Below are 71,920 nucleotides of genomic sequence, written 5' to 3'. Positions count from 1 at the left end.
CATCGAACTGTATAGCTGTACACGTAAATGAAAACGCACTCCCCCCCCCAACCCACTTCTAACTTTCATTTATTTTTTTCACTTGCGCCCTATACTGTTCACCTATTAGCACCCTTAAAGATATTTTTGTCCATAACTCGCTCCCTTGCGGGTGTAAGGGTATGAGTTACAGACAGATTTGCACCCTTAAGAACCATAAAGGGAGTAAATCAGTTTACAGTGTAGAGCGACGCACAGGACCTAGCGGCGCCATTACAACGTCCTGAATGCGAGTAGTTGCTGCTCGATATAGTTCGGGTCAGCACACGACCAGGGCGCTACACAAGGGCCTCCTTCCGCCCTGTCTACTATTGTTATGTTGAAAAAAGGATATATTACGTTTGCGGAAAAATTACGACGCGTACAAAAGTGCAAATAACAGAGCCCTCTTTAAGCGAACGTTGCATGTAGATTCGCCCCGTTACCGTAAGAGTATCACAGGTCTTCTTAATTTTGCAATTTGGTTATTGGAGCGTTACACGTTATTGCTCGTTCGCCACCTTCCCGACAATGCCGGCCCAATGATGGAAACCTAGAGTATGTTAAACCACACGAGCACTGACTTCTGCGCAGAATTTTTATCACGCATTTGGTATTGCGCCATTAGAGATGTATTTATTTTGCAACGTCCTGACTGATTTCTTATGAGACCTATAGTAAATTATATTAGGTTTTGTCATGCCGAACTGCGCGTGGTTTGAGACGCTTTTGAACCGCGTTGTGAAAAAACGGCACGATTGCGCGTTAGCGCGAAAGCATCTGCATCCAGGAAGCACAGTTTTGCTGCGAAAGCGTCAAATGGCTCATAGAGTGAGAAATTCGACGTCTGTCATCCGGACAAGCGGAATACGGCACCGAATTCCCATTGGCTGCGACGCAACGTGACGAGCGTGCCTCGACGGAGCAGAGCGGGCGAAACGGGGCACCTGCTGCTGCATCAGCGCGCCAGGTGTTGCGTGAGGGGAGAGGACTTCGCCGTGACGACACGTCGTTCTCGCTCTCGGAAGCGTGCGTTATCCGCGCGTTCCTTGCCCGCGCAAGCTCTCGCCTGCGCTTTAACGGCGCCTCGGCAAGGCAAAATCAAACCGCGCCAAGCCTACGCTTTCTAGATGACAGGCCTGTGCACCCTGCTTTATGATGTCTTGCAACTTGGAGCGAAACTTCCATCGCCAAGCCCGGCGTAAAGAAAGCGGTGACGTCAAAATCACGGCGACTTACTCGGGAGCGTGCCCATCAGATTCTATGGCAGTCGGGCAAAGTAGCCCGATGTCACGGATCGAAGTGCATCGGCCTTGTGCTGTCTATCAAAGCGACTCGACGCGCTCGCTTGCCCGCGAGGAGTTCATAACTCGATGTACCGCTCAGTGGCGTTCAATTGGACATTAATGCTTTCGCATTCACAACTCATAAGAAGGGATATAGGTGTACTCGGCTTTCTTTTTAGACTGGCACGACGCGAGAAGTGTTATCAGCTGCGAGGCCTGCAGGAAATTAGGTTTCAGTGCAGGGAAGCACCAGCTGCGTGACTCACCTTTCGTTTGAATTGGTCAGGCGCCACACGGACGGTATACGCCGGAATGAAAGCAGCCCAAGGCGATACGAAAACCAGCTCGCCTTTACCGTAGCTACGAGACCTGAGGTTTCGTAATGTCGACCCACCGTTCACGTGCCTTTACTCACCCTTAGTCGGCTTCGTAGGCGGGCACGGCCCATAACTGGTACGCTGTCCCGAAAGAGGCCGCGGAAACGAACAACTCTCACCAGCGCAGCAAACCTGCGCAATGTCAGAACTATCACTTATTTACTAGACCTACCAGTTAACAACCGAGTTGTATTGCCTCTGCGCGATTTTATTCACCTTTAATCGCTGTAGCACAGCATGCATGCCTTCCAGCCGTCGTGGTGGCGTTGTGGCTTTGCATGGCGCTTCGCTGCTAAGTCCGAGGACGCGGGACCGAAACACGGTCGTGGCGGCGGCATTCCGATAGGGGCGAAATGCAAAAACGCCCATGGGGGGGTACCGCGTACATTGAATGCATGTTAAAGAACCACAGGAGGCCAAAATGAACCCCGAGTACCTCCCTAAGGCGCGTCTCATAATCACATCGTGATTTTTGGCACGTAAGACCCCAGAATTTTCTTTTCTTTGGGAGCAGCACGCCTGGCGGAATCCAAAAAGGAGCCCAGGCGAAATGCACTCCGAGACGACGAAAGAATTAAGGCTTTGCAAGTGCCGCCAATAACGGCAGACTACGCGGACGTTTTATTGGCGCGATGCGCGCCGGAACACAGCTGTGTGTACTTACGTCACCCCGAAGATCAGACTATATATGCCCCAGGGAAAGCTGCTGATTATCAATTGAAGTCAACGAGACTGTGCGTGGCGCAACTCTAGATTGACTGAAACGATATACAATGCGAACTTGGCCAATTGTGAAAGCGGAGGTTGAATGAGCCAATAGGATCACTGTGGTGAGCCATTTCACCGTTTCCGAGGCAGCTCTCTGCGCGCTGCGCTGAACTGGCGCAAGAATCATCGTTTGCTCTCGCCAGTACGGCAACGTGCACGGTAGTAGAATACCCGCAAGGAGTATACATATACCCTAGGCTGAACCAGTGGTGGATGGAACCGGTCCGGAACGGCTCCTTCATTTCTGCTTGGGCTCGGTTTCAAGGTGACCGAAGAAGTATCGGTTTGAATCAGTTCCGGTTGGGATGGAAATAACGGTTCAGCTACGGTTTTCGGATCAGTTCCGGTTCAATGCGACGCCCTGCATAGCAGAGTTCCACAAGATTTCTTGCTTTCGGAAGGCCAACTTCGCAGCTGCACCGCGATTGTTGGAAACAAAACTCGGAATTGCTACATTCTGCCATATGGCACATTGACAATGGGACCAGTGCTGCGAATAATTTTCATTTGTATTTATGACACATAAGCATTGTTCCTTTCCTTCTTTCGTTCTTTCTTTCTTTTCTCTCAGAAACTTCGCTAATCATACTCGCTGGCGGTCTATGTGCATTCTCTTCCACTGCACTTGCACTTTTGAAACGCGAGCGCCGCTCAACAAATATAGCAGTTGTTAGCTTGCGCCCCATGTCGTGTGTTTGTGCATTTCTTTTGCGTGTAAAGCACTTATAACACAAGCCTAGCTGTTAGTTTGCCGTGTGACTCGCCTTTACGTTGAAATGGTCAGGCACGACACGAACGATGCGCTGAACTAAATTTAGTCGGCAAGCTAAAATCAGCAAATGCCGGTTCCTCATAGGCTTTCTGAATGGTTCGAATGAAGTTACTACTGATTTGGCACTTTGGCACATAATTTAATGTTATATTCTTTCTGTAGCTGCAGTCCATGCAATAGACGCAAAGATGCGCACGTACGCTGTCACTTGTGCAATACAACGCAACATTCGAACGTTGCGTTCGTGAACATCGAACGATGCAATGCAACGTTCGATGTTCACAACACGATGCATTTTGGCGCAATGACTGATGAAGGCCGTTTGTGCTGCCGGTTCTCCACTTAAAGGAACGCTGCCTCCAGCTGTCGCGCAAAGCAATCGCACCCGCAACTTTTTCATAGCGCATCATATTGGTAAAACCGACGACGATAAAACTTTTTCACCTTGAACACGAGGGTCGTTGCATAATGTCCACAAACCACTTCAAGTTCAAGGGATATTCGTGAGAGAGGAAAAATCGTCACACACCAGTCAACATGACGAAGCTATACAAAGGAAGCCAATGCCGGTTTCTCAGAAAGTGTCGCAGTGGAAGGGAAATCCTTCCTGGTCCCAGGATAGAACACGGAATCGATGCATTTTTGGGATGGACGCTTTACCCTCTCGCCCGAGCAGGACCATTTTTTCTTCGTGAAAGGGGGAAAAATGGTCAATCACTCGAAAGTACAGCGCACGTTTCTCCGAAAGAATTTCCGCGGAACTTATTTGCTTTAGTCAGCGGCTCTGTATGGTCACGGTTGTTCGATCAGCGTTGCACAGGTGTGTGTGTTTTTGCTCGAGCGACTGTGGTATAGTTCATGCATTGTTCTCTCCCCTTCTGCTGGCATTTTGTTAAATATTGTCAAGGGCGGCAATGCTGTGTTCAGTACTTGTACGATGACGAAGACGACGGTGGAGCTATCTGGTGTGCGCGCTATATACTAGCCCTACCATTGCGACAGCGTTGTGCGTCTTGCCTTGTAAATATGTCCTCTGTATTGCAACGGCGCCCGATACCGACTTGAACACTATACCTTTTAATAGCATTCACTATATTAGTCGCCATCTTTCAGCTTCTGATTCCTCGTATTCCTCGTTCTCTCCCTGCACCCACAGCTTAACTTACAGCGGAGTTTACTAATGATGACGATGGATGTGTGTTGGTGTTCTGACCATCGCCCGTAACAGCATGTAGCTTCTACCCGTAAAAATTTTATCAATTAGCAAAGTCGCAACGTCCTCTTGGGCAAGAAAGACGAAGTTTAGGCAAATCCACGTACTGTACCATTCATTCCTACGCTGTCTTAACCACCATGCCTACAGCTGCCGTAGACACTAGCGCCAGAATTTCCTCAAGTAATTTTGTTAGGAAACTGAACGGCTTTCAGCCAAGTACTGACATATTGTCATAGCGCCGTAACCTGAAAATGCCGCGCTTGTCAATGTTTGTCGCTGTCGGCGCGTTAACATATTTGGTTTGTGAATCAGTGGTCATGCATTGCTGAGACGCCTGCTCTCGTCAGAATCATCGAAGCTAAGCAGCAGCAAGTCCTTCGGAAGAAAATTATGGGGAGGTGCTGATAGCTCCACCTTTCAGCCTTCTGCCGACAAATTGTTCGAGTCCGCCGCGATAGCGAGACACTTGCGGTTCCGAGCGAACATCGCGAAAAATAAACTCAACTTACAGCCAGACGAAGACTGTGTCTGCTTTTGAACTGTGCATCGCGAACCAGCTCAGTCAGCCACTATATGAAAGTTGTCGTGTCTGCACCAAGTAATACCCGCTCCCCAAACTCTGAAACCCACCTTAGCTAGCGATATTTTTTGCCGTCGACAGCTCGATGAGTTCCATTTTCGCGCGTTGCCGGAGGTCCGCATCACACTCTGGGCACGAGACAATGCAGTACGAGTCCTTTGTAGTGGTGCTTTTTTTTTTAGCAGTTCTGTATACGTGATTCACGTGTCGCTCTCTTCTCCTCGAACAGCATCCGTTCGTGGCTCGAGCAGTTGCGCACGCACGCGTACTGCGAGAACCCGGATGTGGTGCTCTGCGGCAACAAGGCGGACCTGGAGGAAGGACGCGCAGTGACCGAGGAGCGGGCGAGGGCCGAGGCCGCCAAGCATGGCTTCCCTTACTTCGAGACGAGCGCCGCCACGGGCCACAACGTGGGACGCGCCGTGGACGCGCTGCTCGAGCTGGTCATGCGCCGCATCCAACAGACCGTGGACCGCGGCGGCGGGGGCCAGGCGCTGCCGCACCATGCGGGCCCAAGGTCTCCGCTCACTGACGGAGACCCGCTGCGAAGGGCCCCCGGCGAGGACCCGCTGCCGCCCACCCACAATGGCTGCACCTGCTAGTGTTAGGCTGCACGGTGAGCCCCATGTGAAGTGCAGCCGCCGCAGGCGCTGTTTCGCGCTGAGTCGTCTTTGAGTCGCTGAGTCTTTGTCAAAATATTCGAAGCCACTCTGCGAGCGACCGGATTTGTTGCCAGGCGCCGTTGCAGCACTACGTTAGCACACAGCGCTCCGAAAATCTAGGCCCATATTCGCAGAACTTCTCTTGTGTAAGTGGTCATCCACGATTGGCCATGGTCTCGTTCTCACGCCGATCGCTATCATTAGTGACCTATTAGTGACCTATTACTGCATCTATCTATCTATCTATCTATCTATCTATCTATCTATCTATCTATCTATCTATCTATCTATCTATCTATCTATCTATCTATCTATCTATCTATCTATCTATCTATCTAATCTATCTATCTATCTATCTATCTATCTATCTATCTATCTATCTATCTATCTATCTATCTATCTATCTATCTATCTATCTATCTATCTATCTATCTATCCATCCATCCATCCATCCATCCGTCCTCTTACGCCCACCCAGTGGGCCAAGTTGCCTACCAGCTTGGGCCATTAGGTATGTGCTCGTGGTCTTGATGCCGTCGTGATTTAACCATCGTCGTCATTCCAGCTTTCCAGCTTAGTGATCTGACTCTGGCAGAACTGGCGGAACTTTCGAAGTTAATCAACAAGCGTAAGACAGCTGACATAAGGAAGTATAATATGGATAGAATTGAACAGGCTCTAAGGTACGGAGGAAGCCTAAAAGCAGTGAAGAAGAAACTAGGAACTGGGAAGAATCAGACGTATGCGTTAAGAGACAAACCCGGCAATATCATTACTAATATGGCTTAGATAGCTCAAGTGGCTGAGGAGTTCTACAGAGATTTATACAGCACCAGTGGCACACACGAAGATAATGGAAGAAAGAATAATCTAGAGGAATTCGAAATACCACAGGTAACGCCGGAAGAAGTAAAGAAAGCCTTGGCAACTATGCAAAGGGGGAAAGCAGCTGGGAAGGATCAGGTAACAGCAGATTTGTTGAAGGAACGCCGGAAGAAGTAAAGAAGGCCTTGGGAGCTATGCAAAGGGGGAAAGCAGCTCGGGAGGATCAGGTAACAGCAGATTTGTTGAAGGATAGTGGGCAGATTGTTCTAGAGAAACTGGCCACCCTGTATACGCAATGCCTGATGACTTCGAGCGTACCGGAATCTTGGAAAAACGCTAACATAATCCTAATCCATAAGAAAGGGGACACCAAAGACTTGAAAAATTATAGACCGATAAGCTTACTGTCCGTTGCCTACAAAGTATTTACTAAGGTAATTGCAAATAGAATCAGGAACACCTTAGACTTCCGTCAACCAAAGGACCAGGCAGGATTCCGTAAAGGCTACTCAACAATAGACCATATTCACACTATCAATCAGGTGATAGAAAAATGTGCGGAATATAATCAACCTCTATATATATCTTTCATTGATTACGAAAAAGCATTTGATTCAGTCGAAACCTCAGCAGTCATGGAGGCATTGCGGAATCAGGGTGTAGACGAGCCGTATTTAAATATACTGAAAGATATCTATAGCGGCTCCACAGTCACCGTAGTCCTCCATAAAGAAAGCAACAAAATCCCAATAAAGAAAGGCGTCAGGCAGGGAGATACGATATCTCCAATGCTATTCACAGCGTGTTTACAGGAGGTATTCAGAGACCTGGATTGGGAAGAATTGGGGATAAAAGTTAATGGAGAATACCTTAGTAATTTGCGATTCGCTGATGATATTGCCTTGCTTAGTAACTCAGGGGACCAACTGCAATGCATGCTCACTGACCTGGGGAGGCAAAGCCGAAGGGTGGGTCTAAAAATTAATCTGCAGAAAACTAAAGTAATGTTTAACAGTCTCGGAAGAGAACAGCAGTTTACGATAGGTAGTGAGGCACTGGAAGTGGTAAGGGGATACATCTACTTAGGACAGGTAGTGGCTGCGGATCCGGATCATGAGACAGAAATAATCAGAAGAATTAGAATGGGCTGGGGTGCGTTTGGCAAGCATTCTCAGATCATGAACAGCAGGTTGCCATTATCTCTCAAGAGAAAAGTTTATAACAGATGTGTCTTACCAGTACTCACGTACGAGGCAGAAACCTGGAGGCTTACGAAAAGGGTTCTACTTAAACTGAGGACGACGCAACGAGCTATGGAAAGAAGAAGGATAGGTGTAACGTTAAGGGATAAGAGCAGATTGGGTGAGGTAACAAACGCGAGTTAATGATATCTTAGTTGAAATCAAGAAAAAGAAAGGGGGGGGGGCATGGGCAGGACACGTAATGAGGAGGCAAGATAACCGATGGTCATTAAGAGTTACGGAATGGATTCCAAGGGAAGGGAAGCGTAGCAGAGGGTGGCAGAAGGTTAGGTGGGCGGATGAGATTAAGAAGTTTGCGGGGATAACATGGCCACAATTAGTACATGACCGGGGTAGTTGGAGAAGTATGGGAGAGGCCTTTGCCCTGCAGTGGGCGTAACCAGGCTGCTGCATGCTGCTGCTGCTGCTGCTGCTGCTGATTATTATTATTATTATTATTATTATTATTATTATTATTATTATTATTATTATTATTATTATTATTATTATGATCTGACTCTCGTCATGCCATCGTCGTCATGCCTTCTACGCCTCCAATGATCCTAGTTGTCTAATAGCTTGGACCACTAGGTATGTGCTCATAATTGTGGTGCCGTCGGAGTCGTTGAGTCTTTTTCATTCCACCTTTATCATTCGCATTTCGTCAAGCCGTCGTCATTATTGTGTTGCCGCTATACAGTCGTCATCATGCATTCGTTGTGCTATCGGCCTCGTGATGCCGTCGTGATCGTTTCATCGTCGTCATTCTAACTTCGTCATCTGACTCTCGTCATGCCGCCGTCATCACGCCATTGTCGTCATACAGTCGTCGTCATACCATTTTCGTCATGCCGTCGTCGCCACGTTGCCATTTGGTCATTGCTATTACCTCAAAAGGTCGTCCCATTGTCGTCATGCCGTCTTCGTGATACCACCTTCGTCGTTCCATAGACGTTATTTCTTCGTCATTGCAACGTAATTGTGCTGACAACTGCGGCATCGTGATTATGCCGCAGTTGTCATGGCTAGAACTGCCGGTCCCGATGTGGGACTAGCCAGATGCGCGACGAGTTCGCGTCCTCGCCGGACCTCCAATAAAGTTTTTTCACTCACTGTCACGGCATCGTTGTTAATTGATTCGTCGTCAGGCAGTCGCTCTCATGCATCCGTTGTCATGCCGTCGTCGTTAAGCCGTCATGGTCATTTTATTATACTCACTACAGCCTCGTCATCGACTCCCATCATGCCGTCGTCGTCACGCCATCGTCGTCATGCAGACTTCGTGATACAGTTGCCATCATGTCACTGTCGCCATACACTCGTCGTCATCCCATTGAACTCGTACCATTGTCTTACCACCGTCGTCATTGCATCGTCGTCATGCATTCATTGTCATACCGTCCTCGTGATGCTGTCGCCGTCGTTTCGTCGTCGTCATTCTAGCTTTGACATTCGACTCTCATCATAACATCGTCGTCACGCTGTCGTCGTCACACAGTCGTCGTCATACCACTGTCGCCATGCTGTCGAAGTCATGAAGTCGTTTTACCATCATCATCACTTCAGTAACGTCATCCCATTGTCGTCAAGCCATCGTCGTCGTACCGCTTTCGTCAATCCATCTGTGTCATTCCTTCTTCGTCATTCTGTCGTCATTCAATTGAGATTATGTCATTGTTGTTATGCCGTCGTCATCACTGCGTCGTCGTCAGACAGCCGTTGTCATGCATTCGTTGTCATACCGTCGCAGTCATGGCCATCGTGGTCGCGACATCATTCTAGTTTAGTCATCCGTTTATCGTCATATTATCGTCACACTATCGTCGTCACGCCATCGTCGTTATACAATCTTAATCATCAGGTTGTCTTCATGTGGCTATTCTCACGCTTTCCGTTGTCATACCATCGTCATCATTTAAGAATCATCTCATTGCCGTCATGCCGTCATCGTCATTCCATCGATATCATTCCTTCTTCGTGATTACATCGTCGTCTATGCGTTGGCGTCATGCAGTAGCCGTCATGCCTCCAAGCTCATGGGCGACCTTGGCAATCTGGCGCCATAGCAAAGGGGGACGATGTCACATATAGTCGCATATATGTCGCATATAGCTGAAAGAACGGAACTCTCAGAATGATCACTACTCATGTTAATAAACATGACTTCAGAAACACGCTGTACCACTACATTGCTGGGAGAGCTTAAATCAGAAGCTAAGAATTTGGGAAATATGGGCACTCCACAAGGGGCTCTCACTCATGCTATTCAATTTAGCAATGTCCAAGATAGCAAAAAATTTTGAGAAAATTGAGGGTATACATTATGTGGTATATGCCGGTGACATAACCATATGGAGTACCAAGGGTAATGTAGAACAGACAGAGACCAGATTACAGGAAATTTTATATGTTGTAGAGAACACACTGAAAGACATGGGGTTGAAATGCTCGGCAGCCAAATCAGAACTATTGGTCATTTAACACCGCAGAAAACGTCGTAAACCAAGAGCTTACATTCCGGAAGCTTAGCCAAGAGTGTGCTTATACACTCATGAAGGATCCGCAATCATGCGGACTAGTTGAAAAAAATCAAGGTTCTTAGGTATCACATAGAAGGAAACAATGCTAACTGTAAAACAATACAACATATCTCGAATAAAACAGTTGAAGTCGTTAGGTTACTAAGGAGAATTACCAATAGACACAGAGGCTTAGGGGAAGACAGCGCTTTGAGGCCTTTGCACGCCTTTGCTCTCTGTCACTTCACTTATATGGCTGGATTATTCAAATGGAAGCAGGCAAAACTTAACAAACTTCGTGTGACGCTCAGGAAGCTCGTTAACGTAGCCCTTGGGATACCCAGTAACGCTGCAACCGACAAACTCATGAGCCTAGGGGTGAACGACACAACGGAAAAAATCGTGGAGGCCCAACAGCTAGCGCAACACGAAAGATTGACAAAAACACGAGCTGGTAGGAACATATTACACACAATAGGGTTAGAACTGAATATATCAAGAATACCAATAAAGGCTGAGGTAAAATTAAGGACTGAAGTTAGGAATAAGATCAGAAGCAACCCTCTCCCCAGAAACATACATCCAGAATATAATGTCGAAAGGAGAAAGGCAAGAGCTAAAGCACTCTTGCAGGAAGTAGAGCAGCCGAACCAACTGGCAGATATAGTTGATGCTGCCTGCGTGAAATGTAAAGAAGCATATACGGCCATTGTATCAAATCCTCAAGGGAAGGTACAAAACGCTATCACTATTTTTACCGAGGACCCCATGGTGGCGAAACAAGCGGCAAGCTCTAGCCACCAGGAGTAATAAGTGGGTCTGCTTTAACAGTGATTCAAAAGCCGCTATAAAGGGTTTTGATAAAGGCTACATAGCTGGAGTTGCAGCTAAACTTTTTGAAACATCGGGATTATGAGAACTGAAATCCGATGGTTTCCTGCGCATATGGGGAAAATGAACGAGACTCGGGTAAGCCTCAATGAGGTTGCTCATGACTTGGCACGAGGACTTGCTAACCATAATGGTCACAACCGAGCCGTTCAACATCAAGCCAGGAAACAAGGAGATCGTTTAATAACTTACAATGACATTACCAAACATTACTATCTGGGACGCAGGTAATTCCCACTGCCACATTCCAAACTGAACAGGGCTGCAGGCAGACTCACTGCGCTTATTGAAAACAGGTAGTACATATCCCACGCCGTACCACATTAATAAAATATATCCAGAGAGTGAGATTAAGATGCACTGCAACGATTGCAATTTCTCAAAAAGGCACCGGACTCGCGGTATAGACATAAAACAGGCTGATGATGTTCGCGATGTCCTCTCCTCTCCTTCTCTCACATCAACCTGCCCCAACTTGCTCTTCGCACATCACATCATGTCACTCTTTCACTCGCAGGGACGATGCCCAGAGTCAAGAGGCGATCTCCTCCTCCTGCTGCCAAGCCCCAAAACCCTTCTGGTGTCCGGCAGCGCCGAGATCACCCGAACCCCACCCGGAGGAGCCGCCTTCCCCCTCCCTGCAGCGCATCTCTCTCCAGCTCGTGCATTTTGTGTCCGGAGAAATCCCGAGAGACTCTGAGAGCGCCCGTCTGGTTGGCTGTGCGCCGCGCAACGTTATGGTTTATGCTGGCCACTTGCAGGGGGTCGGGCTTTCTGGACCAAGCTTTACCAGTGTTATTATTGGCTACGAGAAAGAGGCCGTGGTCTTCTAGTCCTCCCCTCTTCCCCCCCCCCCTTTTTTTTTGTTCGTGTCGCATTTTCTTTTCAGTTGTTTAGCCTGCTCTGTGATTATATATTTTTTTTCTTTAAGGCGGTCAGGATAGCTATACCAGATGTGTCTGATATTAGCACCGGCATCCCCTCCGACTCGCTGCAAAGGATCTAAACATTCCCGTGCATTCACGATGGCAAGACAGGAAGCTGTGTGCTTTTTTTTTTCTTTTCTTTCCAACCCGTGAAATTATGGCGCGAGGTACAAAGATAGGATCACGTGGTGTTGTTTTAACTTTCTAAACTAACTTTTCGACAATATTCTAACCTCTGTGACGTTTCTGCCACTGATAACCTGTAAAATAAGGTGCACCGCATCGTGCAACAGGAGTTATCGTTATCGTTTGCGCCGACTGTTGGATCAAGCACGTGTTCGTATGTATACTATTTGTTGGTCAGCACAATGCCTGGGTATGTTTCTGCAGTTCTCCGTTAAGCCAGCGTGCGGGAGGCGACGCAGGTGTTGCGTGTTGCGGCTTTGTAGCGGATGCCGAGGCGTATTCTTTCTTCTTTATTTTTTTTTTAATTTCCTGAGCGTGCCCATATACAGGCGCAAGGATACGTAAGGGTAAAAGCGCAAGGAAGTCAACCGCACTGCGAGACAGATGGTCTGACATCAAGCTTTTGGCTCTGGAACGGATTTGTCAATTATATGGAACCTTCTAAGCTGTCTAAGCTAATGACTGCAACGATATACCGCAGCAGTGTCTCAGAAGCCAATTCGACTGAGTATACCCATCTGCCACCCGTCTTGAATTTTATGTACACTCCCTTCTTAAACAGCCATAGCTGTGCTGTCAAGTGATCTTCATTCACTAACTGCGACGTCTCCCATAGCCTAGGGTGACATTTGCTTGGAGAGACCAGACACTCTATCCTTCATAACGCTGGTATGGTTGCATTGCTATTTTGTTCTATACGTGAAATACGTGGAAGAAAATTGGATACAGGATTTTGTCGTTTGCCAAGGGTACAGCAGTCATGGAGGAAGGAAATAATAGGAGGGAGCATAACGCAACGAGACTGAAGCCAAACCTGTTGGCCGAACACGTGATCACTCGTCAAAGTGGGCGGTTGGTTTCGGTGTTCCCGCTCTGTAGGCAAAGTCGCGGCAGGGCAGCTGAACAAGCATTACCATCATCATCATCATCATCATCACCGAATAAAAACTACTGGCATAGCTACAGGGAACCAAACTTCTCAGCAAATCTGCATTCTTGCTCCGTGATCTCGACGCAAGCGGTCACGTATTGGGCCACCACTGAGCAACTGTATGGGCTTCACGGAGCGTTCGCTTGCCAAGGCTGGCTGCATGACGTAATGCTCTCTGCTATCCTTTTCCCTCCTCCATGTACACAGCAACGGCACTACTATAGTCTGAGAGCCTATTGTTTCAAAAACGTTGGTTTCCCGTGTGTGGTATCGCTATGGTGTGTCACCCTGCACACGTTGTTATTGCACTTCAGTTTATTTTCTTTTTTGTATTTCCTTCCGTGTCGTGTTGCCGCCAACAGGGTTCAAACGAGGCACTGGTCCGCTGCACGATCTTTCAAAGCCACATCTTGGGCTCTCTGTGCCGGATTCGGTTTTCACGCAGATCCGCCACAGTTTTCGCAGCGCTAACGTCGGCGCCACGAAAACACATTCCACGAAATCGCTGTTCAGCGCATCGCCGGTGTCCACTCAAAAAGACGCCTCACAGAGCATCGCATATGACCGCGTGCCGGATAGTTTATATCGTTGACACGGTTAGCCCGCACAAATGCTGACAATCCACCACACTAAGCAGAATAAAGCAAATCAAGTGCTAGTCACCTATGCCGACTGTTAAGATATTTTGTAATTACCTCAGCCTAGAAGAGTGGCAAGTTTTATAAATGAATTTATGATAGTGTTACTGCTGCGATCGTTGCATGCAGTTTTGCGAGACCAAATTCAAATGAGTTCGCAGCTGTCACAGCGGGTAAGACGCTTCTGATAAATATTGACGCCGTATATTGAGCCATTGGCAGTTTCGGATGAGTTTAGACGTTGTTCTACAGAAGATTCTGGTAACAGATAAACTATTGGACAGCCCATCGCCTTGAGCTATCGCGAGCAAATGAAGAGGAATTTCCTTGCCAAAGAACACTATTCTCAATCATTTTACCAAGACGCTTCATGTAGTTGTGAATCACCTCGTCCTGCGTTTCACGCCTCGCACTTGTGTGCCTGCTCACCCATCTCGATATATCTTTTTCCAAATTCCTGTTTGCTGCACTCGCCTTGCAAAACCTTGCCTTGCAACACCTTGCCTTGCAAAACTCGAATCCACTTCTCGGCAGGGCGTGTTGCTGTTTACGTGAGCATGCCAACGAAATTTTCGAACAACACAGGAGTGTGTCTTTCCACGTACACGCTATTTTTCTTATACGAAAATCTACACGATACAAGAAACACGTAACAGAACTCATACTGGAACTCATGACAGCGCCGTCGTCTAGAAGATATTCCATCTACAAGATGAGAAACGCTTGCGCTTTGCTTCCGTATTCCGTGCTCGTCATTAAATTAATGAACTTAAGTTACTGGAAAGCACGCTGGCGACTATTAGGCACGTGAAATTGCGCATCGCAAATCAGACGACCTTCGCGCCTGGCTCTACGAGCTTCGTGGCGTTTAGATTCGCCCGCTGCGCTGTCACCGCCAATGCACAATTATTATGTTGAGATTTCAGCGAATCGCAACACGCGCCCGCAACACGCTCGCACGGCAACTTGACGGTCTGCGTGACCAACTTCGGGGCGTAGCAGTCCCTACACTATGGTCACCGCGAGCGACGGAGGCTTGAGACAGGACGAGCTTCGCGCACGTGACAGCAACGTGCCCCGCCGTGCGGCACGCGAATCCCATTCCACCGCGTTTCTGCAGTCACTCTCTGCAATCCTCACAGCGCGCGTGCATCCAGAGCGCTTTCTTCCCGGTGTCAGAAAAACCCTGCGTGCCTCAAGTCGTTCCGACAGTATGACGCCTGTAAGTGCAGCCAGTGGTGTGACGCCGTGCGTACGCGGTCCCTTATGTATGACCGCGTAATGAAGAAGAAAAAAGAAAAGAAAGGCGCACTGCGCAGATCGTCGTCATCGTTGGTGTGTTTGTGTGTGTGCATGCCGAAGTGCGCGGAAAGTCACGTGACGGGAGCGGCGCTAGCTGTCGCGGACCCGATCACAGCTTTCATGGCGTTGCAGACACAAGCGACTCGCAGCGTTCGCTTTGAAGTTACGAGTAAATCTTCTGCCCGAAGAGGCTGTAAGCGGCACGTCGAGAAGACTTTCTGTTATACTTGTTGAGTGTGAATAAAAATGAATTGCAAAAGAAGAACCATTGCAGCTGTGTGAAGCACTGGCATAGGCCACATATCTTTCTTACTTGTAAAGATTAGCGTGTTCGCTACACTAAGCAATGTGTGGGGGTGGTATTGTAAGCTCGCATTTTAAAGGTAACCGACGCTATTTACCGTACAATGGCAACAGGCACGCAGGCTCGGCTGTCTTTGTCATCTTTCATTGGGCATCGAGGTAACATCAACTTTATTAAAGCTCACAGCGGTAATATGCGTTGCTCTTCAACGTCAGACGCAATGTTACATACATGGCGTAACGAGACACCCGGTGACACTGTTCTGTATAATTTGCTCCTTCAGGTTCTACGGTGGTTGGCTTCAATTTTAGGCCTGACGAAAGTATTCAGAACATCTAAAATCAAAAGAAAGTTATCATTATTTAAAGCAAAGAGCGCTGTTTACATTTAACATGTGAAAATCTTAACTTTCATGAAAGTGAACATAAAAGTCCTCTCCATTTCCGGTGGGACGAAGCTGGAATGCACGAGGCACATGGCGTTTCGTGGTCACGTGCGCGCATAACTACACCGTTAGATCGCTGACGTCAGACCGATATTATGAGCAGCACTTCAACTGTCTACATTGCTGGCCGGATGCTCCTTTGCCTTTTACTGGACAGACACGTTCAATGATGCATACAACTAGCAGACGAAAAAGAAAGCTAGGAAGTTGCATTTTTATAACGAGGCGCCATGGTGCTTGTTCGCGACTCCGATGTTTGCGCATATATTTAAGATCTCAATCCATCAACCAATCAATCAGTCAATAACTCAATAACTAATTAAATTGAACTTTTATTTCTCCTTGAGAAATATGGACGTAATAGAGAACGGCTGATAACTGCAGCTTGACGAAGCTATGGCCGTTTGCGGAATTCGACAGTAAGTGAGTTGAGGTACATTTGCAAGCATCACAAGCACAGGATCGAAGCAAAATATGCTAGATAATGCATGTACTAAGAATAGCAATTTCACAAAAAAATCATACACTTGTCAAGCAAAAATCATCTATCTGAAATGCATCACAGCAAAAGAAATTCTTTTTTTTTAATTTAGAATAGTATTTAGCAAAGATAAAGCAAAATTAAGAGCGCAAAAAAAAAAAGGGTCACGGACAAGACTGAACACCACAATCAAGCGCTCAGTCATGTCCGTGTCCTTTCTTGAGCTCTTTTAATTTCACTTTGTACCATGAACCAACTAGCCCAGCAACAAGTCTTATTAACACGGATAAAGCAAAGAAACCAAAGCATGTCTCAGAAAATAACAACTGCCTACGGAAGTGACGTCGTTCGAGGGCTGTGTCCGGTCACGGGCTAACACGCTTAACTCACTGTGGAGCTTCGCGTGCGAAAGTTCCATTGTGAGCCACATTTTATCTTTATTTCCCTTACATAGACCCCGAAATAGGCCTCGGGCCGTCATCACTGAAGTATATATACATCTCTCTCTCTCTCTCTCTCTCTCTCTCTCTATATATATATATATATATATATATATATATATATATATACGGAGGCGGTCCGTTCCACTGAGCCGCACACGATTGGTCAATTTGAGCCGTGACGAACGCCATGACGTCAATAGTGACGTGTTATCTGCTGTCAATCATTCCGTGTCGTCTGCTATCGGACGAACGCATCGGAACGGACCGCCTATTTCGTGACGTAAAGAACGGACCGCCTCCGTTCGATTTTGGAACGCGTACAAGATCGCACCCCAGTTGACCGCCCAGAGAATAAGACAGGACACATGTATTGACAAAACTAGGAACACAAATACAAAGTGCTGCTATCAGTTTGTGAGCATATGCAGTGGTTGTAAGACGTACATGGATCGAAAGCAAGGCCTTAAAACACTCAATGACAACAAATACTCCACCAAACTGATCTCAATTAGCACTCAACACTTTTGTGCACTTAACTCGCTCAATTTTAATCAACACACTAAATAACTTTCAACACGACATATAAAGCTAAGACACTCGACTGCACCGTTATTCCTTCCCCGTTCTTACCTCGGGGCCATCGAAGCTAAGCAGCATTGGGTGGGGTAATTCCTTCGGAGGGAGATTACCTGTGCGCGCTAGCGTGCCTTAGAATCGTTAAGGTGTACGGCAGAGGGTTCCACGAGAAGAGCACAAAAAATGAACGCAGATTACAACCAGACGCCGTTCGTGTCTGTTTCCGAACTGCGTATCACCAGCTAGTTCAATCAACCACTATGAAATTTATGGTGTCTGCACCAAACGATATCCCTCCCCTGCCCTCGAGCACTATTTGTTTGCATTTGTTAGCGCGAAGAGTTCCTATTTAAGCGCGAAAGTGAACCTCGGCATCACACTCTGGGGCGGCGTGAGGCAGTTCAACATGATTCTTTTGTGCTGTTTTTCATCAGCATGCATTTTCAACTGCATGCGAAGTAACCGTACAACCCCCTAGCTTGCTTCTTAGCTTGGCCAGTGAACAGTTCTATACTCCGATCTTGTTCGTCCGGGACTTGAGAAGGCAGAATGAGGAGGAGAGTATTTCTAGTTGCTGGCGGACCTGGTCTCACATATACTGCGAAAAAGCGCCAAAGGCACGTCATACCTTCTTTCTTGCGTCTCTGCAATGTAACAGCGCTTAAGAATACCGCGGCATCATCCAATGGCAAGCTGCGTAGAATATGTGACGTGTGCTGTAGGCAAAAGTTAGAAGAACGCGCTCCGAGAAGTTGAAGTTTTATGGGGAAAAAAAGAGCATTTTCTCTTAGCTTTTCAGGCGCGAGAAGCTGTCGAAGGTGTTTCTGCTCCGAAACTGTATAGTCCGTATAGCCAGCGATTTCTAAAGGACCGGTATAAGGAGCCTCAGATATACTAGAGTGATAATAAGTTCGCGAACTTGACTGATGGCTTCGGTAGCCGAATTGGACCTGACGTGGAAGTTTAACGTGTCAGTTCAGGGGTGTTGCACAGCAAAACATGCTTCGACCTAGAATAAGATCGAGACCAGAGTCGGTTGGCCAGAAAGGTCGAAATTTGGCTCAACGTGTCGACAGCACAGTGACAACACCTGTGAAATCCGTATGACTGGCAGAGTGGATGTCGTTGTTCATCGTTCCTGGCTAATGTCGTCGTATCGGACAGGGTCACCCCTATAGCAATAATGGTGGTCTTTTTTTTTTAAGTTTTATGTGTCATTTTACCCCACTTAACGAGTGCAGTGACGACGGGGTGAGGCGGAGGCCATGAACCGGGTTGAGTGTTTTACTGGAACACCTGTCCCATTGCGCATTTTATTTCGTCTCCCTTCATATTTTTCTGTCACAGTTCCAGCCACCTTAGCCTAGCGGTGGCCGCTATATTTATATCTGAGCTTCGCGACCTCAAGAAACTGCTGCTCTAAGTGGCGGGTGAATGATTCTAATCAGAACAGCTAAAATGCTTTTGTTGTTGTTGGTGGTGGTGGTGGTAGTGAGACCCTCTTTCGATTTGGATTCTCACATTTACAAGGCGTCTTGTTAATAGTATCGCCTGTAAAATGTAAATTCGAAAATTCTATTGCCCCTTTCTAATTTCGTGCTCCGGGCACCTTCGATAAGCGTGTTTCTCATTCAGGAATTTCTAGATTTTAATTATTTATGTTCATTTTTTTCTCTTAGTATGTTGCTTGATATACTGCCAAATACGAGTAATCGTCGCGCCCCGATCACCAATAATGTAGAAACATGATGGCAAGAATTAGGCACGTTTTTGTTTGTGATAAGGCCTTACTTGTTGTTGGTTTTCAGCGAGAACGTGCGCCAATTGCAAGGAAGTTACACGTGCAGCGGTTGAAGTGGGCGAAAGAATGTCACACCGCAGCTGCTGGCGTGCACTTTCTGGCGAAAGGAAACATAAGCACGTCGGGCGGCCGTCAGTCACATGACTCGCGGAATGGAGCAACGGACGCCAAATTGACTTTCACAGCGTAGACCTTGCTGAAGAAGAGTGGGAAAACTTCGTGAGTCGGTCTGCTTTCACTCGCAGTGAGACCTCTGACATTTCTGCTGGTCGCATTCCCCGCACGACACGTCTGTAACTGCGGCGCTGCAGCTCGTGCTTTTCGGAAGCAGGCTGGCATTGCGCGCACGTCTGGCGTGACTGAGCAGTTGCGGCGAGGCCTTCGGGAGCAACCGAGATAAGTATAGGCGCCGACATTCGTATAGCCATCGAGCATCAATAACTATTTTTCAGACCACGGTGGATGCATCACACAGGTAACTTCATTAGCTGCGGACAGTGCTGCCAACTATTGGGGAAATGCTCATATCGAGGGATTTTAAGCCCTTTTCTTTTTCTGGGGAAAGGGGAAAATTGACAAAATGTAGGAAATGTGCGCGCTAATACGTCGGAAGAGTGGAACTGCTGACGTGACGGCTTCTTTTTATCTCAGTCGAAGCAAATTACCTTCGCATTAGCATGCTATGTATATGACTTTTGATCGCCCTGCAGCACACCGAACGCACCTCGCCAAGTAAACGACGGGGTGAGGATGCCCTGGGCTTTTCAGCGAATTACTGCTATACGGCGCTGTTGCCGTTCGTACCTCTTAACTGTGCTGTCGACGTCGGCGCACTCTGAATGAAGTATTCATCTGTAACCGGTGAAACAGGCGTATGCTGCAACGCGTACCAAACAAGCACGTGGCAAATCTGGGCGTAAGCGTTTAGATATATGCTTAGCCCCGAGCGTGACAACGTGGTCGGGGCGCTAAACAGCCGACTATGCACGCGTATATTAAAATTTAGCGGGAACCAATCACAGGCAAAGGAACCTTGGACAGCGTACCAGTGGTCATGTGTCTGGGTCAGTTTTGTTGTGGAGAAAAGAAAGAAATTAGCCACGTATCTGCATGCTTCGCTGTAAATACGCACTTACACGTAAGCGGGTAAGTGGGGTGGCGTTAAATCAGTACACGGCATGCAAAGAAATATTAATCACATCTTTTCATTTGCAGAAGTAGCACACTGTTCCATTTTGTAAGGGAAGCCAGGCACCCACCTTTCTTACAGTTCGAATAAGGTTCCGTGTGATCTTGGTACATTGCTCTACATGCAAAACAAGCTTGGACAACGAAAAGGTACAGACGATCTGACGTCTTCTTCTTTGAATATGGCTTAAGCAGGAGGCTTTGTTTTCAGCATAAGAACTTGCACTACATCAGTTCAGTTTAAGTGCAGTGACTTCGCTATTTTAATATTTTCGAACGAGCTAGAAGAATAATTTAAACAATAAAATTTGTACTCTAATTTCATAATACAAACAAGTTTTTTTACAGAAATTATACTGACAAACTGATTAACAACCACATCTTGCAAAAATCTAGGGGAAACGGGATTTATTTTTATCCAAGAGAGAAAAAAAAGCTCGCTTCAGAGGTTGGCAGCACTGGTCACGGCGGAAATCTAATCAGTGAACATAGCACGTAATAACCGATGGCAGTTTGTTGGTAGCACGTAATAAAAGATGGCAGCGATATGTTATGCGATTCTTCAAACCGCTGCGTAGCTTATAAGGCCACAAGGAACGAGCTCTATGAAATAGCTAACGCAGAAATGTCATTTCTATATTTTCTTTACGTATTCACGCCACCTTGCGCGCTAAAATTAGTAGGGCAAAAAATTTAATTTAATTTAGAGACTGACGTCAATGTAGGGCAAAAATTCTTTATGCTGTAGGATCCTAAAAACAGAAACAGGAGTGTGCTTTTACGCAGTTGTTTAGTATTGGATAGCACCTATACTTTGGCGTGCCAAGTCAGCCTGTCACACAAGTCACTTCCTTCTCTACTCAAAAGCACCACCATGTCCGTGTTTTTAATGTCTCGGCTAAAGGATGGTCCGCCATCAGTATGAAAGGTCATTACAGTTCAGTTTAATAGTTTAAGGGAATGCCAGAGCACGTCGAGACTCACACCTGTTGCTGCAGTCGTAAAAGTTACAGCTATAGTATGTTTTTTTAATGCAGCAGACCCAACGCGTTAGAATCTATATACAGTGAAGCTTCGTGTGAGCGTATAAGTAGTCGAAACACGAGTACACGCACGCATGCAAGCACGCACAGATACGCGCACACACTCAAGTGCGGGCACACACAAATTATACCGAGTTGCTGACTTTACCAGCGAGTACGACGGACGCCTTGAACGCATCATGGTTTCAGAGGCAGCATGCGCATACGTGTACGTAGCACAAATCGAATCCATTCTATCCGAAAGAAGTGTTTACTTCCCCATTACCGTGCAGCCGCGGATGCGCGAAGGCGAGCTTTCTGGTTCTTTTTATTTTGCTTTCCCTGCACGGCGCCGCGGATGTGCGGAGGTGAGCATGTGCGCGGATGTGCGGAGAGGTGGTGCTGCAAGGAATCCCAACGGCGCGCGCGGCGCGCGTGCTTTGCTGTGATCGGTTGACCTATTCGGCGACAGAACAGCCACGCAGCTCCCACGGTCATGAAACCGGGCGAGGTTCGCAAATAAAGGCTTCGCTTTAAAAAGAAAAACAAACCAAGGTAATGAAATGCCTAACGTTATTGCTCTGACATACCACTGCCAGGACAACTCGGTTGGACGAACAAACCTACAGCGATTAATTTTGACAAGAGCCCATTTGTTCTGGTCGTTGTTCTTATCGTTCTTAGCTTCAGGAAGAGGTATATGAAAGTACAAAGAGCAAAGAGTATAAGGTGATAGGAAGTGACGATAAGGTTAGAGGAGATCGTGGGAGGGGGCAATAGTAAGGGAACCAGAATTAGGGAACAAATCGCTGAGTGCGTATAGCACGCAAATAAGAATTAACGGAGATACAATTTCCGCGTGTGACCTTTTTTTTTTTTTTTTTGACGAGCGCATGCTCCCTCTTCTTTTCTGCTCTTGCGCCCGCTGAGCTCCTGACATCCTTTTTGAACTGACACCGCCCTCCTCCCTAAATTTGGGCCGCACCAGCTCGCGACACCTGGTCATTAGCAGCGCCTAGTCGTGCTATCTCAAGGCCCCTGCCGCGCGTTCTGGCCGTTAGTTGCACTTGTCGGCCATTGCGAAGACCAAGTCGGATCGTTGGGCGTTTTGCCGGTTATGCTGCGAGGTCACAGCCCATAGACACAGGTAACTGAAATGATTCGAACTACACTCTTTGGTTGACTCTGACCGACAAGCCGCGATGGCTTTGCACAGGCAACTCACCCGGCGAAGAAGCGTCTCCTCTCTCGCAACCTAATGAAAGAAACGGGTATAGGGCACACGTGTTTACGTGTCTCGTCGCGAGAAGGCAGGTAAGGAACGAGAGGGCATACGGGAAACGACACTGGAACACTGTACACAACGAACCAACAAGGGCCCTGTTCTGCGCGCCGAAACCCATATATGCATGTAAGATGGCTTGAACTGCGCATTTATGACCCAGTTCAATCATGTCTCGGAAACATTATCTCAGTAACCTTCGTCAGGGGAATCGTCATATAATCATGACCTGGCACGCCACCAGAAATCTCCCTCGAGCGGTGGATGGTGGAGGCAGTAGAACAGATATACGTGCTGTTCTTGTGACTCTCACCGCAATGTCAGTGTCGCCGGAGAAATTAAGTTTTCACGCGTGTCTCTACGCGACTGTCCAGCTCGGATGTCATCTGGAGTAGCATATATGCCTGGCCTGCGCATTGGCTGACATCTACGGCATTCGTTAAACAACAGCATTCCTCTCTACGTCCTCTCTAAGGCGAAAGCCGTTAGCTGAGAAAGTTACACCGTCCTCGCACTTTCTTTCGATCATTCCGACTACGGAATGCATTTCATCGAGGGGCATCAACGTCCTCATCGCCCAAGACACTTGTGATCAGCTTTGCAAAGTGCAAACGGCTGGCATATACCGGCATCTTCATTACTACGCTGACGAACAAGGGCCACAGATCGATGACCATCGTTTTCGTCTTGGAAGGGGTGACTGTCGCGATTCCACATATGCTGATCATGTTTAATTAACAGCCAACGTCGTATTAATGGCCTCCTCCGTTGCATTTTTTTCTTTATTTGGCATGAATCCCGCGCATTGCTCTGACTAATATCCCAGCGCACGGTATTTGAAGGATGACGCACAGCTTCTTAACCACGTCGTCGGTGTACGCATTTCTTTCTTTCTTTTTTTTCGTAAGGATTGCTGGTGTCCTGTCTGCTAGTGACCTCAGAACATTTGTGAAATGTCACGCCAGCTCCGACGAACAGTCTCTCGTTCGGCCTTTCTTTTTTTTTCTTTTTTTGAGTCAAGAAAATCAAATAGACATCCGGACACCATACGATGCTCAACGGGTAAATGCAGTATAGGTCGACATTCATTAAGCGTGGCTGCCTTAACGACAGCACGCACGAAAAACATATGGGCTGTCGTTCTGGCGTAGTCCTCGAGCGCCGAAGACACGCGCTAAATACGCCTGTTTTCCTCTCCTTGGTTTCAATTTACTCGTCACTAGACTTCCCAATTCACCAGCTACAATTACGTTGCAGTTGCCACATGTAAGCCAATAGAAAGTCGCAGTGACTGCAGTAAAGGTCGACTGCAATCCGTCAGAAGTTCCGTTCACCAAGCAGGCAACCGACCAAATTTCGTTCCCAATCGGACGCAAATCTCTTTCCCCAAAGAATAGAAGAATAGACTATTAAAAAAAATTTGGAGGCGCCGTTTCAAGCAGACCGCTGCAAACGGCGATAATATGCCCTAAAGTCAAATACAACGGCCCGACAACGGCACGACAATGACACGACTTCCGTGCACATCTGACTGCAACTGCAGGTGACATGATACTGAAACAATCCAGAACGCTCCTGTGTACTTCTGTACACAGGAGCGATTTCCTTTTCTCCCACGAAGGCACTATGGTTAGAGCTTTCGATTACAGCGTAGGGCAAATCCCACTAACAGTTGTCACAGCAAAAAGCAAGATCGCAGTGAGAAACGTTGACAGGCTTGCCACTCTATAAGCATCCAGCTAGTGTGCATGTAAAAAATTGAACACTGTCATGCACCTGATTCCATTAAAGGAATGCCGAGACAGGTTTTCGATCTTTCACTAACTTTACCACTCACTTCGCGCACGCAAAAGGATGATAGTTAGCAAGTATTAATGTTGGATAACAAATATAAGACACAGTATTTGACACTAAAGCTGGTCTCGGAATGCCGGACCTGGCGTCATCAACATTATCATGACGTCAAGACAGAGCGAAACTTGCTTACATTGTTTAGCGGTGATTATGATGCTCATAAAGAACTTCACAAAAGCGTGTCTTTTTTTTTTCTTTGCCTGCGTCATGTGTCACAGCCGCAGCGATCGCAGGAAAGGGGCGAAACGATACATTTCTGACGTCATCCCGCAAACACCCATTACCTGGTCACCGAACCCTAAAGTCGTTTGTCGAAGCAGCTATGCCATTTATATTTTAGTAAAATAATTACCTCCGAACGTATCTCAGCTGGTTTGTTCTAACTTAAGTGCTTTCCGGAGGTCTTTCGCCGGCATCGGAGGTTCCAACGAGATCGGTGCGAGCCGTCGTGATTAAGCATTTCTGTGTCGTCTCGTCGCGTGGCGCTTTCGAGGAGACCGCGACGGTGCGCGCGTCGCACGAGACGCACACAGCTGCGCGTCAGCTTTCCCAGCAGTGTTTACGTTTCCGGGAAGCTGCAGAAATGCGTGATGCCCTTTGTTCGGCGGAGGCAGACACGCGAGGAGACATCGCACCAGTTGCGCAAAAAAAAAAAGCGTGCACGACTGCTCACACGACGTGCAAACACTACCAGGTGAAGGTTTAGGCCAGACACTCCCATCCTACTTCTCCCGCCAACAGATACCCAACGCTCGCTTTTTTTCGTGAACGACTGGCACACCAAAAAGAAGGGGAAATAAGTACAAAGCGCGGGACGTCAAATTCTCAGCTCTCCTCAGTGGTGAGTACGGTGTTGTTTGCTGCTGTTGTAAAAGCGTAACGCTATGTATCGTGGGAATATTTGATGATTATCAGAGCGTGTGATGAGTGCACTGTACAAGCAGTGAACCGGGGTTTATCATATTGTCAGGTCAGTGTCAGCACCTTTATCTACAATATCTTACACGTGGATGCCCGCAAAGATAATTTCTCGAGAATAAGTACTTGAGCAGGTGCGACTCGCGAGGCCACTCGGCTTGCCCGATGCTGGCCGGCGCCAGCGAAATTGCACAAGGCTCCGAAGAAGTGTGATAAGTTCGATGGCGTTTACTCTTCTCTTTCCTCACTTTTCGGTATGCGTCATGGACCGAGCTCACGAAGCTTTTCTTTCGTAAGAACTCTTCTTCATGTGCGATAAATAAGTGTTTCGCGTTCACTCCTGTCTGCCCTGTTTCTTCAGCTGTTATTCGATTTAAGTTCATCGTGTACCAACAAGCCCATGTTCGCATTCTGTTGAAGTGTTGCCTGCTCGGCCGAGCCAGGATACGAATAAAGCCAACTGACTGTGCCCGTTATCCAGCTGCACAAAATATTATTGAGTCTGTTCATGACGTCCCTGGTGGTGCCACAGGTCACTTTATTAATAAGCAAGCTGTGACACCAATCTTTGATATGCAGGCTTCGTGGCCTCAATCACTGGCCTAATAAGCTTTCTCAATTTCCCAGCTCATTGATCTTTGAGTCTTTAACTTTCGGTCCCTCGATTTCCAACACCGAAATTTTCGCTGCTATAGAACAAGAAGCCGTCGCACGTCCGCTCTGCCCCGTAAGTTGCGACGACCAAAGTTAAGCTAGGCAGCGGCAGCTGAGGAGGCAGAGCCCACCGTAAAATAACTGATACCCTCAAAAGTGAACAAGGGCTTAAATATATGTTTAAAACTCTCACTCTTATACCCGGAAAGGGTGTAAGGGCGTGAGTTGTAGGCCGATTTACACTTTCATTCACTTTTAAGGGTACAAATTATTTCACTGTGCACGAGCTGCGCAGAGAAGACAAGAACGCGTGGCGATGGTGGGCAGAAGCCCGTCGTCAACAGCCGGTTCAGCAGCACGCCCAGACACGCACTCGCGGGTGTTGTTGCGACTGGGGGTCCGAAGATGTGGAATCTACTTTGCTCGTGGAGGAGTAAGCGAACGTGTGGCTGGTGCCGATATTCAGGACGTTTTACATACACGTTTATATTTACATATGTACAAGAAAATTCAAGGTAGTAGAGAAACGTTCATCAGGGAGTTGTAGCAGCCGATCACTCCCACCGTCCGTTGCTCCTTTTATGCCCTGCGTGGTCATTGTTCAGTCACTTCCCCCAATACGATGTCAGGAGAGCGATATCATCAGGTCCCACCAATCGGGAGGCCTGTTGCCGTTTCACCTCCGAAGGGAGCTTTGTCGGAAACGCACGCACAGCACTGGGCACAAACAGGGAAAAGGGGGAGCGTACGTTGACTCCGATCGTACACTGACTCCGTCCTCCGCGTGGACATGCCAATTGGGGGGGGGGGGGGGGCTGTCAGGTAAAGGACCGTATCCTTGCTAATTGCCCAAACCTCTCCTGACAGAGGTACTCCCGTGTTGGCCATAAATCATCCGTTTTGAGAACCATTTTGCCGAGGCCGCCGGTCCGTTCCCCATAATCGCGCGAGCCGTGACCGGAGGGTGTCGCGGGGTGAACGGCCGATCACAACAGTGTGCTGCACGCCCCATCTAAATAAACAGAACTCGTTCGGGCTCAATCACAAGATATACGTGTCGCGTATGGCTCCCTCAGTACTCAACTAAAAGGACACCGAACTCGCTCGAACTGCAGAAGTCGCCATGCAGAAATCGGACCCCGTCGAACGTGGACTCACGGTCGGGTATGGGTCTGAGTGTTAATCAGACGACTCATGAGTGACTCTGCCTGCATACGTGTAACGTATGAATGCACGAGCGACTAACACGAGCTCGATCTGCTTGAGCGCGGCGGAGAAGAGCAAGAACTAATTCATTTCAGCCAAAAGTGTTCTCGGTAAACCTCTAATTATGATCCCTTTCCAGTCGACGTGAGTCCCAGTGGCGTAGCTAGGTCGTCTGGCACCCGGGACCCATAGGTCACCTGTCATCGCCTCCCCCCCCCCCCCCCTGTGTGTAGTCAGAAAGGCGAAGATATCGAACCGAGGAGTGAGGGGGGGGGGGGTACGTTTCAGCACCAGCACAGCCGCCTTGGACCCTCCCTCCCCTCCTTCGCTTTCGTTCCCAGAGATCGCTAACGTAGAAGGTATACAGGCTGTTTCATTTTCTGCACCAAATAACACAGGGTGCTGCAGTGATAACTTGTGATTAGCGCATCTGCACATCTGCTGCCAGAATGTAAGGCTTGGCAGCCAATAAAGTTTTAACTAGCGATTTTAGACGCAATACTGCATTTGCAAAATTGAATCCTGACAGTCATATGTTGCCCAACAACAGCTTCACAAAAATCGTCGTAGGTACTGAACCCAAACGAAAATTAAATAGCGTGTCAGTGACGCTGATCTCCCCACCTTATCAGAAAACGCCACCTGCTCCCTTGCTGCGCGGACGCCAATGCTATGACAATTACGAGTTCTCTTCATTCTGATCCATAAAGCCTTACTTTATTTGCTGCTATTGGCAAACGTGATCATCCGAGCTGCGGTAGCGCCACAGAATTGTAAACGGAATAGAGCACGCTCCGCGTCGATTCCTGGCGTCACCGAGCAAAAAACTAGAAGGCCGCTATGAGGTCCGTGCCAGCGGAAGCTTGCGCTACTGTTGGTCTGCACTCGCAATGGAGAGGGTAGAGATATCGACGTCACAGGTACACTTTTTCATATTTCTTTCGGTACTGCCATACTGGGTCGCCCGTAGTGCCTAAGTACCGCAAGCTCACCTAAGACGATTTTGTTTAAATAAGTTTTTGTCGAGTTGATTATATCATTTTGGGCCCTCAATTCCCGAATTGCAGTGTTTCCCCTATAATTTCTAATTAAGCAGTTAGTTAAGACATCCTTATTAATTATCTGCCATATTTTGCACGAGTTCCTAGTGGTCACAAAGACGCATAACCTGATAGAATATCGGGAAATATCCTCACAAAATTCCCCTTTTTGTAAAATTCCGTGCAGCTGAAACAGGACACATGTATTTGTGACATGAAGTCACACAACAACAACAACAATAACAACAGGAAGAGGAGGAGGAAACAAAGGAAGGAACGGCAGGAAGGTCAACCAGACGCACATCCCGTTGATCAACTGCCGGTAGAGACTGCAGTTAAAGAAATTCGGGGTGTTGAGCAAAGTTTCAGTCTTGGTTTGAGCAAGTAAACAAGGACCCTCGTAGCGTCTGTCCTTGATGAGGGTATAGAAAGTGTCAGTTTTTTTTTTTTTTTTTGATGTATTGACCGGGTGGCATCATCAACAAGGTCATTTCCGACGATGCCACAGTGGCCCTGAAGCCATTGAAAGATGAGATGTCCGTTTACGAGGGGTTGATGGAGAACCTCTGTGGTCTCAAACACAGGTTATCCATAGGTCTTGCCTCGTAAGGCTGACTGCAGACTCTGAAGGGCTGACTTGGAGCCACAAAAAAAAAAAAAAACGACCCACTTTCGAGGTTTGGCTTGTGCGATGTAATTAACAGTGACACGTAGAGCGGCAAGTTCTGTTGCCATAGAGGTCGTTATATGGGACACTTTGAACGTAATTGTGACTTGTAAGGCCAGGATGATAACCGCGCTTGTGGAGCTGGTGGCTAAGACAGATCCATCGGTGTAAATACGCGTTCTTTGTTCATATGCCTCGTTCAGTAATGGCAATGTCAACTGTCGTATAGCCACTTCTGTATGACGGGTCTTCTTAGTATTTCCCGGAATCGTGAGGCGTACTTGTAGCTGTCGTAGGCACCAGAGGGGTACAGTGGTCTTGCTGCTGGTGTAAAGCCCGACGGAATGTAGCCTTGATGTGTCGCAACAAGTTTGAAAACTGTGGCTTGAGGTACATCATCGGCGTACATTGATAGGTGAATTGTCTTGGGTAATATTTCAGCAGGGCCAACCACAGTTGGGTTAAAGAGAATAGGACTCAATACAGCGCCCTGTGGGACGCCACCATTAGAACAACAACAAAATGACAAAGAGACGGTTAGATATGACCAGGTAACAGTGCTTTCATTCAACACCGCGAAACTGATACAAAACTAATACAAATTATACAAAACTGATAAATGTAACATTGTATACATACTTACGACACACAAACCATAGTGGGACATGAGCTCCCAGCGCGAGCGCACCGCACATGAAACGTTCCGCCAAGGCGAGTAGTTTAGCGACCACTTAGCGAGTTAATTTTTTTCGCCTGCACATTCGTGCAATTATTTATTTATTTTTATTTATTTATTTGATACTGTCAACCCCGTTGTTGGGGTCATTACAGGGAGGGTGATGTGTCAAGAATACATGATACATAATTTTCTTTCTATGTAACATACAAATGCACTGGCGCTCTTGGAAGTTAACAAAGGCAAATAACAGTAGTTATACAAAGAAAAGTCAACGAAAGTGCTCGCAGCAACAATTTAGTATACATTCTCGTAAAAGAAAGTATCCAACGCATTTTCAAATTCGGCAGAGCCCTCGTTGCTCACAACTGCATCAGGCAATCTGTTCCACATTTCAATTGTGCCAGGAAAAAAGGAGAAACGAAAAGCATCAGTACGTGTTAAATAAGGTAATAATAATAATAAGTAAGTAATAAGTAATAAGTAATAATAATAATAAGGTAATAATATTACGTAGGATGTTGATAAAGCTGTAGCCGACAATTCTGCGGCGCTACACATTTGGTACATCGAGTACATGAGCTCGGCCTGCTGGTTACCGGAGCATTCTTTACCATTCACGCCCAATCAAGCCGACGGAAATAGGGGGTCTCCAGACATATTTGACACGTTCCCCCCCCCCCCCCACCCCTTGTTACGCCACTGAACGTGACTGATCCCGGAAGGTGGTTTCAGTCCTTTGAAGTGAAGGGTATAAATGATCGATAACACGTTTGCGGTAGGCACATTATTCCCACCTTTTGTGCATGATCGAAACGAGGTGAAATGCATGATGGTGGGAGAGTAAGGTCATTCATTACCATGGCGGACATTGCTCATACCAGGTAGTTCGCGGTAGGCGAGTTCCTTTCTCGCCTCGTTTCGGGTCTATCCAATGGACACAAATGCGTGCGCTATTGTGGGATTACACCTGGGGCCCCCAGTACCAAGTTTAACGATGCTGGATAGCCAGCTACTCGCAATGTGATTCGCATAACATCGATTTACACAGGGCGTGGAATCTACCGCTTTTCTTTTTTCGCTTTCTATACCAATTGGTGCTGTGTTTGTAGTTAGTTCACGTTCTTAAGATTTCCTGCGTTCTGACTTAGTTTATATGCTTAGTTTGTGCTCAGTTCTGTTGCTTTTCCGTAACTGAATTAATTTCTTGTTTAGACTCTCTCTCTCTCTCTCTCTCTCTCTCTCTGCATTTTATTGGTGCACTTGTTACTGCGCTCAGTTTTTTTACTGCTATTGTTTATTTGTTTGGTTTAAGTTAGTTGGTTCAGGCTTGTCTGACTTGGGTGTAGTGCCTAATATCGACATTAGATAACCAAGAAAGAAGTTCGTTATTTTAGAGGTACGCACGAAATTTATAATATGCGATGGCGGATTAGTTTGGCGGACACGCTATGCACGAGAATTAATTTATGCAGCGAGGAAGAAGTTGAGCATAAATAATCTACAGTCATTTCACAGTTGCGACGTGGTTTGCAAGGTGCGTCTGCGCCCGCGTAGCTTTCCATAAAGGCATTCGGCATAGCTTGCTTCTCCGCAGTAATCCTCAGTGTGCGGAGAAGTTCCCTTAAGTCATTCGGGTGGCTGTATGGAGCGGGTAGAAACAACTTTATCGCCCTCTTTTCCTGGGATCGTGCAGTGTTCGAAGTGGCCTTTGCATTAAACAGCTGTTGGTACAGTCTGCTATGGAAGAGTCACTGAGCCTAGAGCGTATACAAGTCGAACCCTTGTAGCGTTTGGTTCTCGAACTGTACACATCAGCTTGGGCTTCAAATGACCCGAAAGTCCTGCCGGCCATTGGGGCCAACTTACTTATCAACCGTGTCCGGCTTACTTACTGTCCTGAGCGGCAGGCAAGCTAAACATGCGAACTCGTTCGTCATATGGGCAGCGATATATAGATTGTTGGCACGCCACTTCGAATTTCACTTGGTTTGATACTGCACGTATTTACTACGCTTCCGCTTCAGTACAACATTACTATGAAACAAGTAAAATTTAGAGTGTTGGCTACGGCGCACAGCGCCAGCCTAGAGCGATAACCGACAGTGCCTCCACTGCTTATACGTGGCAAATTACGGTAGCCTCGTCTTTATTCGACGAATGGATATGCACACGCAGCTGGATGGATGGAAGATGAGGTTGACAGTTGCGTGCTGCCTTGAATTGACTGTAGGATAAAATTTTATATACGAACGGAATGGCGAATCGCGGAGAAAGGAGCAATTATTAAGCACTCAAATTCGAAAATAATGCAAGACACGTAGACAGCGATCTGCAGCGATGTCAACATTGCGAAATCTAAGTTTTTGATTGATTGATTTTTAAATGAGTAAGCATTTCTATGTCTACTCGCTGAGGAGAACCGTCGCTGACACGTGACGGTCAGAAGCCGAGTGTCTTACCCGCTGAGATATAAACACCCATGCATGTAGAAGGCGAATATGTCTGAATCATATTAATGTGTTGTACCACGTTGCCTGTGTTGTCGCGCCACACAGACAGATAAGCATTCAATAAGTTGATAAGGAGTTATGAGAGGTTATGTCGGTGTGATCGCGGTTGATAATGATTCGAAGCGGTTAGATAAGGTGCTAAAGAACGATAAAGACTTTTAATGGTCGGAGCTATTCTGATAACGTTGACAAAAACCGAGAAGGGTTGATAAAGGTCGGGTCAATTCTGATAAGGTTGATAAAGACCGATAAGGGTTTATTAGGGTCGGATCGTATCTGATAAGGTTAATAAGAACAGATAAGGGTTTATGAGGGTCCGATCGATTCCGGTGAGGTTGATAACGACCAATAAGAGTTTATAAGGGTCGTATAGAGTCCGATAAGGTTGATAACCACCGTTAAGGGTTGACAGGGGTCGGATCATGTCCGATAAGGTTGATAAGGATCATAGCGATTCCGATAAGGTTGAGTACGACCGATAAGTGTCGATAAGAGTCGGATTGAGTCCGATAAAGTTGGTGACGACCGATAAAGATTGATAAGGGTCGATAAGGGTTGGATCGAGTCCGATCTGGTTGATCACCATCGACAAGGTTTAATAACCCTTTATACTGGTCGGATAAAGAGCCCAAACAGGTTACAAGGCTAGTAAAGCATAGATTTAATGCACTGTCAACTGATCCGTCAGAACAGCATATGTCGCCTCGTATGCGTGGAGATGAACAGATGGCGCAATTCTTACGCACACTAAGACAGCTCCAGTGGAGTTTCCGCATATTTTTTTGTTTAACAGTTAGTCACTAGAATGCGAACACTGGCGCAAATTTATTTGCCTGTGAACCGAAATCTCAGTTTACGTTGGCGGCCAGTTAAGGGGCTGGAAGGCCCGCCTCTTCGAAAGCGCTAAAAGAAGCAGAAATATTTGCTTTAGCGGATCATATGAGTGATCGTACAGACGGGTCTAGTGTCGGACAGAGGCTATGAAGTCGTGTGATGCACTGACTGGACTGTAGCCAATGAGAGCAGTCTGCGCGTCGTCTTCTGCACCAGCCGACAAAAAGCGCTTGACATCGCACTGCGCCTAACTTCCCATTGATGCACTGGCTGCGTGTATATTATTTTTTTTATTGGGATAGCAATTATATGGACACCCCAGGCGCATTTCCGCTTTCGTCATAGCCGTCGGCGTGATATTCCGTACAAAGCCCAAGTGCGATAACACCGTGGCTGCGCGCCGTATGCTGTAGGTGCGATTGAAAGCTTGAGAGGGTGAGCCGAGGGTGTCGGCTTTATCTGGGGAAGACGGGGAGCAGGCGCGCCGTCTTCCACCGCGTGCAAGGTACCAGGTGGGGAAGGGGGTCTACTGTGGCGGCGGCTGCGTGAGCTCTATCTTAAAAGTGATCTGCGATGGGTACAGAGTCTAGATGCGCCAAGGGCTCATAGCTACGTACGCGCTGTGTTCTCAACGCTTAGTTTGCGTTGAAGCGAGAGCCAGCACGAAGGTCAGTTCGCTCGCTGCTGCTGCCGCTTTTACTCACGCCAGCGGTTTGACAGAGAGCGTCTGCGCTTATCGATTGAGATGTGTTTCTGTTTGCCTGTGCGCGCGTGACACCATGCTTGTTCCTTTAGCTAGTAAGCGAATGTTCAGGAGTTCATACCACCGGTAAAACTACTATCCTTAGTTCTTTAAATGTCTACTAATTTGTTAACGCAATCGGTGCTCCGACTTTCAGGCGAAACTGCGACATTTTTTTTAGCCGCACCAAATTTTTGAAAATTGCCTGTAGCAGATGGCACTAGTCACTTGAGCTAAATTCCAAGCAAGAGTCCTTGAGCAAGAAGCAAAAAGAAGCAAAAAGCAAGAGTCCTTGAGCTAAATTACTCGATGAGGTGGCCATTACTTCTACGAGAAATCAAAATGCTTAATTGGATAATTGACATAACTACGAGTACACTAATAAATTTTAATTAATTACTGTAGGGCACATATTTGAATCTACCAATTGTAGCTAGTGAGTTTGTAACGAATTCTGATGGCGCCAGTTTCGGGATATGCGCCGAACTTGCGGTAAAGATGCAGTGTTGTTCCACTTACTTTTTTAAAGAAAACGCGGTGTTACGTATTGAAGCGCGAAAGTGACAGCAACGCCAATGCATATAAAAATGCTTGAAAACTCTCTCGAAAGTGGTATAGATCAGAGAATTCGTTCCGAGCAGATACACCTTGCGAACTCACCGGCTACAACTCATAAATTTAAATATGTGCTGTAAGGCAACTATCTATAATTTAATTAGTGCAATTCTGCTAATTATTTCAGCATGTATTTAGATTTCTCGTAGAAGTAATGGCGACGCTTCAACGAGTAATTTAACTCAAGGTAGAGCGTACTACAGTTCTAGGTCACTCTTCTCAAAGGTTACAATTGCGCTATCTGCGATAGACCATTTTTTTTTTAATTTGGTGCAGCTAAAAAAAAATCACCTGGTATAAACCCTTGCCTGAGCACTAAAAACCAATGTACTAGTTTGCTTTCACCAAAAAATATATACAAACTGCAGCTAAATACATCGCGAATGCGCGGCGCACGAAGACGTCACCTCTATTCATATAATACAGAGCGTAGTCTGAATATGCACCATCCGTTAGTATAATAATTTCATCTTCTCGGTAGATACGCTCACCTTCCTCTGTACCACATGGTCATTCCGGCACTTCGCTGCCGACCTGAGCGTTCACTGTCGTCGCCACATATGTATACAGACAGCGCCGATAGTCGCAGACAAATTGGCGTCACGCGTTTGCAAAGCCAGCCTATCTGTCCGTCTTATCAAAAGTGCGGTGTAGAAAGCGTAATTTTCATGCTACGCTTCTGCTACAAAGAATCACTTTGTGTAGGTGGGTGCAGTTACACTATTTATAAACCAATTTTTTAATGGCGCTTTCCTACACTAGCTGCACTAGGACAGGTAAAAAAAAATGTCCCTATTATTACAGGCTTCATCGTTAGTTTATCAAAGGCTAAAAGCACTGTTGCAGACAAGAGCTCGTAGTATTGCCTCAGAGATTACCAGCGCGCCACTGCTACGACCATCTTTGAGGAATAAAAAAAAAGAAAGTCAGGGCAACTGCCCAACACGATTCTCCCTAAAATCAGAATAACTCTTATTGCTACGCGTGCCACCGCAGTTTTGCAGTGCACGTCAGCTTCAAAAAGAAACATAAACTGTTTTTGTTATCATCATCATGTTTTTAATAATCTCTCTATTCGGAAGGAGCGTCCGTCGTCCGCTAACGCGCTAGGTCGCGGCTAGCTGCGTTTCTCCGCCGCCCGTCCGCACGTGTGCTTCTCTTGTCGCTCGTATTTCGCGCTGCCTTGGCGTTTTTTGCGAGGAAAGCTTCATGAGACAACAGCCAAGCAACAGCTGCCGCGGTATTCGAGTGCAGTAGCGCATCGCAAACAGTGAAGTTTCTTTCCGGTAAGGCCGCTTTGCTGCGAGCAACAAGCAGCTCAAGTGTTTCTCGCTTGTGTTTCTAAACGTGAAAGTCGCTTTCAGTTGTGATTAGTGCTGCTTTTAGCGTACTTACAAATGGCCTTGTCGGGTGTGTGCTTATCATCTAAGTCGAATTCTATCGATATGCTCTTTACATGCTAAACAGCTTTCCTACTTTTTTTGTTATTCAGTGCCAATCTTCGGTCGAATTTTCTTAATACACTGCATCCGCAATTCATCAGTTGCACATTACATATGCACATTGAATGAAATAAAATCAGGTAGGTAAATACTTAGTGCTATTTTTAATGCTGTTGATAATAAGCAAGCGTTAATTTACATTCTTAATTACATTATCGAGAGGACTACAACTGCTGTTCTGAAACTTGTATGTACTCTCGTGCTGTCAGAGCGATAGGACACATGAGCCTTTTTTGAATGGCCATCGTGGTACACTATATGAGCTAGCTGGGCAGCGCTACTTGTTTCTTAAGACAAGCAATCTATCCCCCGCAGGTGTCACTTAAAAACTTACTTTAATTACATTTCTTGTACCTTCGGAGTTATGAAAACAATACAGCTTCAAAATAAATTCTCCAGTGAGCTTTGTCAGGTTTACAGAATGTAGACTCCGTGCGAGAACGCTTTACAGATGCATCAGATATGAGAATATCAACTATTTCATGTCTAGCGCGCATACTTGAAGAGCACCTATCCAGACACCTGAAGTATGTGCCTGATGTGAAACATTGTGAAAACAACGAAGAAGTGAACCCACTACATGAAGACAAACTGACACTGAAAGCAAACACCCAGCCATCTACTTTCCAACTCATTTTACTATAACACTTCACATTTATTATTCAAACTTGCAGCACATGTCCAATTAAAAGTGTTTCAATATGCTGTTTCAATCAGTGCTTTTGATTTTGATGCTGCACTATCTTCACATGTACAGTTGTGTACATAGTGCCTGAAGGGGTTGTATTATTTGTCTATGTGTGCCTCTGAATGAGGTCCAGTTCAATTTTCTTACTCAATGCTTGCTCTTAATAAATCTTGTTTATTGTATCCGGAACCACACAGGTAATTGCTATGTGTATAATTACACTGCTCATCCTTCTTATCCCTTTTACTCGTAGGTGCTACTATTAAAGGCAGGTTTGTAGCCCACATTTGCAATGGGCATCGGATCCGAAGAGCCACAGTCCACGACTCCACATGCATTCCATCGTTTGAACGGAGGTCTCCTGTTTGTCAAGGCGAACTTCTTCTTCCTTTATGGAGGTAAGTGTCACAGCTGATGATAATGCTGTCTTATCTCCCTCTGTCAACATATCAGAACCCCACTCTTAAAGTGGAAGGTGGAAGGGGTTTCTTATGATAGCCAATGGTGAACAGGGAGGAGGCATTTTCTTTGTCTTTTTCTATTATTATTTATTTGCACGTGCTTTCATCACTGCATTAGTGACCGAATGAAAAATGCCCGATTTTGCTGTGCTTGTTGACACCAGATACTTCATGCAATATAGTATATTTTTCCCGACAGCATAAAGCTAAAGTTTGCTATGGCTAACATAACTTCAGATGATCTCAAAAGCCTTACATCATGCATGAAATGGTATTGGTGGCATTTTGTTATGTCAATTCACGCACAAAAGCATAGCCGCTGTGGTGCTATACTACAACTATAAGTTTGCCTAATATAATAGATTAAGTGAAGCCATTGGTGGTTGCAAAAACATTGTTCAAACAGGGTGGTAGGTGTTTGTAAGGTTTATTAGGTGCAGTTGTAGCACATATGTGTAATATGTTTATAGTTATGAGGCTTGGTTGGCTTGGGAGAAAATGTAACCAACATGTTCATCCTGCACTTTTCTTCGTAATGGGAACGAAACCAAAAGATAGGAATTACTTCAGTGCACCTCACTGTAGCTGTTATGTTGTTCATCCATAGATCACTTAGGCATCTAAATTGTGAAACTATGCAATTAAAGCTATGTTCAAGGAGTATGCCATTTCATTTCATAATTTATGCTGAAATTTTAGAGCCTAACCTGGTGGGTACACATCATGGTATCCACCTCCTAGTGTACTATACATACTACTTTCTTTTCTCAGGGCATTGGAACTTTAGGTACGCCACAGGAACTCCCATAAACAGCCTCTAATCAGCTTGACTGTTGCAGGATATGCAGTCTACATACTATCAATAAAGATTGTACATTCTGTGTGTTTTGGGCCTTCTGTATTAAGAAAAGATTACCACATAATGAACTACATGGGCAGCTTTGTCACATACTATAACTTAGGTGGGTACTATAGCCGCCACGACAATAGAGCTTATGGGCTCATGTAAAATGAAAATGAAAATCCAGAGCACATGTAAAGCACACATTTATACCTACTTTATCTGGCATTTTCATGAAGCTAAACTTTGATGGGCCTTTTTATTCTACTTCTTTCTTGTTTTTCAGCATCTGCTATAATCCTTCCTGCCCTGTCAGTCTACGGGCATGAACTGGGGCTCAATGCTGCCTCCGTGGGCGTGGTGTTGACTGTGGTTCCTTTCGTTGTGTTCCTTGTTCGACCACTCGTTGCAGGCATCTCAGACAGACTGCAGAAGATTACACCTGTGCTTGTCTCTATCATTGTGTTGGAAGCCGTTTCCCTTTTGCTCATCAGTTCGGTGCCTTCTTTGAAAACTTCCAGTGAGCAAGATACCAGACTGAGTTTACAGCTGAACTTAACTACCTCAAATGCCACGGGTTCGCTGTTGGGAACTGAGAGTGAATTTTGCATGGCCGACCACTTTAAGAACTCAAGTGTGCACTGTTTCCTTACGTGCCCTTGCCAGAGAGGCAACCACACTTCACGTGATAATGTAAGTGAGCCGTGTGTACTCCATCGCAGCGTAGGTCTACAGCCTGTTCCTGCAAAACTGCCCAGTGAGTTTTATCTTGTCAACAATGAAAGTGAGTCACTGCAGAGTGCAGGTTTCGGCCTCGAGGAAACCGTTGTGACGTGTAGTGCAAACTGTTCGGTGGATCTCTCATCATGCCTAGAGAAAGCTGCAGACTCTGCCACCGCCTCTGAAGACATGCACTCATTGCAGTTCTGGCTCTTTCTTCTGCTCACATGTCTGATCCGTATCGCCATCTCAAGCGCTTTCTCACTGTCTGACACTGCCTGCTTCCAGCAGCTCGGCGACAGACCGCAGGACTATGGCCTACAGCGGCTCTGGGGTACCATCGGCTGGGGCATCATGGCACCCCTGAGTGGATTGTTGATTGACTTTGTCAATGCTCGGCTCGGCTACAAAAGCTTCGTGCCCGGCTTTTACATGGCGGTAGGGCTGATGGCAATACAGTGCATAGTTGGCTTCAATTGGTGGCTGGGGCCTTCCAAGTCCAACCAGAGCATCATCCGTAATGTCGGTGGCCTGCTGAGAAATCCGAGGCACCTGTGCTTCCTACTGGACATCTTTGTGGTGGGAAGCTGCAGCAGCATCCACTGGTACTACATCTACTGGTACCTCACGGACTTGCACGCCAGCAAGCTGCTCATGGGGCTCACCTTAGCGACGCAAAGCTTCTTGGGGGACCTTCCATTCATGTTCCTCTCAGGCTGGCTCATAAGTAAGTGTGCACTAACAAACATTGCCTCGGCGATGTGAGAGAAGTGGGCAGGAGAATGATAGAAAAAACCCAAGTGCTGGCTACCAACTGAATTTCCTTGTTGCATTGCTGCAGAAAATAACAAAAGGACCTTAAGCTGCTAGTCAGCACATTTGCGTGTTAGCGTGTGTGTGTGTTTCTTTTTGTCCTCTGTGTTTGGGCTGTTTGCTTTTGTGGTGCTTCAACAAACGGTTTGCTGAGCATCACCCAATTCATCTAGCTTTCGGTTTGTTTATCAAAAAATAGACCCAGTTTACACCTAGCTACAGCTCTTCCTAAGTGAATCATCTATGTAGTTCTAAAATGCTCAAAGTATTTTGGTGGTCGAGCAGTTCCCCAGTTAGAATGTTAAGAATACCATAGCCGTTTGCCTTTTTTTTTTAGCAATAAACCCATTGTTTCTTTTAAAGATGTCATACAAACATTTCTTTTTTTTTCAAATTGTGAAAGTGTAGCATTCTCACTTGTTTGTTTTTTTTCCCACAGTTCTTGTTATCTTTCCACCTAGCATACAAGGTCTGTAATATTGTAAGTAGCTCTGGCATCACTTCTACCATCAATTAATGAAGAGTTAATCAACAATTGGTTATTGCATTTTTAGACTTACAAAACTAAAGAAACAGCTGAACCACTGGAGTAGTTAACGCTCTGCATATAAAATTATGGGTACACATTTCAGAGCAGCACTTTCACACTGCAGCAAACTGGTGTGACTTGAGCTTGTTAAGCAAAACAAATGCTAAGTTACTTACATTCTTCCAAATGCTAATGGTATGTCTGCAATGTTGCTCGAGAGGCACAGCATTTTGAAATGAGCCTTTGTAGTGCAGGGAGAAGATGTGACAAGGGAAAGCTAGATACAGACTGTAGTGCAGACACCTCTAACGCAATAATATAAGGATAAAAACTCAGCAAAATTATTCTTCTCACGTATACTATTTGAGGCATGTTAGCAGAAACATTCATGGTCCTTTACTGTATGGCAATTAGTGTTAAAGGCTAAGTTCAATTAAATTTTAGGCCATGTGAATAGCCTGGATTCAGGTAGTGTAGATAAATAAACAGGCTTATGTGTAAAATATTGTGCTTGAAATATGAGTGAATGCATCACAAAAAATTACAAAAATTATGATTTTTTTAATTTAAACTGAAAAAACAGTCGCCATTGCCGCTCGCTTGAAGTAACGCGTGACTTGGATTGCATGACTCCTGGGCATTAACTCCATAATTAGGGACCACCTACAGCTGCACATGAGACGCTGAAGAATCGCAGAGGGGACGTCCTGGGACTTGCATCATAGCTGCTAGCCACCAGGTGCTTACGTTGTCTGCTTAGAAGCTATTAAAGGGCTGCTAATAAGAATAGTAAACAATTACCAAGCCCTGAATCTTTGCCAAGATTGCTTCAGTAATGTATGCTACTAACTTACTAGCAATTTGGGCAAAATGAAATTTCGTTGCAGTTCTATACAGACGCTTAAACCTAGCAAATATCACTCGTTGCGAAAATTCCTTTTCTTTTTTTTTTCTGTTATTGCGATAGTGAAGCAACACTTTGAATGTGTATTCCCATCTGCAAGGGGAAGAAGCCTCTATCTCTCCTTTAAAACTCCATTGCTGTCACAAAAATGCTGTTGTTTGCTTGATAAGGTGGTGTTCGGAACAGGAGCGGCACCATAACTGACATATAAAAGAGCAGAAAGCAACGGCACAACTCATCATTGTTTGCACTTATCAGTAGTTTGCACTTGGGTGCTCAGTAATGCGAGAAACTGCAGTCTCTTCAGTCCAGCGGACCCATGAAGGCCATGAGTGCATGGAACCCATGCCAGGCATACGGTAGCTGAAGATGTTTCCTGCATAATCGGGTGTGATACATATCTCTTTCAGGCAAACTGCAACACATCAATGTGGTACGGCTGGCCTTCCTGGGCTTCTTCCTGAAGTTCCTGGGCTACTCATTCTTGCGTGACCCCTGGTGGGCCATTGCCATTGAGCTACTGCAAGGCCCCACGTATGGCTCATTCTACGTGGCCATGACCTCTTATGCACGCAGCATATCCGTGCCCGGTACAGAGGCCACCTTCCTCAGCATCATACAGGGGGTCTTCGACTGCTTGGGTGAGGCTCAGAATACATTACCTTTACCAAATGTCACATTGCGATGACAGATCGTACATTGTACTTGGAGGGTCCTGTAGGTAGGCCCTTTCCCTAATTGTTAAGCCAGCTCCAGGCAGGCCGTGTACTTACTCCAGGCACGTACGTACGTACTTCAGGCAGACCGGTACAGAGAGCATTGAAGCGCTGCTGGATCTTAAGCTCCTGTGACATAATAAATTATTTTCTAAACATGAGGCATATGTACATACAACTGGGGATGACAGTAATTAGGTGTTTGGTTTAGTGCAAGCTCTTTGACAGTACTGCTGCTCTGACTATCATGCAGTCAAAGCAGCACTGTCTAGAATTGAATGGTGACAGCCAAGCTTTTTTCCAGCTGTCACTCTGTCCTTTCCTGCAAGGCAATTTGCCAAGCTAATGGCAGTGGTCATGCCTTGAACAGTGGGGGTACGAAATTTAGCGACATAGTAAGGCTTTAATTCAGTGATCCAACCCTTTTATGAGGTGCAAGATGTTGACATTACTTCCACAATTAAACAATATGCAACAGTGAAGCACTGCCATGCAAGAGTCACACATTGTCTTTAAATAATGACCCCCCCCCCTTCCGATTGGTTGGTCAAAAGTACATTGTGGGGAATGCACTTGCAAACTGGGAAAAGGGTCTGTTATGACCTGGTAATTACCTTCATCATGTATAACTATTGTGTTGTATCATGTTCTGTGGCCTCCCGGCCTCTGCCAAATGTATACAGGGGGTAAGAACCTTGTCAAGCATATAGTTGCTTGCATTCTCAACCCCTCCATCAAAGTTGTACTAGTGGAAATAAATGATTATTATGAGATGTACAGTCTGCATCAATAAGTTTATGGGGCATGGGTTCTGAGAAAAAAAAAACTACTGTAATACTGAAAGAAACCAAATACTGTAAAACCATACAACACTACATTATTAGTATCTACCAGTACAGAGTAGAAATCCAAATACCACGCTGCATTCCTAGTTCTCGGAAATATTCAGCTTTTTCTTAGATTCTGTGCCCCACAAGGTTCTGGTGCTTAGCTGAAACACTTTTTATGATAGTGTACTAATTCTTTTTCTTTTGTTTTATTAGCATAATACTTGTTTTTAGCTAGTATTTGCATATGTATGCAAGTTACCACGTGCTGTATTGCTTAGGTGCAAAATACATGTCCATAGAAGAATGCATAGTGCGCAAGTATTTCCTTTTATGTATTTAGTACAAGTGAAGCGCTATTTTTATTTTATGCAGGTAAATTATTGTCACTGAATGCAGTATGTGACAAGGAATTGCTCGAGGAACAGCTCTCTCTCTCCTAGTGCCTGTCAGTAGATGCTGAATGTTTGCAGTTACGTAATCCTGGCGCAGAAGTCACTGAAGAGTGTCATTAAAGCACAATGAACACTTAGGTCGAGGGGCAGCACTGTCATACATTTTCTAGAGGCAAGCTAGCTAGGCTGGCATGTCCAAGTTAGGCCAGCTGATCCTGGTGATAGTTAATAGGCAGAGTGCCACTGAGACTACTCTAAAAGTACAAAATACATTATGGTTGGAATAGGATCAACGTGTTATGCCAGCTCTTGTGTGTGGAGTTGAAGATTGTTTGAGAATATGTGGGTTACTGTTGCTTATATCATGCAGTATGTCAAATGTGCTGGGTGGGTCATACACACTAGGAAAATGGTGAAAATGAAACTTAGCCACATGACATGATATTTTGCTTACTGTGCTGTACCTTTTTTAATTAGCACACTGATGTAACTTCATCAGCGCACCCTTTTCCGTGCCGTATTGTTTTTAGGCATAGCAGCTGGATCTTGTTTGGGCGGACTGGGTTTAAGCTACTTTGGTGCCAGGAAGACCTACTTCATTGCAAGTTTTGTGCCTCTGGTGTGGCTGGTGCTGACAGTTCTGATTGGTCAGCTCATCACACGCTGTAGCAGCAGTGAGCAGGACAAGGGTGAGCCTTTCCCTCCCAAATGTGAATACAGTGTTGGAGTGTTTTCAGTGCTGAATATTTAGGTGCTTGCTTAATAACCTATGATTTGACATGCTTTAGCAAAATAACTGGTAGCAGCTAATGTCTGCGTACTTATTGTTACTGGAAGTTGTAAAGCCAGCATATATCATCAAACACCGATAAGAAAAAGTAACTTGCATGTGATAACTTCACTAAAGTACTAATATTAATTTCTGTAAGGCAAGGTTTCTTTGTTTCTTCAGTACAAGAACACTATAAAAGCTTATAGAACACTTCTAATGCCTAAAACTCTTTCAGTAAGCGCTTGAAGTTTGAAGTTTATGGACCATACATAGTGGAAGGTAGATTACACAAAAGTAAATACAAAGAGATGTTGCAAAGTGAATTTACTGTAGTGAATGTGAAGAACTGAAGTGTAATGGGTAGGTGAATACAGAAGAAAAAAGTGCAGTCAAACCTTGATATGGTGAGCACTGAGAGGATGAGCAACATAAAAAATGTTTATCATTGGTATCAGCATGCAATGAATATGTGCTGATGAATATTGGCTATAATGAAAGTATTTATGTGTTAGGTGTTATAACAAGGTTCAACAGTAGTGGAACACTGAGAGAACAATGAGAACAGCAACCCAAACTTTACAGTTTAACAAGACCGTAAAGAGGAGGATATAGATGAAGTTCCATGAAAACCTTGCTTACTTTAAGGCATTACCCTGAGGAGTCAAATGTGTATGTGCCAGGGCAACGAGCTGTGCAGATGGAGAAATGATCTGACAAGCAGAAACCACAGTTGTGAGCCGGATAACATGCTATTCTAAAACATTAAAATTTCTCACTTATGCATACCGGCCATTGTTTTGTGTGTCATGCGTAAAATACGACAACATGCAGGTGAAACTGAGAATGAGCAATGCTTTGGAACAGCTGGTGCCTAGAATTTTAACCAGACATCAGGCACTGCCATGCACATTATCACTAGCAAGCAATGCTAGACCTCCGTTTGCTTGTTCGCAATGCTGTAGTGAAATCTTGTGCTTTAGTTCACTGCTGACATATGAAGCCAATGTGTGTACCATCGTGACTGCTGACAGCAACAAAACAGGTTCACCAGCATGGTTAAAGCAAGCAAGTGGGGGAAAAGGTCCTTTTTTAGTGCCTGTGGAGGCATAAAGGTCCAGTAAACCACCTTTCACAATACTGGAGGGTGGAAGGTGTAGTTGGGCGATGGATAGTATGGGAGGATTGGTAGGGCAGGTTTATATGCCATGCATACACCTTTGTTCTACCCTGACAAAAGTGGGTGTGTAATGAGAATGACACAGATGGGCCCTAAATAAACTTTTGCATTGAACAGTCACAAGACAGTCCCTTTGGTTCTCAAGGCAATGCACTGGACGCTCAAAAGACTTGCATGTGGCCTTCAATGCAACCTTACATTAACCTTGGTAAAGGCATTGGTTTGAACGCTCTTTATCACCCAAGCAAAGCAAAGCTTGACTCGGATTCCAACAAGTGAATCGGATCTGCATAATTTTTTATTTTCACTATATTATCAAATTCCTTCTTTTTTTTAATGCTAGCTTGCCTATAATGAAGTTGTCTCTATTTTTCATTTGTGTAAAAAAAAAATTCTTATCTCTTATGTCTGTGCTACCTGATTTTTGGTGAATGCCCCAGATTGGGTATTTCCTGCTACCACACAAGGAACTACTACAGCACACTTCCATTAATTCAACTCCGATTAATTTGATTTTTCGGTTCATTTGATCCCAGCCAAATGCCCTGGCCGGCACCCATGCATGTCTATGGGTTAAAACTTTTGTTATTTTGATCCTAGAATTGGCTTTTGCTGAATAATTTGAACTTGACCAGTCAGCACACGCACGCCTGGCCTCTATGGTGACCCCAGTAGCGGCCTCTTTAGTGGCAATGTCTGTCACATTTGAGCTTAGGGGACAGCGAATGTGTTGGCACAAGTTCAAAACAAATTTTCAGTCTGCCCTAGGAATACTTTCAATATATAACCATAACCCACAATGTCTGATTGCGGTATTTACTCGATTCCAACACATGCCTTTTAATGCGTTAGCATTCTTAGGGTACTTCCTGTACTTTTCTGGGACTTTCTATGTTTGTATTATCTATGTACCTATCTCTCTATCTATCTATGTTTGTATCTAACCATTTTCCCACCTACCTGGTTCACTGGGTAGTCAGTGGTGGAATGGGTAGTACATCGGACAGCTGTGCTGAGGTTACAGGGTTCGAAACCGACCATTGGACCAACTTGAGTCACTGAGTATGTGGCTATGTGTTCATACATGCTACCCTTCAACAAACCTCTTTCACGCCAACATGGGTCACTGTAGATGCGGCACTGGGTAGGCTCCGCTGTTTGAAGGAACTCTTTGACTTGGTATATGCTACTTGGTGCGTTCTTGTCTTCAGTAAACCTCTTTGATGGCAGCTTGAGTCACTGGGTGTGTGCCAGTAGGTGTGTGCTGCTCCTCAATGAATGTCTTTGACATCAACTAGGGTAACTAGGTATGGGGCACTGGAGATGTGCTGCTCTACAATGACAAATAAGATCCCTTAAATTTCTCTGATGCCGAGTGTAATCGAACCAACAGCACAAGGCTTCCTCAAGTACAGCAACCCGACACATTAGCAGGCTGCGGCACAAATGCACTGGGTATGGCCGCTTTTCAATGAAAGCCTTTCATGCCAGCGCTTTAGCGAGCTCTGCCATGAATGCACTAGGTATGTACCACTCTTCAATGAACCTCTCGCCAAGTGTGGCAAGCAAGGGAACAGCGCTCAGTGATCGCAGGCACTAGCGCGCCATGCTTCTCGTCTCGGAGGCCGTGCTCGAAAATCGCGGCAATGCCACAAGGTGGCGCAGCGTGCCCAAAAAGAAGCGTGAGAGAGGAGGAGCCCGGTTGCTACATGGCGCGCTCCTCAGGAGCCATGCATTTCGGAGGCCGCGTGCAGGCTTCGCGGTGGCATCGAATGTTCTTAGGGAAGTGCGAAAGAAGACTCCCGCTGCGGCACACACCTTACACATATCTCGTTTAGAAGGTGGCAATACATTGTGTCACTATATTGATTCAGTGCTAATGCTTTACCATCGACAGTCATCATAAGATGTGTTCTGCCGCATTTCTCTCTTTCTTTTTTTTTCAGTAAAGGTTGGGCTGGAAATTGTCTGCGTGGTGCAATCAGACACTATGCCAAAACCACCTTGGCAGCATTTGTATTCTTTCCCGCACAGCACTAATTTTTTGTGCTGTGCGGGAACCTTGGATAAACTTTTGTAGCACACGCAGACAAGGACAAAAGAGTCGTGAACGCCACGGCGTGCATCGTTGTGTTCACTTCTCCCTCCTGTCCTTGTCTGCTTCTGCTAAAAAAAATGTTATTTAAGTTTGAATTCCAACAAGCCCAACATGCCACAGTGTTTAGGAAACCCGCCATTGTTATGCAACACATATTAGACCCTTGCCCATTTTTCTTGCTAAATATCGGGTGTGCTTTAGGAGTTTTCTACTCAGGACACATAGAAATTGGGCACTCGTTTGATTCACTGGCTAGTTAGAATTGGAAAAATACTACCAAAATCAGCAGTGTGTTCTAGCATTTTTTATGCATCTTGTTTAATTTGACCAACTGGATAATTCAGTCAGTTTCATCAGTCCCTTCAGCATTGAATTAACAGTAGTGAACTGTATATACTCTACTCCAGTCTGTGCAAGCCTCCCCAGGTTTTCTAGTGCAGCTTATACACGCTAAATTGCAGTACATCATGGACTTCTTTGGATTTTTGTGTTGACCATTCTTGTATGGGGCTTTTAGTTGACATTCTCACGAGTTCTATTCTTTTATCCTGTAGTCTTTTTCTCAGTGTCATTCTTCATCTGGCATGTGTAGCTGATGATTGGTGCCTTTATTGTATGCTTGAGCACATCCTCCTTCTATCCCTATTCATTTTCTTTAATTTTGTGCAATTACCTTTAATATCAAAGTTGATCTTATGTTCAATTATTCATGCTTTGATGTATACTACCATGTTAACATATTACAACCTGTTCTCATGTAACCTCACTTGGTCTATTTAGCCACAGCATCTTCTAAATAAGTAAAAGAAATTCCTTTTTTTTTTTCTGTCACAGTGGTTGTTGAAGCGGCCCTGGAATCTGCCCAGCCTTTTATGTCTAGCAGAAGCAACAGAAAAGACCATTCGGATCAGCAGGCTGTAGAAAAGCTTTGAACAAGGCAGCTGTGCAATAGCTTGAATGAGCAAGCTGCTGGATCTCGCATGGTGTGCAGGTACCACGAGGGTGTCACACTGTTTACACCGTTCCACATTGCAAAATGTGTCATGCCAAGCCTAGCTTCAAGCAAGGCTTGCACTGTCTGTTTTCAATTCCATTGCTTGTTACGTATGTCCACAACACAGGAAACCAGTGGCTCAACATTGGCCTGCTAGAGCAGCATGTTGCTGCTGCAACCACATGCTAAAATGTTTGTTAATGATCATAAATAATGCTTTATACATTACAAAGATATATTATTTTTTTTCTGTATAACCCATGCTGAGAATTTGTGTTTCCTTTGTTCCACTGATGGAAGTGTTGCTGTTAAAGGGACGCTAAAGAAAAATATTAAGTTGAGTTAATTCAATAGCTTATCAGTCTGTTTTATAGTTTTCTGTGTGCTGTTACAATTGGCATGCAACACCCCGGGCAAAAAGGATGATCAAAGACCATGCCTAATCGAAACGGAGGATGGATCCCTAATTTGCTGTGGTTGTCTCGAGTAGTTGCCGGTCTGGCAGGCGATTCGCAGTGATGACAAGCCCCTTTGTGTGTGTGCCACTCTAGGGGAGAACCCTTTTCACAAACTGTGCGCCTCTAGGAGAGCACCCTTTCCGCAAACTGTCCGACTCGAGGCGAGACCCTTTCCGCGAACCAAACAGGAACCACCGGTTGCCACCAGAGGATGCAAGCACGTGCAACGTCACCTAGGAGAAAGGATCAGCCGCCCGTCCCCCACCAGACTCGGTGCATGTCACGTGACATTGATGTGAGCAAGATCCCGCCTACAATTTTAGCGGGCCTATTTAAGTGGCCCCGCAATGTATTTTTCATTCATTCTCTTCTATATCCTTCACCAACCATTAAATAAACAGTGCAAGTTTCGCACTAGAAATCGTCTCGTCCCTGCCGACAGTGCCACGCTACCCAATAGTAACGCCAGTCGAGGTTCGAGAAACAGGCGTCACAACAGTGCCCATACATGACTTAGTTGCATAGAAAATTTTTACTGAGTTCCCTGCTGCTGCTCCTCAATTAGAATCGCCCAAACCAATACTGAGGCTATGACATAATCTCCACAACACCATCTCTGCCGCTATCTGCAAATCAGCTACTCCTATCTCAACTCGCATTGGCAGGATTTCTCGAACCACCCACCTCCCGCCTCATTCCCATCTTCTAGCTAGCCGGATTTGGCAGTTTCCCGGTACCTTGACGTCTCACCACACATCACACGAAAGAAGTACCATACTCCACAAGAGGTTGCGCCACTCTGATTTTGCATTTTTTCAGTTTCTCACAACAGTTCTGTTCTCACTAGAAGTGATGAATTCGTTCATACAGAAGCTCAATAATTCAGTGTAGCTCGACTTAATATCTTTTTTGAGTGTCCCTTTAAGTAAGCAGTTTAAAAGCTCCACGTGCTCTATCCACTAAGGTGGAGTAGATGTCAACTGTATGCCACAAAATGCCTTCTGCAACGAGTTGTACTGAGTGCCAGTAACAAATTGAATTATATGACCATATTGTTAAGTATACCTAGCATTGAACAAATTGCACATTTCATCTTGTGAAACACTGGGGTGCCCAATGAGAGCAAGTGAAACACATTTTGGGTTGTAAAATTTGTGTTCCTCAGATGTAATGCTGAGGAGCAATACGACGATGCTCCTACTGCCCCTCAAAGCCAATGCACCTTATTTGCAAGGACATAACATGAACATGCGTAATAAAGATAGTGGGAACTTTTGATGAACTGGAAAATGTGAAAATTATAAATATTTAAATTGTAGCGGGAATTAAAGTTGCATAAGAGTTGTGTTTGTGTTGTCCGGTAATGTCCAATTTTTTAACGCAGGTCCTGAGTACAACTAGACCTCATTATAATGAAATCGCATCTGACACAAAAATATTTGTTACATTCGATATTCATCTTATGCCATATATTCATATATTTGTTGCTTGCTTGATGCTGCCGAGAATTGTTGGACTTACTTCGTTATACCGTATAATTATACCTGTGTTCGTTATATAAAGGTTCAAATTTCCTTGAAGATGCACATTCTGAGCATGACTGTACACGGGCTTGGAATAGAACATCTTTGCAAAGCACAGTGCAAAATCAAGTACAACAGTACTTGTTTGAGCAGGACCACCTGTGTATATGCACTGGGCTCACGCACATCATGTGATTGCTTCGCTTATCATGATTATTGTGATCATCATGGCTAAGCTACAACGTTCTGACAAGACTGTGACACACTGCTCCAGGGATCAGACGCATTTAGTTGTCAAGGAAATTGCGTCTGCAAAGACAAGACCATGTGGGCACAAGTCAACGTTGCGTATAAGGTCACTGAATCGCTTTGCAGTATTTCCCACTTTTCCTGTTGCACATCCACTTCTTTGCAATCGCCTCTCCAACCAAGCATGTGTTTGCACTTTTGTTAAATGTCAGGAGATTGGCTTCTACGCAAAGTTCAGTCACATTGGTGGCTAGGCTGGCTCCATGGAAGGTGCATGTTTGAATATACGATATGCACACGCACACCTGCACACAGTCTGTACGCCATTTCCTTTTACATCAACAGAGATGAGTGATGAAATTGGAAACTGCTAGCCATCTTCCAAGTTTATCTGTAAAATGGTTCATAACACCTGACACACAGAGCAAAGCAGTTGCATTCAACCGCATTTCATTAAATAAACAGAGTATCACTGACGCCAGAGTAGTGATTTATTACCTTTCTTGTATTTACTATACGCATATGCTTTTGGTGGACATTTCTTTAATGTGTTTTACCATAAGTTTGGCCATAAATGAATTATACACAGCTCCAGAAGCTCAAACGGGGGAGCATAAAACAGTAGCATGTGTGTTGCGTGTAAAGTGATGCAAGCTTATGTACATGCTAACAATCAATGTTGAACTTTAACATCATGCCAGATTTGTGGGTAATGGCAAATCATTATTGTAAATTTAGTGGCATGTCCTGCCAAATGCATACAGGGGGAAGAGAGAAGTTATTACAGGAAAGGAAGATGTTGACTTAAGTTAGTGTGATCTGCATGCTGGTGTGCAACAAAAAATGTGACAAAAATAATGATGAAATATTGTGAGAACGGGGAAGATACGAGGGCCAGTCAAGTGAAAACCGCAAATGTGTAACAAAAGAGTGGAAGATGACACCAGTAGCCTGAACATTGGCAGACGTTCCTAACAGTGCACCGAATGTTCACTAGGTGGCAGCATCACACAGGTGTGATGCTGGCACAGGAACAGTGTAAAAATGGCTGCCCTGCTAGCAACTTGCACCATGGAGGAACAGCATTCTGTTCTTCGGTTTCTACAGAGTTAAGGTGTGAAGCCCATAGAAGTTTATCGCAGAATGAAGGTCCGGTACGGTGAGGCATGTGTGTTCTAACTCAGCAATGCAAAATGAAGTCACAATTCTGTGAATTTCAATTTAGACCTGCGATCTCAAGCGGACAAACTAGATATGTTACACATGAATCTAAAAAAATTTAGTAATATGGAAATACAGCTTTCGCAGAACCCTTGTACACAACGTAACAAATTCACACAAGATAAAAATTGACATATCAAATTTGTCCGCTTTGAATGTTCTAACAGGTCCCGTTTACAGAACCATGATATCTGTTAGCTATTAATTATTAAACTTCATGCTTCTACTTTTTATCGAACCTTCGGATTTGTGAAAATACTTTTAACAAAATTCAGGCCCTGAAACGAAATCCCGCCTCCAACAGCCACTAGAATTTAACTTTTTCTCTCCAATGCAACAAATTTCATTAAAATCGCTCCAAGGGTTATCTCAGAAAAGCATTTTTGCATTTTACGTGTATTTGAATATACCACGTCGGAGTTTGGCTCGAGCTAAAGCTTCCTCTTAAACCTCGCAGTAACACGGAGCTCAACTCAAAAGCTGCAAAATCATGCACCTTTGGTTGACCTCTTGCTGTGTTGTTAAAAAAAATTGTCGTCACAACTAAAAGAGAGCAAAAAAACTAAATTCCCATCGGAGGTATTCCCAGAGATTTCAATTATGTAACTGCAGTATGCAATCAGACTTGAGCATGGTTTCCTTTGTTTAAGTGTGCAATGTTTGCGACAGAGGCTTTCAGATGCTGTCGTCAAGTCAGATTTTGTAGAAATATGCTCAGTGACATGTGGAATGTTTAAACGGATATTGTTACAGAACAAGCAAATGTTAACACGCTGCCACCAGATTATGAACACCAGCTTAGCTTTATGAATCCCACCACTGAGCCACACCCAGTAAAAACACTTCGTCCGTAGGGCATCAGAATGATGTCCCACTGTCCATGCATGCACTGTTTCGGAGACAAAGAGAACATCCACCAGAAGTCCAGTTAATGTTCCAGGATATTACTCATGGGTCTGTTTCAGATACCCTATAACATCCCAAGGTTATCCCACATTAACTTTTTTCAGCATACACAGGAATATTTGTCCTCCAAATGCTTTGTCTTTCCTCGTAACAGATTTACGTATTCTTGCATGTTCAAATCACAATGTGAAGCTATTGTATCTGCAGCTCATGTGTACGCCACACTTTACAAGTTTTTTGACGCAGTCTGCTTTGGAAACTTCAGTTAGTTCAATAAGCTTGTGCTTGATGGAAGGCCTAGAAGAATGATATTGCGACTCGGGCTGTAGACGAGAGACGGACTCTTGGAGCCAATAAGGAGGAGACAACAAGCTTTGTATAGTATGTACAATATAGCAGGTAATAGCAGGTAATAGCATACAGTAGCAGAGCCGAAGAGCGCACCAGACTGACGGGGCGGCTGGTGGCGACTCTCCCTTCCAACAATGGGCCGGCTCTGCCTTAAGTCCCTTTGGGCATCCCATCGTCGGCAGGGACGAGGCAGGACCAGTGCTGACGCCAACCGCACTGCTTTCCTCTTTCGTCAAAGGAGAAGTTCAAGCTACATAAAACTGGCTTACGCGGCAGGGGTCAGCAGTTCTGTAGAATTCTGAAGGCTGCCAGTGGATTCGTCATGGTGCTCTGTGTCCCTGGACTCCTCAGTTCGAGCCACAGAAAGGGTTCGGCAGTTTCCTGGAGCTTTCCCGGTTGTCACCAAGGGCAACCACTTCAGAAGAATGTGGTGGGGAGGGGAGAAGCGCCCGTTGCCTCGATGTAGGTGCGCATTGTGGCACAACAATGAGGAATGCACTGTGCTTCTGCACACGTGTGTGTGTGCGCATAACGTGTGCACACAATGTAACTGCTCTTGATATGTAGGCACACTGCCAGTTGCATCTGTCACACAGCATGTGCTGTGACCCTAATAGATGTTATATAGCAAACACTGTGCAAAAGGCCCTAACATATATACGTCCATAAAATATATACACATTATGTCCTCACGAAGTCCTTCGCGGACATGCAAGGGATGTCCACAGAACACTGAAAGTGCGGCCAAAACATCATGTGAGGGATGTCCGCAGGACGTATTCGACACATTTTTAGGATATCCATGTACTGGCAGTGGATGTCCATAGGATATCCATAGGACGTCACTGTTATCACTGGCTGATGCTAACGTACACATATATTGCCAAGATCAGATAGCCTAAATTTACATATATGATAATTTATGCTGTTCTTGAAGTACATCAACGGACACCCATGGAAGGTATCCAGGAAGACCTGCGGTCGTCCAACATTTGTAGCTCATAAGGCAGGGGTCAGTGCGTTACATAACTCTTGCAATCTCATGAGACCAGTTCTGGATACATATACCATCTTCACCAGTTGCTCAAAACAAGGTGGGCGCATTGCATATACACTCTATGGTATTGTTATCGCCCATATACACCCACACAGCTAAGCTGACGCTCAAAACAGCATCCGCAGCATGACTGAGGAAACTTGCAGTGTGATGACAGGTTTCATGGGTACGTGCCATAAGTTAAAGAAGATGACAGTCTGCAGCAGAAGAAAGGCCAGAAGTAGTGGGAAAGAATGCTATCAGCAACAAGAACTTAATTATTTGATAAAACTGAGGCAGCAGCTTGATACATAGATCTAGGCATGCACACGTCTGGGGTGACATATATGCACTGGATTTTTTTTTTTTTTAATCCTACGATGGTGAGCTTGAATTTCACCTCCTCCAGTGCACTACATCTGCAGGCTTGGAGTGACCCCCAACACCGGCAAAAGATGCCGAGAGTGAATAGGGCTATACTAATCCAGGTACAACCAAATTAGGAAGGCCCACTAAGCTTCAACAAACACACTCCCTCACCAGAACAGGAATTGGCCTCACTGGTGCCGTATTCGGCCACTGCTTCCCTCACGATTCCTACAATTAACCCATGGCCCTCAGTCCCCAGCAGCTGCGGAGCACATGATCAATGCGGCAGTCAGACCTGTAACGCAGCAGAGGGTGCCAAGAATCTCTGGACCCAGACAAGTCGCCAATGGAAACTGACCCTGGCCACGTTCAACACTCGAACTCTGTCGAGTGAGGCCAGCTTAGCAGGACTCTTTGAGGTACTATCGGACATTGTTTGGGATATCATTGCCCTTAGTAAATTAGAACTCGTGAAGCTTATACAGTGCTGACTAACAACCATGTTCTCTGCTATAGAGGTCTCCCAGATAAGAAGCAATGTGGGGTAGGATTCCCAATCCATAAGGACATAGCGGGCAACACTGACAAATTCTACAGCACTAATGAGGGGGTAGCAGTAGTCGTAACCAAACTTAATAAGAGGTACAGATTAAAGTTAGTACAAGCCTACGCTCCGACATCCAGTCACCACGATGAGGAAGTAGATCAGATGTATGAAGATGTTGAATTAGCGATGAGAAAAGTGCAAACTCAGTGTACTGTAGTAATTGGTGACTTCAATGCAAAAGTGGGGAAAAAACAGGCTGGTGAACAAGAAATTGGCAACTACTGCGTCGATTCTAGGAACACTAGAGGAGAGATGCTGGTAGAATTCGTAAAAAGGAATAAGCTTCGAATAATGAACACCTTTTTTATGAAGCGAAGCAACAGAAAGTGGACCTGGAAAAGCCCTAATGATGAAACAAGAAATTAAATTGACTTCATACTTTCTGCTGATCCCAGCATAGTGCAGGATGTAGAAGTGATAGGTAGGGTAAAGAGCAGTGATCATAGGTTAGTGAGGGCTAGGACTCACCTCAATTTGAAGAGAGAAAGAGCAAAATTGGTAAAGAAACAGGTCAACCTAGAGGCAGTAAGGGTAAAAGCAGGCAAATTCAGGCTGGTATTTGCAAACAAATATGCAGCCTTAGAACAGAGAGATGATGATGACATAGAGCTAATGAATGAAACCGTAACTCGGCTGGCTTCAGAGGCAGCAATTGAATTGGGAGGGAAGGCACCAAGGCAACCAGTAAGCAAGCTCTCCCAAGTAACGACAAAGAATGAAAGTGTCCAACTCAAGAGATAAGATAGAATTTGCGGAACTGTCAAAACTGATCAACAAGGCGAAAATGAGGAATATACGAAATTATAACACGAGAAAGACTGAAGAAGCCATAAAAAATGGACGCAGCCTAAAATCAGTGAGAAGGAAAGGAAACTTGGCATAGGACAACCAAGATGTATGTACTGAAAGATAAGCAGGGTAATATCATCAGCAATCTCTAAGATGTAGTAAAAGCAGTGTAAGAATTATATACTGACCTGTACAGTACCAATGCAGCCACGATACTTCCATTCAAAGTAGTAATGAACAGGTTGCAGAGGCTCCTTCTGTAACTAGTGATGAAGTTGGAAAGGCCTTGCGAGACATGAAACGGGGAAAAGCGGCAGCAGAAGATGGACTACCAGTCGATTTAATCAAAGATGGAGGAGACGTAATGCTTGAAGAACTGGCGGCTCTCTATACGAAATGTCTATCGACTTCAAGGGTCCCAGAAAACTGGAAAAATGCAAACATTATACTAATTCACAAAAAGAGGGACATTACAGAATTGAAAAATTATAGGCCCATTAGCTTACTCCCAGTATCATATAAAATATTCACCAAGATAATTTGCAATAGAATAAGGGCAACACTGGACTTTAGCCAATCAAGGGAACAGACTGGCTTTAGGAAGGGATATTCTACAATAGATCACATCCATGTCATTAATAAGGTAATCGAGAAATCCGCAAAGTGCAATCAGCCTCTCTATATGGCTTTCATAGATTGTGAAAAAGCATTTGATTTAGTAGGGATACCAGCAGTCATAGAAGCATTACATAATCAAGGAGTCCATACTGCTTACGTAAATATCTTCGAAAATACCTAGAGATTTCACAGCTACCTTATTCCTACACAATTAAGAAGATACCTATAAAGAAAGGGATCAGACAAGGAAACACAATCTCTCCAATGTTATTCACTGCGTGCTTGGAAGAAGTATTCAAGCTGTTAAACTGGGAAGGCTTAGGAGTAAGGATCGATGGCGAATATCTCAGCAACCTTCGGTTTGCAGATGGCGTTGTTCTATTCAGCAACACTGCAGACGAGTTACAAGAAGACCTTTACTGACGAATTCAACCCCTAGAGTGGGGTTGAAGATTAATATGCAGAAGACAAAGATAATGATCAATAGCTGGGCAAGGGAACAAGAGTTCAGCATCACAGTCAGCCTCTAGAATCTGTGAAGGAGTATGTTTAACTAGGTCAATTAATCACAGGGAACCCTGATCATGAGAAGGAAATTCAGAGAATAAAAATTGGTTGGATCGCATACGTCAGGCATTGTCAGCTCCTGACTGGAAGCTTACCATTATCACTGAAAAGGAAGGTGTACAATCAGTGCATTTTACCAGTGCTGACATATGGGGCAGAGACTTGCATCAAGACTGACAAAGAAGCTTGAGAACAAGTAAAGGACCGCGCAAAGAGCGACTGAATGAAGAATGCTAGGCATAACGTTAAGGAGACAGAAAGAGAGCAGTTTGGATCAGAGACCAAATGGTATAGCCGATATTCTAATTGACATTAAGAGAAAGAAATGGAGCTGGGCAGGACATATGTAATGTGCAGCTGTACAGTTACAGGATGGATACCACGAGAAGGGAAGCGCAGTCGAGGACGGCAGAAGACTAAGTAGGGCGATGAAATTAGAACATTCTCAGTCACAAGTTGGAGTTGGTTGGCGCACGACATGGGTAATTGGAGATAGCAGGGAGAGCCTTCGTCCTGCAGTGGATACAAAATAGGCTGATGGTGATGATGCGTTGATGGGGCCTGAACATAGTGCATCCTATGCAATACAATTATCCTTATTTACCAGAAAATATCCTGGCTGGACTCCCGAGTTAAAAGCTGCAAGAAAACAGCTTGACGGCTGGGCCCAGGAGACCACACATACATGGCGACATGAGACAGGTAAACTGATACATGTTTAAAAGCATCACACACGAAAGTTATTTACACAGATAGTAGAATATCATTACACATTAAGAATGTGCACTCTTACTCGAAAAGAAAAACAAGTCCTAGCTATGCACTCGATTATTGCCATCAAGTGCACAGATATAAAACCGCCCTCCAGGATAATCACGCTACGACCAGTATTGGTTTTGTTGATGGCAGCATGAGGAATAATCGAGATCGAAATTTTCGGTCGCAATTGGCTCCTTTGCGCAAGCTGCAGGATGGAGCCAATCTCAGGCTCAATCGCGATCGAAAGTGCTCATGAGACACCAGTATTAATGAGGGCTTGCAAATCCAGTTCATAGAAGCTATCGACCCTAGTTAGCGTACGTTTTGCTCTGTTTGTGTTCTTCACTGCGGTAATAAAGAAAAAGGCCAAGGTGTCGGAGAGGTACAAATTCCTCCGTCTGGTGCTAGCTGGTGTTCGAATCCACTTGGCACTACGAATTTATCACAACTCGCTTCTGGCCTTCGTTGACGAGTCTGGTTTGATGTTCAGACTGTGAAGCCGACGCAGAGGGCTGTCTGACCGTCATCCTCTTACCCCCACTATTCCATTCCCAAAGCCACCCAACATAGGCCAAAGCATAGAATAAAGAACAGCCGAAGTGCCAGCCAGCCATCTAATAATGATGTCCATTCATTCGTTTCTTTTCCACGACCCTTCAGGAAGTCCACGACAGACACCGGCGTTTCCTTCATACGTCCATGTGCTTCGGAGAAAACCGAACTCCTTTGCCGCCCGTTGTTATTTCTTCTTTGGTACTTTTTCATTTTTTTTTTCGCTCGTGTGTGCATTTATCACGGGCATTTATTTTGGCTACACCACGCTCGCCATGTTTGGCACCCCAATCTAAAGGGGACAGCATGGGGACAGCCCAATCAGCATCAATATCAATATAACCTCGCTGTGTTTTTGTTTTGTTCGCATGTGCGTTTGTTTACGATGAGTTTGCGGTTGTTTCGCTCAGAATTCCCACCGGGAAGGTAAGTTAAGTGTTGGTTGTTGCAGACATGCTTGTACAGCACGCAGCGAGCGTGCGCCCTGTTCACGTGGCCTCATCGATGGACGAAGTGCCGTATGATTTTTGCGCGCTTTGCGAACGCGAACTGTCATGTCCGGCATGCACCATTTCTTTCATATGCATAAATATGAGTGCTGTTTTGTTCGAAGTATTTCCGATAGGAACTGTAGAACACGGCGGATACACGGGATTATATAGTCCGCTAGTGACGGAAAGAAAAGAACAGCATAAAACAAGTAGTCTTTGAATTTCGTGCGCCGAACTCGTCGAATCACGGAATGACCTGTGACGCAATACCTATGTGGGTGTAGCGCTACGAAACGCTCGTGCCTGCGCACTGATGCTGTCGGCGATGTGCCGACCCACTCGCCCTTTTCGCAGGCTGATGTTATTTTACATCACACCTCCTCCTTATCAGACTTGCAGCACGCGCATTGATCGGATGACCTTGCAAGCCTAGCCGCATCGAAGGTGATCGCTAATGCTAGAGCAGCGAGAACGTTTACTTGTCTCGTAAGAAGCGTGTATGCACTCTTAGTTGAGAACCATTAACGTGGGTAACAATTGTTGAGCCAGGGGATTGATTTTACAACGATTCATTTAGTCTGAAATTCTCTTCGCCTTTCATCATTGGTTCCTCGGATGTCGCTTGGGCGCCTCTTTTGACCTATGGCATACCTCATATCCTACCGCTGGGATCGGCAACTCTGCGCGAAACGCGCGAAAATAGTGAAAAAATAAGCTGACCATTACAAAATACAGGCGGACTTGAAAATAAGTACGATTAATCAATCGAGACTCTGGGAGCCGGGGAAGAATAAGCCGATTTAAAATGGTCATGAAAATAGTCATGCGAGTCTTGACACTTCGTCCGCCTCACTTGAGTAAATAACGAAATTGATTATAGTAATGGCGCTCAACTATGACTCGCACTCACTTCGTGGGCCACGAACAGGTCGGCCAGAAGGGACGTATGAACGAAATTCTTGCCATCTTCCTCGCTTCCTCCTGCTGCTTGTTTCCATCAGTCGTATCCTTGCCAGACAAGGAAGAAACCAACGACAGTACACGCGACCATTTCCCGTTTTAAAACTGCGTATGTGCTCCGACAGTGTTCCGACTCCCATGGAATAGCAAAAAAAAAAAATGCAACCTGTGGCATGCATTCAGGTCAGAAAGCAAGGGCTGCTGATTACAGGGACATGCATATTACACTGAAAGATTTTTCACTTACCGTTGCACTGTTCTTGCTCAAATTTCACAGATCACAATTTGTGGTCTACATCGTTCGATGCAACAGTTGCCACTGTTACTTGCCTGGTTTTTAAGAGACAAAATTCAAAGTTGGCTTTGTTTATGCAGATGCAAGCTGCTATGAAGGTGGCTATAGCATAAACTTGTCACTGCCTTCCAGCAGCTGCAGAAAGCAGCCATTTTGAGAGAGTTGCCACCTGTTCCAGAGGAGTGGGTAACACGCAGCAACTCTCCCAGAATGGTGTTCATGACCTGAAAGTACGAGGCACGCAGCATTGAAAAGTGCACCAAACGGAGCACTTCTTGCTATACAAAATAAGCACCAAAGGGTCCAAATTTTGCAGAGCGTACTGGCAAGGCAGTGCAGCCAGCATGCTCAGCACCTTTCAATGCTCACCAAGGTAGCGTTTGCCAACAGCGAGATTCATCAGAGGATGTTTGAAAACTCTTTTACTAGGAGGACAGCTACAAGGCAATAGCCTCCGGCAACCTAATATTTGCAACTCAGTGCTTCAAAGGTAGCAAACATGGCCAAAATATGGGCTGCAAGTTTGTGCAGCATGAAACAAGTAGTTGCACACATCATCCAGGTGAGAGGCACAAACATGCTGCATCTGCACCACAACCACATGTCAATTCCACTACCTCCCATCACTGAGCACAGGTGTTCACCACCATCTAGAAGTTTGTAACACGACAAATTTCAGTCTTAATGGACATTAGACAACTTGAACCAGTTTTTGAGTGTCCCAGCAAGTTTGAATTAGTGGAAGTCCAGCACATCTCAAAACTTTAATTGCACCCTTTACGCAGTACACTTTGGCTGCGTGCAGTAGTGCTACTAACAGCACCTTCCTTACTTGAAGCACTTCAGAAATTCACTAGCAATGCACTGAGCAGAGACAAAATTCATATGCAGGAATTTATTTTTCTTAGGATTACAGAAAAAAAATAAAACATTGGTCTCGATGTTCCCAATGCACGAAAAACTTCAAAAATTTGCAGATCCAAAACTTCCATGCAGAAGGAGGTGGCTTCAAGATCTCCTATTGCATTTAAGAAATTTGGTCCGTGATCCATTCCGTAGTCAAATCCATACAGAGCTACCGGTGTTTCTCACTAAATAGAAAAAAATACCTCAACCTTCAAGCACCCTATTTGCCCAACAACAGCTGAGCCATTAAAACTTTGCACCTGGAAATATTTAAGGCATTCACAGGAACTGTTCATAACAGCGTAGAAATGCAGTAGACTACAATGACACATGATGTCTGTATTTGTTTCTTACATAAAGAAGGAACAGTTTCAAATGTTTAAAAATAGAAAAAAAAGGCTTGACTAGTAGAATGTGCTAACGGTGGAGGATGTCGTACAAAAAAGGGCACGTATGTAGAAAGGTTTTAAGAGCAGAGCCAGGGGGTGGTATTAAAATGGTCTTAAGAAAACTACAAAAGGCAGCACTGGATTTTAAATCCTTGCCCATGTATGCCATCTGTACAGGTAAAACTAATAAATATACCCCCGAAGAACTCTAGTAAGAAAAAAAAATCACGCTGGTATCGCAGCACTTTGTGGACTACAGGGCTTTGAGAATAGATTGCCCCTGTAAAATAAAAACACTTGTTCGAGCAGAAAAAAAGAAACATGTACACAAGACGTGCTGGAGTAGGTAAACAACCTCCACAAGAGCATAAAAATAAAGGACTAGCAATTGAAAAAGGCACACGATCAACAATGAACATCCACCCTGCCAGTGCATCTCAACCTCTCCCGAGGCAAATTAATTTTTTTTTTCTATGTTAGTACTCCGTACTAGTAACGGGCAATAAAGAAAGGGAAACCATCCACAGACACCAAGGAAAAACGGCACAGCAGCAGCAGCAGAGAGGATGAACATATGGGACACTTATCCCTTTTTCTTGCACAAAACAATAGGTATAGCACTTTTTTAGTTATTTAACAAAGGGAAGGAAAAACAATAACAACCACGCATAACAACCAGTGCACACGGTGTAGAAAACATGAGAAATAAAAGTTCCCCTATCTCTCTCCAATTATCTTTGGTGGAGAGAGGAAAAAGGCGGGATGGCAACAAAAAGGTAACAGCAAGAGGGTTAAAACAGAGCGCAAAAGAAGAGTAACAGCGGCAGAAAATATGTACACAAACAACAACAGGGGGGTTAAAACAAACACGAGGGCGGGATCACGCTGAATAAGGAGAAATGCTCAAGCAAGGAGGCTGCTTCCTAAAGAAAAGGGCTGCTGGGGTATAAAGTTGGCCGGTGGAGGGATGTCGCTCAGCGTGTGTTGGCTTTGTTGCGCATTAGGGGCTTGTGGTTGCGCATTCCATCAACATTGTGGTGCCAATTCCAGCAGGTGCGGCAGAAGTAACGGAAGCAGACCATGTCGCGGCAAAAGACTGGGCCTGGCTGCTTGTTGCACGAAGAGCACATGGAATCCTCCAGGTAGGGATCCACTTGCACCTGCATGCAATCTGAAACTGTACTTGTGCACCTCTACAGCCACATTTGCCCATTCCACCATCGCAATGTGCTACTGAAAATAATTTTTAAGACATGCCAGCAGTTTACTGTCTCGTGCTGCACTTCACCGCCAATGAAAAGCACTTTGAAATCTTAGTTGTATTCTGCAGTTTCAGAGACCGCATAGTACACCTCTATTGAAACTATGGTCCTCTGAAAGCTTCGTTTTCCCTTACTTTGAAGGGAGCTCTGGCATGACTGTGCAAAGAGGTTGACATTATAGAAGCCTTGAATTGTCAACCAAATCAACTCAATTTCTTATCTTAAATGCTAGTATACCCCTTTCAGTCACGGTGTCTCCATATGAAGACGTGACTTTGTTGAGATTTTCATCAAAAAGCGAAGGAGTGACTGCACACTGGTACGGTTAATATTCGAGACATATATAAATGCAGTAACCGCCATCAGATACGACGCAGCAAAACACTACTGGAGAAAAAGATGTTTGGAGACGAACGACTCCATGTTTTACGAAAGCTTCAGTCTGTCGCTGTTCAAATTTGTCTTTTGCAGTAGCCTCAATCATTCAGAACAGTAAGAACACCCTGTTTTATGTAAAGAAAGAGCTACCTTTATTAAAGAAGTTGCTCAATACTCATGGTTCTGTTACTGAATAGTTTTGACCCTGTTTTCATCCGTGTCTCCATTCGTAGACAGCGCGACTTTTTTTGCTACGCTGGCGACCCATAGCTACCACACAAAAATTTTGAACTAGCGACAGTTTTTGCATGTGCGCTATCTAGTTTACCGTCGAAGAATTAAACAGCATTTTTTAGCATTCTTTTTAATTTTGAGTGGTGGCAATATTTAAATGTACAAATCACTGTATGCACTGTGATCATGAAGATAGTAAACGCTCATGTTTTCGGACCATCAAACCAATAACGTTGGTCTGGCAATTATGTCACATCCTTCAATGGTTGTTCGGATATAAGAAGACTCCTAGTTTAATGCCAGATCAATAGAATTTTGTTCGGGTGAAGCTGACCCGCAGAAGCAGTACAGACTCTTTATTGTAGTATTTGGGAATTTTGTTGGCACTGCAATTTAGCATTGTTTCTTTTAATGTCATTCCTGAATAGCTCATTTTGAGTCACCGTCCTTGCTGTAAACATAATGTGATTGTGTGAGGTAGGATGCGAAGAACCACTGGCTCTAGCAAGTCCAGTCACTGTAGAAGATGTGTACAAGTAGTGTGTGGCGAATACCAGGGCCACTGCCAGAAATGCGACTTTTTCCTGTACATTGCAGCTGAGAAGGACTGTTTCTTAGAATATCTTTCTTAGAATATCACAGGTGTGATATTCTATCACAACCTGTGAACTGTTGGGACACCACTCGCACAACCGTGAATAGATAATTGCCCTCCTTTCTGTAAACTGGCATAGCACACTTCAAAAAAAAAAAGTATTGAGTCACAATGTTTCCCTATAAGGAATTAGTGTAGTAATGTTCCTAGAGGAGAATTTTTTTTCTTCAGATTCTGGACACCTGAAGCACCAATACCTGCAAGTTCTAAAAATTTCCCTGCAGAATACCATAATTCGTGACTAAAGGGGATACACACCTTTTTTGAAAATCGAGGAGTCTTTATCTCCACGAATGATGCAGCCACAGCCTTCAGATAGCTCTTCTGGTTGTTGAATGTCACCCTGCCAGACCCTGTATTGATGAAAAAGAACCACTGACATGTCAGTAGGAGGGTACCAGACAAGCAGTACAGGTAGCTGGATGCATTGCAGTTTTTTAACTGTGCACTAAGTGCAAATACAGTCGGGCCTTGGTTAATTCGACCTGGACAGGACCGACGAAAATGGGTTAATTTAACCGGTGGGCTGAATTAGACAAGATGAAAACATCAAAACGCACAGCTGATTAATTTGGCAATGTTTGCCAGATTCTAATACGTACCAGAAGCAAATGCGTGCCTACTTTTTATGTGTCCAAAGTAGAAAAATAATGTATACATAACATTAAAACTCCTAAACAAATAAATTTATGTGAGCCAGAATTTCTTAGCAAAAAATGGGCAAGGGTCTGAAATATGTGTTGCACAGTGGCGACCGGTTTCCTAAAATCACCTTTGCCGCACGGTATTTTGGAGTAGACTTTGCCGCAATACAGCCATATTATTCGTCAAAGCTGTGTGGCTTTTTCTTTTAAAAGAAAAAAGGTACGCATTAGAATGGGGTAAATGCTGTAATCAAACATCGCAATCCATGCTTATTGCTTGAAAATCTTCCTTGGACACGTCGAAAAAGAAAGTCATGGGTACATGGGTATCCCCACGTCAATGAATGCGAAAGCATTGCAATATTTTCCCGGTGACAACCCGTTTTACGAGACTTAATGGTATTATTTTCATGTTGCCTTGAATCATTTAGTGCATCACATGCCTTGGCCTCTTGTGTGCTTGCGTGGACGTCCATAGGAACTAGGTTCGGCTAGTGACTGAGGAGTTGAAGACGAAGGTTCGTCCATCGGAGTGCATGACAGAACTCGCCGAAATCACTGCACCGACTGGCAGTGCCATGACGCCCGGCACAGTATATAGAATGTAGATCGGCCATCAGCGCAGTCTGTGACCACGTGACTGTACCATCTCCATAGAAGGTTTGTCCATCAAAGTGCATGACAGAACTCACCGAAATCACCGCATCGACTGGCAGTGGGCCTGCACTGTCAGTTCCTCTGCGGAGGGAGGGGCAGTATGGGAACACTGGCATGATGAGCGGCATCGGAGCCAGCTATGGAAGAACACATGAGCAGTGGCCTGAGCACATCCGACCACGTGACTTTTTGTACGTCTTCGGCCACGCCACCAGATTTTCCGCTGCAGTTAAGCTGCAATATTTGACAATTTCCCCATTTCATAGTTTGGCCTCTCGAGGTAGCACAAACCAGCCAATTATTGGTGAGAACACCCTTAAAGGCTTGAATGGTCAACACATGCTTGCGTTCAATATCTACTCTGATCATTGCTGGCTGCAAAATTGCACCTAAGCCCTTTACCAGCTGTTCTGTGCATTTGCAACTTGCTCACTGCTAAACACTAGCGCCATCCGATAAACTGCCCTTTATGCAGAAACAGTTTCAGTGTACGTAAGTGTCACCACTGCACTGCAACATTCCCCCGCAATGCATGCATGCGAGACATTTTGCTTTAGCGTTTGTGCCACCTGTTATTTGTGGCCTCTTGTCATGGCTGGCACACTGGTTACTGCCTAGACATGGCAGCATTTTTCTTGCCTTTGTGAGACAGGCATTTTTCCTGCAGAGAAGAGCAGGTGTGGAATACTTTTTTGGAAGGAGCTTGTTTGGACTTATTAAAAATCCACTGGATCTAAAGCTGCACATCAGAGACAGTGGCATAGCCAGAAATTTTTCACGGGGGAGAGGGGGGCACGTTCCGGGTGTGCCACCCCTTGCCTGTGCCACTGATCAGAGGTGCCATAGTGGAGAACTCCAGAATAATTTTTACCCTCTAATGTTCTTTGACGTGCGAGAGTTTTTACATCCCTCCCCTCCTTACTGGCATTCAGAATGCAATCCCATAACCCCATGCTCAGCAGCAGAGCGTGCTGAATCAACTTCCCTCCATCATGCTGGCAAGGGCAGCAGTGCTGTTACTGGGTATGTGGGTACCAAGATTGAATAACAAAAGGACAGATTAGGAATAGGAAAACAGCAACCGAACCAGGGAAGGTTTCATTTCTTACCATTAATTCACTTTGCAGCTACTAATTCTTTGCTGATCACTTTCCTAAGCTTCAACTTGCTTAACTGCTTTCCTACTGAGGAACCCATACACATTCCTTTTATAAAAAATCACTTTCTGTATTTCACCTGCCCTACAAAACCCTTCACAGATGTACACAAATCTGAAAATTTATACATCAAAGACAGTGAAGCTGTTAAGCTAGCTCTTACACCCTTCGCCAATAGTGCTAGTAGTCTTATTTCTCATGGCCTTGCTCGAACTCTGCAGCAGTTGCCTGCCGCTGCATTTAAGTGCAGTTGTGGCCAGGTGTTAGTGACTGCTTCCACACTGGCTGCATCAAAGCACCATGGCATCAGCTTTCACTGCCACAACCGTACCAACTCCTAGATTACCTCCAGTGTGGAGACAGTAAAACGCAGCATGAGAAATAAAGTTAGCGGATAAAAACAAAACATGCGAATAAGTTGTCTACTAGAATAAGATATAAACAAGGCATTGTTTATTTTATAGCCACTGAGAAATACAGTATAGACTTGTGTAAAGGTTGTGCCCCCCAATTTTGCAGCCCAAAATGCGAAAAAAATTGCCAATGGAGAAGTAGTCACGTTTAGCGAATTTTCATCCACTGCATACTTCCGCGTGCTGCTACTAGATCGCAAGAGCCAGCGTGTGCATACAAGTCGCTCGCTGCGTCCGCACCATTTCGACCAAATGGTGTGGTCCTGTGCAAGGGCTTTACCTCAAAATTGTGAAAGTGCAGCCTTACACAAATCTATATGGTACGTTTCAGAGAAAGAATTTAAGCCTATAGTTTACCAGTTAACACCAAGCACGCTGCCGCCCAAAAACGGCTGTGCAACCAAGTCTGTGCGCACCACTTGACGCTTAGAGTGCACCCTGCTGAAAAATAGTCAGATTTGCTCCCTTCATTTTGAGCGTGCACGCTATACCATTGAACATAGCCAATGCGAGGGTCTTGAGCTTCGTCCTCACTATCGCCAGCCGCAATATCCCAGTCACTGCTTTCTAGTGGGTCGACTCAAAAGTGATTGGCCACGTCTAATACGGCGGCGACTCCCGCCTGCAGGAAATAGTCGCTGCTGGACAACGAAAACGATGAAAACGATGGTGGCAGGGACATCGCAAAGCCCATGCAGGCGTAGCAGACAAACTAGCAACGCGAAGCTCGCACGTCGGAGCATATGTCAAAGGTTTTTGAGATCACACGCCCAGCTGTGTTTACATTCCGTCTCTGGCCCGTCTCGTTGCTCTCTGAAACTGAAGCTTGGACTGGTCGCTACAAACAAGGCTTCAAATAATTACCTGTAACACTATGAAGTAAGTGAGGTTTCGTGCCGTGATTACTGGGTCATTAGCTACGTATTAAAGCAGAAAAAGCGAGATGGAAATTTTTGTGTCAGTACTCCCATAAGCCAATGTATGAAGACATCGTAATGCATCCACCTCATGGGTGCCAAAACTGGTTCACAGAAACAAGTACTAATAGTATGTTACTTAAACTCTGATGCATGCCAGTGTCTTTTGTATGGTTTAGAGAGTATAGACTTTCAGTTAATTAAGAAAGATGACAAGTTTAAAATGTAACGTCAGTCTTCCTTTATATAGCTATATGGTTGAGCGAACAAGTGAAAGTCAATTTAACAGATTATAATAAAAGGGAGACCAGGTCATGACACCCCTAGAATAAAGCCAGTTATATACAAGAGCACATGATGGGCGCCAAAGGAAGCAAAATAAATGCAGTTGAGGGCAGCTGAGAGATATGGTGATGAGATTACAAAGCTTGCAAGAATAAGGTCAGTGTGGTTAACGTAGTGCAGGAGTAATTTGAAATCTCAGGGACAGATTTTTGCCCTGCACGCACCTCGAGAAATGGTGCATGCAGGACAAAAATCTGTACCTCTGCTCAGGGTGCGTTTGATAAAGTGTACAGTGCATACTTTCAGTGGCAATGGCAGGGTGCCAGTAGAAGACGCAGGTGGTATCTTCAGCCATGGACTTGTGCGTTGTGAACACTAGATCAGAAGTCTGTACACTGACTATGCTTTGTAAGCGAGTGGAGCTAGCATAAGTGCACCTTGTCATTGTTAGAACTACAACTGCACATACCCGCAGCTGCTTTTCTGCACAATGCATACACACCGCTTTGCAGCACATTGGGGGGACGCACTGGGAAGCAAATGTCACCATACATTTCAGGATTATTTGACCCGCATGGTATAGTGTTGCCTTCTATAACAAAAGCCATGAACTAGTAAAGACAGACATGCCTGAAAGGCATAATACTGGATTATCTATGCTTGCCCATAACACAAAAGGGGGTTAATCATGGCTTATACGACTGCTGCCCATGACCGTCGCAACACAGCATGATGTTCAAAGCACACAGACAATATTGCTGGTGCTGCAAGGCTACAGCAATGCATACTTGCAGCATTAAAAATTAAATTGCAAAGTTTTCCATGCCAAAACCACAATCTGATAACGCACTCTGCAGTGGGGGACTCTGGATGAATGTTGACCACTTGGGGTTCTTTAACCTGCACCTACATCTAAGTATGTCCACAACATTAGATTTCGCCTCTATCAAAATGTGGTTGCTGTGGCCGAGATCAAACCCACGACCTTAAGCTCAGCAGCACTACGCCATAACTACTAAGCTATCGCCGCGTGTACTTACAACACTGCCGTCTATGTTAGTGCCACTGAATCACTTAATTCGTGGAATGCAAACCCAGCCACAAAAATGCACATGCAGAGCAATGAGAAAGGGTGTGGCAGAAGCCTTCCTCACCAATTGGGTACTTGTACTTGTCCGTGTCAATGCCCGCATACAGGACTCCCCCAAAGAGTTCTTCCATTACAAGGGCCAGGCCATGTGCATTGAGCATGCCATGCAGGGCTCCCACAAACACAGTCTTTGCCGGGTCCAGCCGCTGCGATGGGCAGCGCACATAATTGCTGTCACTCAGCACCCATGGAATCACTTGCACCTCCTTGCAACGCATGCGGCGCGATGATATTTTGTAGTACCAGTTGCCACCATTCATGAAGTCCTGGCTGCATGACCGCAGCAGCATCTTGACCTGCTTCTCATTCTCAAAGATAATGTACACATAGCCCGCCTTGGGGGGAAAGCTCTGGCTCCGCTCGCGGCTTGGCCACTGCACCTTTATGTTGCCAAAGGAGGCAAAAGCCTCTATGAGGCCCGGCTCAGATATGTCCCAGGGCACTCCTCCCAGGAACACCTTGCATGACAGGGATGAGCTCTTGAGAGTACGCGGAGGCAAGGTCCCACTCCAGCAGCAGCTGGCCTCCGAGAAACCTGCGAGGATGGAATGTCTCAACATCAGTATCAGTTGCACTGGATGCTTAGTGGGTTGTACGCACAACAATCTTAAAAGCAGGCAGGACGACAAAGTCTTTTTAGCAATGACACAGGTTGAATTGCAGTTAATAGTACGACCCATCATTTTTTTACACTGCTTAGTCCACCAAGGCATGTGACAGTTTTTTGGCCCCAACATTTTGGCATTTGGTCTTGAGGTTTCTGGTTCTGCCAATGCAGCTTGTCTGGCAATTTTTAAGCAGTATATTCATAGACCCCAGAAAATTTTAAATGTAGTCTAATTTATATGTGTCATGCTTTAGCTTGATTGTAACAACCATGTAAAGACTTACATGTACCCTGAAAGACAACAATAAAGAAATAAATGTAACTCTCTAAAACAATTTCCATCCTTTCTCTTCCAATTTTGTCATTGTTGTGCACCTTATATAAATGAAGAATTACTTGCCATTCTTTTACATGATTACAGACATCAAAAGCTCTGAAGATGCTCGTTTACACCGACATCACTTTTTTTTTTCCTTTTTTGCACAGCACAGTGTCTTAGTTCCCTTCGGCCCATGTGGAATGCTGCATTTCAAAAGTCCCTAGACGACCATATCCCCATTATGCAGTTTGCTACCTGTCCTAGCATTAAGCAGTCAGTGTGGCCCGTCAGTTTTCAAAGTCAACCTTGTGTAGCTGACATCAAGCAGTTGTGTGATAATAGACTTCAAACCCCCAGATTACATCCTCATAACTGGTATGTGAGGCACCCAGGCTAACACCAGGCTCGGGTAACTCCAGTTTTGTCCTCAATATATTCTAAAAAGCTATTAAGCTTAGATTTAAGTAATGTTGTACACAGAGTACTAAGGCTGAGTGCAGATTGATTATCTTCTGTATTTTTGTCCTTTTGTGGAGAACACCATGTTTAAATCAATAATATGGTCTGGCACATTCTTTTGCCGAACAGTACCAGCAACCGTTTTCAATTGAAAATAATTAGGGCAAACAGCTCCAAACATGGCATCTGGTAGGAGGGGGGGGGGGAGGCATGCAAATATTGAATGCATAACATCAGTCAAATATATTTTGTAGTATTTGAACTCGATTTCTATAATAAGGCGTATGAAATTTCAAATATTCAATGTGATAACAAATATTTGAAACAAAACTACTATATATTTACACTATTCTAATGCACCCTTGAATCTGGCTAGACGATTTTTGGGCTTAGAGTAAGAAAATGTGCAACTGAATTTAACATGTGCTGAATTTATAATGCCCCCAATTACTGAAAGAAATAGCATGTCCCCACGTTCACTATTCGAAAAAAAAAAGGAAATGTGCTGAATTTACCTTCACATGAGGGAAACTTTCTTTAAAATATGCTTTCACAATAAAAGCAGTGCACAGTCATCACCATTTGCATTTCACGGGCCATAGACACCAAGCACACAAGGTGGTTTCTTGAGCAATCACTTTTAGAGATACTGTACTATCACTCATGAGATTTTATGTGACTCTGCATTGGACTTCTTGAAATATGCAGCCAAGAGCATTCCTGGCACTCTCCACAGATAGCCAGCTTGACTCAGTGGTAGAAACCGTGGCCATAAACATGGGCACGTCCGGGGCCGAGTCGTGTGAAATCTTATAGGAAGCGATAGCGTCTCAGAAAGTAATTACAAGGTGGTTTCTTGAGCAATCACTTTTAGAGATACTGTACTAACACTTTCATGAGATTTTATGTGACTCTGCATTGGACTTCTTGAAATATGCAGCCAAGAGCATTCCTGGCACTCTCCACAGATAGCCAGCTTGACTCGGTGGTAGAAACCGTGGCCATAAACATGGGCACGTCCGGGGCTGAGTCGTGTGAAATCTTATAGGAAGTGATAGAGTCTCAGAAAGTAATTGTAGTTGAGCACAAAATTAACCTACAGCAACCCTCCAAGAAACATGCCCCTGCCGGCCCATATTATGATGGTGAGGACACAGTGACGGCTCTGACAGTATGCCATTTCCAACACTACGGGTACAGTCAATTTTATATTCTACTGAACATGCAGGCAATTCTTAGACCCATTCTTTTTAGAGAAAAGGTGCGTGTTAGATTTGTGTAAATATGGTAATAGTGCTGGCAGTGCAATAGCAGATGTGATCCTTCACTTTTCTAACCTGCGAGTGTGTACTTGATCTTGTGCTACTTGGCACACTCCAGTCATAGAAATTAACACACAAGGTAAGCTCAGTCGATGACTAAGCTATGCAGGAAAGCAAACTTTTGAACTAGAGGCATGTGTTTGGGAGCAGCGAGGGTACAAGTTGGCACAACAAAAGGGAAAGGGGGTGATAGCATAAAGGAGTTCAACTGCAACAAGGTAGCATTTTCAAGGAATAAGTCCAACATGCCAGCTTGCCAGCAAATGTGCCAGCTTTTCCCTGCAAACCCATCTTTCCCCTAACACATTGTGCTTCTGCCTAGCATCTTTAAAATAGCGCAATTGGCAATCCATCACCGCGATATGAGCCCAAGCAACACCTGGGACTTTCACAGATGCCATGGGCAATCTGCAATGGGTGTTAGCATGATGCCTGTGCTTATCACATTATGCTAAAGGCACTGTTCTAAATATGCGAGTATGGGTGCATTACACATTCTTTGTTGGGGTTGTAATTAAAGCAGAAATTTTACAGCGAAGCTGTGTATGGCTAATTGATTCGTCCATCCGTCAGTCGCCT

General features: G+C 45.1%; 4 protein-coding genes across 9 annotated transcripts in view; 3 read left to right on the top strand and 1 right to left on the bottom strand.

The window, feature by feature from the left end:
* Positions 1 to 15,137, top strand: part of Rab27 (RAS oncogene family member Rab27) — a 141,991-nt gene extending 126,854 nt beyond the window's left edge. Inside the window, exons 4-5 of the mRNA XM_075692373.1 lie at positions 5,247 to 5,633; positions 11,673 to 15,137. Coding sequence (XP_075548488.1) covers positions 5,247 to 5,619 — 373 coding nt within the window. The 3' untranslated portion in view covers positions 5,620 to 5,633; positions 11,673 to 15,137. The remainder of the gene's footprint in view (positions 1 to 5,246; positions 5,634 to 11,672) is intronic.
* A 4,228-nt stretch (positions 15,138 to 19,365) lies between these two features.
* LOC142582537 (major facilitator superfamily domain-containing protein 6-like) lies at positions 19,366 to 50,549 on the top strand. 3 transcript variants are annotated; one of them, XM_075692371.1, is made up of 8 exons: positions 19,366 to 19,663; positions 20,404 to 20,526; positions 35,892 to 35,981; positions 36,843 to 36,987; positions 38,178 to 39,338; positions 41,268 to 41,498; positions 43,326 to 43,484; positions 47,677 to 50,549. In XM_075692371.1, exons 4-8 carry the CDS (start codon positions 36,882 to 36,884, stop codon positions 47,772 to 47,774), a joined length of 1,755 nt encoding a protein of 584 aa, XP_075548486.1. In that variant the 5' UTR covers positions 19,366 to 19,663; positions 20,404 to 20,526; positions 35,892 to 35,981; positions 36,843 to 36,881; the 3' UTR covers positions 47,775 to 50,549. The 3 variants fall into 3 exon arrangements, with proteins under 3 accessions (XP_075548486.1, XP_075548483.1, XP_075548487.1); XM_075692368.1 differs by lacking the exon at positions 35,892 to 35,981 and having other exon boundaries at positions 19,367 to 19,663; XM_075692372.1 differs by lacking the exons at positions 19,366 to 19,663; positions 20,404 to 20,526; positions 35,892 to 35,981 and adding an exon at positions 35,502 to 35,685.
* Positions 50,550 to 60,467: 9,918 nt separating this feature from the next.
* The window catches only part of LOC142582534 (cytoplasmic polyadenylation element-binding protein 1-like), a 38,807-nt gene continuing 27,354 nt past the window's right edge, over positions 60,468 to 71,920 (bottom strand). For all 4 annotated transcript variants that reach the window (XM_075692362.1, XM_075692363.1, XM_075692361.1 and 1 more), the window contains exons 7-9: positions 68,639 to 69,169; positions 63,670 to 63,764; positions 60,468 to 62,042 (exon numbers count right to left, since the gene is read on the bottom strand). In XM_075692362.1, the coding sequence (XP_075548477.1) occupies positions 61,857 to 62,042; positions 63,670 to 63,764; positions 68,639 to 69,169 (812 nt within the window). In that variant the 3' untranslated portion in view covers positions 60,468 to 61,856. The remainder of the gene's footprint in view (positions 62,043 to 63,669; positions 63,765 to 68,638; positions 69,170 to 71,920) is intronic.
* Positions 61,940 to 71,920, top strand: part of LOC142582536 (F-box/LRR-repeat protein 7-like) — a 94,566-nt gene continuing 84,585 nt past the window's right edge. Inside the window, exon 1 of the mRNA XM_075692367.1 lies at positions 61,940 to 62,024. The gene's annotated coding sequence lies outside the window, so the exon portion shown is untranslated. The remainder of the gene's footprint in view (positions 62,025 to 71,920) is intronic.

Source organism: Dermacentor variabilis, chromosome 5, assembly GCF_050947875.1.
Source record: "Dermacentor variabilis isolate Ectoservices chromosome 5, ASM5094787v1, whole genome shotgun sequence".
Lineage (NCBI taxonomy): Eukaryota > Metazoa > Arthropoda > Arachnida > Ixodida > Ixodidae > Dermacentor > Dermacentor variabilis.
The sequence above is the reverse complement of the archived record's forward strand: the minus strand, read 5'-3'. Positions and strand labels throughout refer to the sequence as shown.

What these genes read in the sequence shown, in the direction of transcription:
- LOC142582537 (XM_075692371.1), top strand. Translation starts at nt 36,882, where the DNA reads ATGGGCATCGGATCCGAAGAGCCACAGTCCACGACTCCACATGCATTC. An exon ending in CTTCTTCTTCCTTTATGGAG is followed by an intron (nt 36,988 to 38,177) that starts GTAAGTGTCACA and finishes CTTGTTTTTCAG; the next exon opens with CATCTGCTATAATCCTTCCT. An exon ending in CAGCAGTGAGCAGGACAAGG is followed by an intron (nt 43,485 to 47,676) that starts GTGAGCCTTTCC and finishes TTTCTGTCACAG; the next exon opens with TGGTTGTTGAAGCGGCCCTG.